The sequence below is a fragment of the Sipha flava genome, unplaced genomic scaffold, assembly GCF_003268045.1.
Source record: "Sipha flava isolate LNK unplaced genomic scaffold, YSA_version1 249_pilon_pilon, whole genome shotgun sequence".
Lineage (NCBI taxonomy): Eukaryota > Metazoa > Arthropoda > Insecta > Hemiptera > Aphididae > Sipha > Sipha flava.
The window spans coordinates 729,995-781,457 of NW_020272898.1; the positions used below are offsets into that span (position 1 = coordinate 729,995).

At 27.2% G+C, this 51,463-nt stretch overlaps 5 protein-coding genes and 1 pseudogene across 10 annotated transcripts; 2 read left to right on the forward strand and 4 right to left on the reverse strand.

The window, feature by feature from the left end:
• Positions 1 to 10,316: 10,316 nt before the first annotated feature.
• Positions 10,317 to 22,221, reverse strand: LOC112684360. 3 transcript variants are annotated; one of them, XM_025555847.1, is made up of 15 exons: positions 21,868 to 22,221; positions 20,555 to 20,710; positions 19,053 to 19,135; positions 18,732 to 18,863; positions 18,248 to 18,650; positions 17,536 to 17,687; positions 17,343 to 17,475; positions 16,996 to 17,081; positions 15,899 to 16,030; positions 15,406 to 15,808; positions 13,148 to 13,299; positions 12,815 to 12,989; positions 12,603 to 12,736; positions 10,439 to 10,545; positions 10,317 to 10,379 (listed from the first exon to the last, which is right to left on the reverse strand). In XM_025555847.1, the coding sequence occupies exons 1-14, from the start codon at positions 21,938 to 21,940 to the stop codon at positions 10,477 to 10,479; spliced, it is 2,283 nt and encodes a 760-aa protein (XP_025411632.1). In that variant the 5' UTR covers positions 21,941 to 22,221; the 3' UTR covers positions 10,317 to 10,379; positions 10,439 to 10,476. The 3 variants fall into 3 exon arrangements, with proteins under 3 accessions (XP_025411632.1, XP_025411630.1, XP_025411633.1); XM_025555845.1 differs by having other exon boundaries at positions 10,334 to 10,545; positions 21,868 to 21,964; positions 22,036 to 22,221; XM_025555848.1 differs by having other exon boundaries at positions 10,334 to 10,545; positions 21,868 to 21,985; positions 22,036 to 22,221.
• A 1,897-nt stretch (positions 22,222 to 24,118) lies between these two features.
• Positions 24,119 to 24,801, reverse strand: LOC112684438 (annotated as a pseudogene).
• A 5,336-nt stretch (positions 24,802 to 30,137) lies between these two features.
• On the reverse strand, positions 30,138 to 31,019 carry LOC112684439 (craniofacial development protein 2-like). The gene has a single exon (XM_025555976.1). The coding sequence runs from the start codon at positions 31,017 to 31,019 to the stop codon at positions 30,138 to 30,140; it is 882 nt and encodes a 293-aa protein (XP_025411761.1).
• Positions 31,020 to 34,702: 3,683 nt separating this feature from the next.
• On the forward strand, positions 34,703 to 37,353 carry LOC112684352 (39S ribosomal protein L47, mitochondrial). Of its 2 annotated transcripts, XM_025555831.1 has the most exons (7): positions 34,703 to 35,038; positions 35,201 to 35,371; positions 35,479 to 35,631; positions 36,090 to 36,186; positions 36,259 to 36,376; positions 36,723 to 36,882; positions 37,165 to 37,303. In XM_025555831.1, exons 2-7 carry the CDS (start codon positions 35,298 to 35,300, stop codon positions 37,301 to 37,303), a joined length of 741 nt encoding a protein of 246 aa, XP_025411616.1. In that variant the 5' UTR covers positions 34,703 to 35,038; positions 35,201 to 35,297. The 2 variants fall into 2 exon arrangements, with proteins under 2 accessions (XP_025411616.1, XP_025411617.1); XM_025555832.1 differs by lacking the exon at positions 34,703 to 35,038 and having other exon boundaries at positions 35,298 to 35,371; positions 37,165 to 37,353.
• A 1,308-nt stretch (positions 37,354 to 38,661) lies between these two features.
• On the reverse strand, positions 38,662 to 42,336 carry LOC112684354 (eukaryotic translation initiation factor 6). Of its 3 annotated transcripts, none has more exons than XM_025555836.1 (2): positions 42,079 to 42,336; positions 38,662 to 39,466 (listed from the first exon to the last, which is right to left on the reverse strand). In XM_025555836.1, exon 2 carries the CDS (start codon positions 39,457 to 39,459, stop codon positions 38,800 to 38,802), a length of 660 nt encoding a protein of 219 aa, XP_025411621.1. In that variant the 5' UTR covers positions 39,460 to 39,466; positions 42,079 to 42,336; the 3' UTR covers positions 38,662 to 38,799. The 3 variants fall into 3 exon arrangements, with proteins under 3 accessions (XP_025411621.1, XP_025411622.1, XP_025411620.1); XM_025555837.1 differs by lacking the exon at positions 42,079 to 42,336 and adding an exon at positions 40,223 to 40,392 and having other exon boundaries at positions 38,706 to 39,469; XM_025555835.1 differs by lacking the exon at positions 38,662 to 39,466 and adding an exon at positions 39,596 to 40,518 and having other exon boundaries at positions 42,079 to 42,267.
• A 100-nt stretch (positions 42,337 to 42,436) lies between these two features.
• On the forward strand, positions 42,437 to 45,535 carry LOC112684353 (solute carrier family 35 member E2). The gene is made up of 8 exons (XM_025555834.1): positions 42,437 to 42,823; positions 42,894 to 43,032; positions 43,110 to 43,225; positions 43,400 to 43,532; positions 43,602 to 43,655; positions 43,737 to 43,940; positions 44,004 to 44,166; positions 45,450 to 45,535. Exons 1-8 carry the CDS (start codon positions 42,655 to 42,657, stop codon positions 45,498 to 45,500), a joined length of 1,029 nt encoding a protein of 342 aa, XP_025411619.1. The 5' UTR covers positions 42,437 to 42,654; the 3' UTR covers positions 45,501 to 45,535.
• Positions 45,536 to 51,463: the final 5,928 nt, after the last annotated feature.

A 51,463-nucleotide genomic window follows, 5' to 3' on the forward strand; every position in this document is an offset into this window, starting at 1 on the left:
TTTTTTCCTTTTCCTGTGGAGATTTCGTGTCACCCCTACACTATGTCCATGTCACCCTTGGATGACATGTCACCCCGGTTGAGAACCACTGATTTATAATTAAATTAAATTTAATGAAATTAATAAAATTAGTTATCAATGAGTATTTTTTTTTTGTCTTGTCTTTCATGTTATTCACAACAGGGCACCGTGGCTAAATTGAGTCCAAAAAAAGGCGCCGCGAAAAAAAAATTTTGGGAACTGCTGATCTAATGAATGTGCTTAACACATAGGTTTTGCCCATTTTCCAATTAATACTGGCTTATTTTTTCCGTTAATCATATTTCAAACAAAAAAATATGGAGCCAAAAATGTATAACATTTCATCAATTGAGAACGACCGATTTGACTCAAATTTTTTTAATTGTTCATAATTGCCAGGAGAAAGTTTTTACGAAAAGAAATGTTGGAAAAGTGCTATTGTTTAATAAATTGTAGTTAATAATTTAATAATTTTTGATCCTGTCGATAATAGCGCAATTGAAAATGAATTATTAAATGAAACTATTCATTTTATTTTTGGTGTTAAGTGACGGGTATTGCATAAATATTAAATAACAAGATCCCGCGACAGGTGCCAAAACAAACAAGAATTTAGTTCGAAGGATTATTATGCATATCGGTTGATAATTAGACGCGAACAGGACAACGTTATTCTACGATGTCGTGAGCTTTGTCAACAATTCATGGTCGAAATGTAGGTAAAGATAGAGAGCGAATGATTTCGATACTTGCTATACAATCAAAAAAAGCTGCGTGCGAAAGATTTTCAAAACAATTGTTAGATATCGGACATACATCATGAGTGGCTGGCAGAAAGAGCAATTTTAGCAGCAAAAAATGTGGATGTCAACTAATTGAATCTCAATATACAACATTTGTTACCAGGAGACTTGGTGTCATACAAATCTATTGATAGAGTTTGCGATGCTACTGAAGCTGTAAATTATCCAACACAGTTTTTAAACTCATTGGATTTACCAGGCAAGCCACTGCATAATTTACAACTGAAGGTTGGATGGTTATTTTGTTTCGTAATATGAACCCATCACGGTTGTGCAACGGCATGCGATTAGTAATTAAAAATTAATCAAAATCGTATTTTTAAGTATTCAAGATTGGAAAGTTTTTTAAGTTCATGTTAAGATTTTTTAATCATTCTTAAATAATATTGAAGCTAAAAATATATGTAATATAGTTACGCAATCCAATTTAAAATTTTTAAAATTGTATAAGTTCTAAAATCCTTAGAAGTTAGTAGTACGGTTTTGCCTTCTTTTCTGTATATTGGTTGTTCAACTGAAGCGTTTTCAACAGATATTTTATGAAAAATTACGTTGTTCCTACTTTTTCAATTGCTTAATCAATCTTGACTAGCTTTAAACTATCTGTAGCCAAGTTGAGTAACAAAAAAATCAGCCTTCTTTAAAACTAGTCCATGTATTGAAATTTTTAAGTCTGTACATTGGATAAACCAACCCAATTGGTTATTTTAATAACATTTAAGACATATTTATCATAACTACCATAACTTTGAGTTATCTATGTTAAGTTATTTTTTACATTTGATTTATCATGAAAAATATTGTGTTAAGCGTATAGGAATTTCCTAGGGATAATAAAAAAAATCAACTTGTCGAAGTTTTCGAGCTTCAAGGTTTGAGTTATCAAGACTCGACTGTATAATACATCAATGGTCCAACGAATGATGTTGGTGATTGTGTTGTGCAATACATTACAGCTTTAGCGATTAAAGTCTTAGATGGAGTAATAATTATCATAATATTAAATAAGACATAACGAATAATAAATTGAATTTATATATATATGTAGCCTGTATAGATCATAAGAATAATCAATAAATAGTAAACATTGTAATGAAATAAAAAAAGAGATTATATTATATAAATATATCATTGCGAATTATGAATATTTATACATATATTATAAAAATAATAAATACTATATAATCTTAATCTACCGACAAATAATACTTTGATATAAGTGCAGTATATGTATCGGCTTCCTACACATAAATTATTCAGTACCTATTAGACTATAAATAGTTGTAGAAAATATTTTTAAAATAAGGTAATGTAAACCTAAACTCAATTTTGAAATTTGGGAAGTGTTTATTTAATAAAGGGCAAAATTTAGGCTATTTTTAATCACGTCGTCGACGACCGGTGTATTTGTGTTAGTCATAAATGATTATTAGTGTGAGTGCGATTCGTTATCTGTACCGCCACCTTCCCTACTGCCATAGACTAATTGTTAAATCATTATTGCAATGTTATTTATAGTTTTATTTTCATATAATAAACATGATAAAGTAAATTTTAAGTATTCTTACTACTTCAAAGTACAAGGTCAGTTGTTTATAACTAGGGCTGAGGACTTGTAGCTCTAAAAAAGCTCTAAATATGCAAGCACTAATGCACTTAAAATTTCTTTTAGCCTTTTTATTTAAAATTATTAATAAAATACATAGCATTTAAAACAAGGCAAAACAATTACATAATTTAAATATATTATATACCATAGCCAAATAAACAAAATACATTTTAATTAATTTTCTTAATTTTCTCTAAAGAAACGACGTTAGATCGTTATCACTTCTAGGAAAAATGTGTGCCCGAGGACAGTCAAAAACCATATTATACGACAAAAATTAAAAATAAATACATTTTTATCCAAACATTTTGACTGTATTGTTTGAAATAAAAATGTCACTTTGGAAAAAATTAATTTAAGTTAAATATGTCTTAAAAAGTGTAAAATAGCGTATAAAAATGTAAAATATATCCTAAACACAAAAAAGGACTCAAAATATGCATTTATATGCAAAATAAAATTTCAAAACTAGCTTTGTGAAAGCATGAAACGTATTTGTTACGTACTATGCTATTTTTGTGACTGTGTAAAACAAATATGCAAATGCTTCAAGTCCTCTGTCCTATTTATAACAAACAGAAAATATTGCTACTTTGTTATATAGACACCAAAAATGAATGTGATATACTACCAGACTTTTATAATAACTACTAAATATTACAAGAAAATAACAGTATAATTCATTTTTGGTGTCTATGTAACAAAGTAAAAATATTTTCTGTTTGTTATAAACAACTGACCTTGTACTTGGAAGTAGTAAAAATGATTTTTTTTCAAAAATAGTTTACCCGATTTCATATCCATAAACTCAGGGGCGTATTTAGACTTACTTCTAGGGAGGAGACTCAATTTTTTTCTTAAATTCAGATTTAAAATGTAAAAGTAAAATTTTTGGTTATTCTTAAATCAAATGAATCCTTAATATTTGTGGTTTTTTTTTTAATTTAATGCCGGATCCACTTAGAAACAATTTTGTGCAGTTCTTTTTTACCACCTGTCTGTGTTTTGAAAGTTACGCTTGTATTTTATTTGATTTAAATAATAAATAAACTTTTATCTGTTTTCGTTATATTTATCCTTGGGCGTTAAGTCTTTTATAGAAAACGGAATCATATAATAGAAAACAAATTCCGATGATATTAATCACAAAAAAATTTGTATAAACAGCTTAAAAGTAATTTCAAGAAATTCTCTCAAAATAACTCTCTTCCAATACTATCCATAAGAGCAACTAAAGGGGCAAAAAATGATCTTTAGCATCTCTGAGTTTAAATTTAACATTTTTAGTCCACGACCCACTTTTCTTACCAAACATTGTTCGCGACCCATGTAAACTTCGTAAGCCATGAAAAAAAGTTAAAATTGCCTAATGTATGCCATTGTAGAAGTGTTTTTATAACTGAATAAATTGATATATATATATATATATATATTTTTTTTTTTTTTCTAGGTATCTAGGTAATATTTAATTTTTATTTTAAGTGAAGATACAAAAAAAATGCATGTTATGACACCGAAAAAAGTATATGTAAAAATATATAAAAACAAATGAGTGTAATATTTGTCCCGGACTGTTTTCACACAAAATATCTCCACCTCCGCTCAATTTTACACAATGCATTTTATAGATATATAAAATGTAAATTAGTGTTATATAGTGCTGCAATTGCTGCGAGTGCAGGCGGTGCAAGACACGGCCAAATGGGCCTTAAAATATTTGTATTGGGGGGGCTCGGATTCCGCAAATTTCATATATATATGTTACGGGTAATGTTAACATTTGGATGCAGTCGACATTATCTATATGTTATGGCTAATGTGTAATTTTTCATTTATAAGCAGGAATTATCAACATTATCAGGATAATGTTAACTTTAACCAGTCAATATTGGATAATGTTAAAAGTTGTATATTAAATAGACTATAGTTTTTATAATTGGTGTAGTGGAGGGTACAGGGAGGTACACGACGTATACCCACTTCTATTTTTTCAGAATATGCGTGTACTCAATAAAAAAAAACCAAATCCATGAGTTCAGTCGTGTACATGCGTATAACCACTCTTTAGATTCTTTATTTATGTTAAAAATGTATTAACATTCGTCAGTTTACAATTTTACACTGGTGTTTCATGTAAAATGTAATTTATTATTTTCGTTAATCTTAATTCGTCATGTATTAAGTAGGTATTACTTGAAAATTATTTTGCAATAAGTGCAATTATTAAGAAATATTTTATAATTTATAATTGCTATAAATAAAAATGAAAATGTAAATTGTAATGTATGTAACATGGCTGTAACATTTTTTTCAAGCACAACATATAAACTATATCATAATAGAACATTGAGTTATATTACATTAAAAATAAATAATATTGTAAGTTAGTTCATAATTGATGATTAAGAAATTATATTTTTAAGAAATCTTAAGGGGGTGGGGGGACGAAGTGTGGAGATTTTATTTTTGACAGAATTTGGAATATACTCACTTGTATTTTTAGCACTACATCACTGGTTTTTATTAGCATTCTATACAATAATAAAGCATCGGACTTCTAGGGTATAATATCTTATTTTAACTTGTAACCGAGTTAGTTATTTAACCAATAAAAAGAACAATATATCGATATATGGCAAAGGTTCCCAACCGGGGTACCGCAAAAAATATTTGAAATATATGTTTATTTTTAAACGCCTTTAAGAAAAATATAGCACTGTGAGTAATAAAACCGACTATGTGTATAATTGTGTATTGTGTATAATTAATTAGGTATACACAATATAATTTAATGAATAAATTATAAACATATATAATTTTTACATAGTAATACTGAGATGTTCAATATATTTTAATTTTCATTATGGCTCGATTACTATCGATTTGATGTGAACTGTTTTAAAGTTATTTACGGTGAAATACTTGTGACTTTATCTTATCTTAATTGTTTATTAATGCTAAATAAAACCGAAGTTACAAAATATAAATTTAAAAAAACGATATATTAGTATTGCGCAGAGCCGTACCGAGCCATTTTTTATCCTGAGGCAGAACTGAAGCAATGCGCCCCCTCGGTTATAGGGTTATCACATTCACAGATTTTAATATGTATAATACGGATTCGGAAAAAATCTGATAAATTGTAATTAGGTTTCTAGCAAAACAAGTAATAAAATTTCTTAAAATAAATTAACTATTCTATATTTTTGTGCCCCCCAGCTTCAGGCACCCAAGGCAAGTGCCTCGCTCGCTTCACCCTAGTTACGGCTCTGGTATTGTGTATCCAGTATAAAATATAGAGTATAGGGCATAGGCTATAGCAGAGGTGCCCAACCCACGGCCCGTGGGTCACATGTGGCCCATTACGAATTTTTTTAAATGAAAAAAAATTTTAAAAATGTATGAAAACATTTTTAAATTACTTATTTTCATATATTATTTTTATTTAAATTATTCCAAAAATACAATTATGAATACCTAAATTCATAATCTTTTCAATATACAAAAAAGTTAGGAAAAAAAGTCCAATATATAAGATTATTTTTGTACTTTTAGACTTTGTGCCCCGCTTGAAGATAATTGTTTACCAAAGTGGCCCGTCAAAGGAAAAAGATTGGGAACCTCTGATATATGGGCTTAATATTTATCTTAATCGTAGGACATTTTTTGTTATAATTTTATATGCATTATACAAAATACAATGTCTCTTATTTATCTGTTGTTAGTCTGCTTTCAGTTTTCACACATGTTAATTGCAAGTACAGTGTTATTAGTGTTAAACTGTTAAATTTTTTAGATTGAATTTTAATAAAATGGAAACAAAACTGGAGTTTTATAATTTATTTGAGAAATTGTTGTCTGAAAAACGAGAAGATAATTCGTCTTATTTGTCAAATGAAAAATATTTGAATTTAATTAATGAATTGAAAGGCGGCAATAAATTTCGTGGTTTGAATAAATTTGAAATTATTAATATCGGAGGAGAAGAGACATTTATAGAACCTGTTGAAAAAAGTAGTACTAATTTACTATATTACGTAAAAAATGATGAATTATATGACATACTAAATGAGATACATACATCTTAATATTGGTAAACATTGAATGATGGCAGAAATGAAAAAAAAAAATACAAAAATTTGACTCAAGAAGTTGTACTTATATTCTTAAAATTTTGCGGACCTTGTCAAACTAAACTGAAAGGCCTTGTAGTTAAACCAATTATTCATTCAGAAATGAATAGTCGTTGTCAGTTTGATCTCAATTAAACAATTCAATTTTTATGGTTATTAAGACATTATCCAAAAGTTCTTGACTAATATCGTATCTTCCGGTTAATGTTAACATTAGCCAATATTTAATAATATTCATGGCGGGTAATGATAACAGTTGGCTGATGTCGACTTAGATGGATAATGTCGACATTATCCAAATGTTAACATTACCCGTAATATATATATACAATTTCATTGTACACATATATGCATATATATGTACACGATTCCGCACGATTTCAAATGCAGCGTTTTACGATCTTTAGAACCGGAACTGTGAGATAATTGAATTAATTTTTTATATAATTTTCTATATTCCTAAGGTGTATTTCAGATGATTAAGTGATGATGTTGGTTCCTAAAATATTTTTGCACCTGGGCCTCAAAATTGTAGTTATGGCACTGGTTATATACATGGGCGTCCCCAGGGGGGGGCAAGACGGGGCACTTGCCCCCCTGGAATGTTATTTCTACAGAAATATTTTTTATGTTTTAATTGTAATAATAATACCTACCTAATTGTAATGTTTTGATTCATAATTTTAATAATGACGAAATATAATAATTTACTATAAATAAAATGTATAAAAAAAATATTCATTTATTTTTTAAATTAATTTTGCCTCCCCCCCCCCTTGAAAAATGTCTGGGGACGCCCATGTTTATATAGATTAAGTCGGACTATCGCTATACGATTACTTCATTTGATTGTTCATTCTCTTTTTTTCTATTTAAAAATGAAGGCTTCAACAGCAAATGTTATTAGGTTAGCTACTAGATGTTACATATGTTACGTGTTGGATTTAAAATTACAATATTACATATGAAATATTATATAGATGAAGTTAGGTGTAAAATTAAGATTTACTAATAATATTTGTGATACAAATTCACCACGGGTTTTATTTAATGCAGTATTATTTTTAGTTAAGAATGAAGGTTAATGGAAGTATACAGTGATTTTTTAATACCTATATTTACATTTATATAATATTTAGAAATATCAACAAAGAATAAATTTAACAATTACTATTTTTTAAAAATGTAAATTAAACGATTCAATAGACATCATTTGAATATTTTTGAAGACGATTCATAGACAATTATTTCAGAATATTATAAGAAAAATTATAGTTTTTAACTTCATAAAATTAGGTTAAAAATATACAACTATACAAGTAAACATTTATTTATATAAGCTCTTAAAACCAATAAAAATAATGATAAACATGAAAAAATATTTATAATAAATTGAATATTTATTTAAGTAGGTATTATAGTAACTAAACTAATATTTAACAAGGTATAATCACATTAATTTTAACAAAAATCATTTAGTATAGGTTCCAAGAAGTTATATGAAATTTGGTACCCAATTAAATCTTGTACATAAATTCCTTTACTATTAAGTTCAAAAATAATACACAAAATATAAAAATAGAAGAAAAACATCACAAATTATGTAATTTTAAAAGATCAACAGTAAAAACAACAAACTTAGTTTAAAGACAAAAAGCAATGAATATAATAAAATACTATTTTAATTAAAACTTTAATATAAAAACTTTTTGGACCATTAAAGTAAAAATATAAAAACATGTGATCAGATTACTACTATAAATACTAAATTATAGACTATAATTTCAGGAACGAACGCAGGGGGGTTAACCTCCCAAATATCAGGAACAACAAATAAATTATCTGACCTACAAATGTATTACTAATAAATAAATTTAAAGAAATATTAGTTGTTTAAAAGTTTTCTGTGGTTTGTAAATTGATGTAGGTATACAATACAATTATATGATATTTATGAACATTATAAATTGTTTCAATTACATTTTAGTTACCCCCGGAAATTTTTTCCTGCGTTCGCCTCTTATGCCTTGTATACACGTGACGAGTACTCGGCCGTGTCACTCGTTATGTTGCTCGGTTTAATACCGAAATTGTCCGAGTCAGCATTTACACGTATTTTATTTACCTGGTCGAGTGACACATAAGTTCACTACACGATCTACACGGTTGGCGGCTTATACACGCCGAGTACAGTTAATTTTGGTAATGGCGGTAGTCGCTCGGCCGAGTGAATAAAAACGGTTTCTATTCACTCGCTCGATAATTTTACTAGGCCGAGTACTGGTTCCTTGAGTTCACAAGGGACAATGCTCGGTTGAGTTGACTCTCTCGGCCAAATACTCTTCACGTGTAAACAAGGCATTAGAGTAGTATTACTCTATGGTTCGTCGCTAATTATAGTGTATATTTGTAAAATTGTGAAATATTGGTTCAGTTGATCAACAGTGCATTTAGACCAGCAGTTCCAAAATTTTTAAACAGTGTATTTATATTTATTATTTTAAGTTATTGGACACATTGTAGATAACCATTGTCTATTTTTCAAAAATAAGAACTTTAGCACTTTTAAAATAAAAAAATTAATTTTTCGCAGTACACTATTTGGGAAACACTGGTCTAGACATTATTTGCAAATTTTTTTTATAATATTACATGTTCTTACTTAAGTGATATGGTATGTATATATTTGTATGCAACTATTATTATGGACATTTTAACATCCATATATATATATATAACATATTTATGTTATATATAACAAATTTGTGAACTTTTTGCTGATTTTAAGTGAATAATATAATAATAACTGTATTTAACTAACAATTATAATTTTTTAAGTCCATATAAGACTTGGTTTAATTTAATTAATATGATATAATCAATGATATAGAATTTAATATTTTGTGCAAGCTAACACAATTTAATTTAAATTTAATATTATTGAAAAATGTTTTTATTATAAATTTGTAAATATTATACAGAAAATTTTTAAATCATTTCTCATCAGTAAAATTGTTAGATTATTACATAGATTAAACATAAATTTGGTTTTTTTTTATTTATTAAAATTTAATTTGAATAATTTCGAATTGAAAAATTTAAAAGTAGATACTAACTAGATAATGAACTAGATAGCACAAAATTACCATATACTTATATAAGATATTAACCCTTTTATATGATTTTTAAATGTTATAATAGATTTAAGTGAAAACTTTATTTTAAAACTAATATAATAATTAATTATAAATAAGATTTTAGCTTAATAACCCAGTGCAATTAGTGATGAGTATGTAATGATGTGATGTATAACAACAATTTATAAACCATAATATTGGTTAATTCATTATTTAAAGACATACTAAATTTAAATCAACATTAATTATTTTACAAATCTAAACCAAACATGATTATTTATTTGGACCCAAAATAAATCATAATATTAAATATTTTATTAAATTTCAAGTTTCAACTTAATTTTTTTCTTTTACTACATTTTAAATGATACCCTTATAATAAATAATACAATAAAACACTAAATTTCTAAATCCACAATTAAAGAGTTAATATTTATTCAAAATATTATAAATATAAATTTATTGTTGATTTCTTTTGTAATTGGTTTTGATTCTTTTATTTTAAGTTCAAATATTAAACCTTTAATTTAATTTAAGTTGACACTCTATTGATAATTTATGAAGCAATTATAATATTATAGATATAAAAAAAAATTATTATTTTAAACAATATATTTAATTAATAAACTAAATGTAAATTTTTATTTCAAATCACTCCAACCAGAAAACTTAAGTGCTGCAAATATGTGATAAAAATATTTATTTTACTATCATTTTGTTCATTTATATACATACCATTAAATTGATTGTTTTATATTTTTTATTAATTTACTTTACATATGAATGGTAGCTGCTGTATAACGAGCTTCTCCTTTATTCCAACCCCATTGAGTTGGTCGATACTAAAAAAAATTTAACATTATTATTAGTATGTTAATATTCTATTGTTTAAATAGGAATTTAAGATATTCTCAAAAGAGAAATCAACAGCCATCAGGGCTGGAAAAATACCATAAACATTTTATAATAAAAATAATAAAAATAAAATATTAAGCATGATAATATAATGATGGTAATAATATTAATTAGGGTTCGGATTTTTATGCAAATGCTTATTCTTCTCCAATTCACCTAAAATAATTTTTATTATAAGTGTTTACATCTCACACTGAATAGAATCCTATGGATAATTTTTGTTTTTACATATTTTGCATACTTGAGTAAAAATTACAAAGATTTGTATACTTCTATATAATTACATAAAAAGTGCATTTTATATAAATAATAAAAAAAAAAATAAATATTTTAACTGTGTCTATTTAAAAAAAGGAGGAATAGACTGAGTTCACTAAGTTTAAACTGTTGTAAGTATTGTTCAAAAATCCAAGGTATTCTCGAATTAAAAAAAATTGTGGAATATAAAGCAGAGAAATAAGTGACAAAAATGAAGATATATTGTAGAGTTGTCATCTATCTGGTTATAAATATTCACTAATAGTGTCTTAAAACAAAGAAAGAAGTTTTTCGAAGTATAAATCTATGCTGCCTGATAACCATAAAAACTTATGGTAACATAACTAATCATATTATGTAATTTTGTGTTAATTATTGGTTCCAATATTAAATTTTTTTTTTAATTCTAAATTTATATAATTGGTTAATATTTACTTGTTCCATAATTTATAAATAATAGTTAATTTCAACAGTGGATATGATGTATTATATTTTTAATACATAAAAAAGAATTTTTTTTGCACATTTTTTGCATATTTTTGAATATTTTAATGAAATTGGATGGAACAGTTTATATTTTAAAAAATGGTTAATATAGTAGTAAAACCAAGTTTATATTAAAATAATTTGAATTTTTAATGTTCTAACTTTCGAAAAAAAAAAAGCATCTAGATAATTAAGTAAATTACATTAAATTGTGGTGCTTTTATAAAATCAAACTTCAACCAAATGAATTTTGAGAAAAATGAAAAATGTTACGAACCTATAAACAACATAGATTTTATTAAAATATTTTGAAACTATAAAATGTCTTTAAAATGCCAATATGAGTACTCAGTAAATTTTTAGAGTCACTGCGATTAATAATTATAGAACAACAACAAAAAAATCTAATATCATTAAATGGAAATTTGTTGAAATATATGACTTGGTGGTCAATATTTCATTTTGTAACACTCATAACACTTACATTTATCTAATATTTTTTTTTCTTTTTATTATAAATAAAAATCTTATAAAAAATATTGAATCCAATTTCAAATATAAATCATAAAAGTTAGGAAGTTTATACATTTTTGATTGTTAGAGTTTTGTCATAATTTAATATTCAAATGCAAGTAAGATTAATTTGGAAACAGCTAAATTTCTCTTTAAAATATTTTCTTTCTTTTTTTCAATTATTAAAGCTCAAGAATTAAAAAAATTACTCCCCTCCCTCCAAAATACCATCTGAAACTTAATTCTTAACTTTTATTTTTTATTTGGGATGATTGGAGCAATCCTACCCAGTTGAAATTGTATATTACACAAACATGAAAAAAAAACATCACACACATCATGGTAAAACCAAAACAATCCTCACTTCACTTAGAATCTAAAAGTACTCATGACTGACAATACATTTAATACTAAAATAACGTTCCAGAAGAAATCAAAAATTCTAAAAGGGACTAGTTTATCTATTGATTTTAAAGAGATTAACTTTAGAATCTAAATATCACACAGGTTTAGTTAACATAAAGTGTCTACTAGACTCTGGCTATATATATATTAGTAAGAAAAACAAGAATGACCCATGCCATTCTACAGTAACTTAAAACAAAAAGCCAAGAATGAATACTGTATGATTTGTCACAAAATAAATTATAAACAAGTACATACTCATATATAAATATATAACAAGTACCTATAGGATTATTATATATTTTCAATATAAAATACATACTCTTATTAAAATTTGTCCAGATTGTGTATGTGGATTCAAATACGCATATAATACCCAAACTGTTGACATAATAATTAATGAAAAGCATAATGTGATGAAAAATAGACTTGTATTTGAGTGTGAAGAATCAGTGTCTAAAATATAAAAAATAAATGGTGATGATTATTCAGTATTAATAATGAAATGTATGAAATGTAATGTAAATATATTACGTGATTCAGATTTAACAGATTCTGTTCCACTAGAATTATTAAAAGTAGGTATTGGTTTATCTGCTATACATATATCTTTATTATTATAAAGCTTCAATTTCTCACAGTCTTTCTTGAGCCATTCCTGACGATTTCGATCCACTCCTGAAGAACATCTATTATCACACCAGTAACACTATAACACAAACAAATATTTATTATTATTATTTAATTAAATTCGAACTATTTAAATCTAAAATATACATATAATCTTATACAATTTAAGTAAAAACGTTAAATAAAAAAAATTATTATGTATTAGTTTATGATAGACTAAATATTTTTATATATTACATCATAATTAATATCCTTTTTCATACAGCTAGTACAATTTTTTCTCTCCATACATGTTGGCAACGCAATTAAGATAATAACAGTTCCATTTGTAACTTCATCCTCATGAAATGATATTCTATGATATTCATAAATGGTTTTTCGTCTCACAACTATAAATGAGAAACAAAGAATTAAACAAAAATATAAATTAGATGACAAGAAATTGTCTAACTACTTTCAATTAAAATCCAAATATGTCTAACTGGGGGTAATAAATTCATATGACAATGAAATAATAGAATTATTTTTTTTAAAAAGTGGTATGAACTGATTACCATAAGAGGCGTATGCAGGATATGTAGCTGCATACTCTTAACACAGAACCTTGTTTTAAAAATAACAAAAATAAATAAAATAATAAATTAATAATAAGGCTATAATTATATATTTTGTTCATAGTTTTGCAGTAAGTTACGTGTTACTACATACAATATTTTTAAATTTGTATGAACATTTTATTAAAGACCCGTTGATTGTTTTAGTGTAACTTAAATTTTATTTCTATTTGTATATGTCGTAGGCCATATGGAAAATTAGTTTTTTTGCAAAAAGACTAGGCTCTTTGCAATGGGGTAGCCCGTTTGCGAACTACTCATTATTTTTCCAAACAGCCTGTTGTTTTTCAGGCTCATTGCATACAGACTAACAGCTGTTAGGCCTTTTAAGAATTACTCACTATTTTTTCAAACAGCCTGCTATTTTTTAGGCTTATTGCATACATACTAATTTCAGTTAGGCCTTTTAAGAACTACAATCATTTTATGGTAAAAACCATTTTAATTATTTTATTTTAAGGGTTGTTGATAATAACACAGTACAAATATGTAACATAAATGTATAACATGTAACATTATTATTTATTAATAATATAAATGTATTTATTTATTGTTACATGTGGTTTTTTCATGGCATTTTGAGCTACACAGTACATTGTTTTTCCGACAAGCGCATCTATTTGTTTTGTACGATGTCTTGCAAAAACATTTTTGATTACCCTGCCCTTCAAATTGAAAATGTTTCTTCGCTATTTTTCTTAATGTCATCATTGTATTTGGTACTTCGTCAAGAAATTCTGCATCGGTTGTCTGTAATACATTTCGGCTTAGCCACGTATTTATAATTCCAAATCGTGTACCAATTTGATAAACGTTATTTTTTTTTGTCGACAACTTTGCCAATTATATTTTGTGTGTCTGGTCCATGATCTACCTTTGGAATATTAACTAAAACATTACTCCCAACTTTAATTATAACTAATTTCTTATCACTAAATTGTATCGTTTTTTCTGCAGCTTTTTTTTGTCCTTCAACAGCTTCTACTCTTTCTTTCTGAATTTGTTTTTTCTTTTACACATGAGTCGCACAAAGATTCTTTGTTTATGATAGACACTTTAGAAATGCACTTTTTACAGTCATATATATTATTATTCTTGTAACAAAACTTGAAGTCTTAATGCATTATTAATTTTGTTAACTTTATTTCCAAATATATTAATTATTTTACAATTATATAAAATATTCAAACTACAATACAATATGGATATAATAAATATTCCCTTCTCCTGAGGAGGTTATACAAAGATTATAAACGTAATACATAAACTGTATGATTCACAATACTGTGATATCAGTATACGTACGACGAGATTTACACTAATATATCAACGTACTACTTATAGTATGCTACGTGTAAACGCTAACGGGCAGGGTTATCAAAAACGTTTTTGCAAAACAAATAGATGCGCTTGTCGGAAAAACAATGTACTGTGTAGCTCAAAATGCCACGAAAAAAACCACATGTAACAATAAATAAATACATTTATATTATTAATAAATAATAATGTTACATGTTATACATTTATGTTACATATTTGTACTGTGTTATTATCAACAACCCTTAAAATAAAATAATTAAAATGGTTTTTACCATAAAATGATTGTAGTTCTTAAAAGGCCTAACTGAAATTAGTATGTATGCAATGACCCTAAAAAACAGCAGGCTGTTTGAAAAAATAGTAAGTAATTCTTAAAAGGCCTAACAACTGTTAGTCTGTATGCAATGAGCCTGAAAAACAGCAGGCTGTTTGGAAAAATAATAAGTAGTTCGCAAACGGGCTACCTCATTGCAAAGAGCCTAGTCTTTTTGCAAAAAAACTAATTTTCCATATGGCCTACGACATATACAAGTATTAAAAATGATTTAATACTATACTCACAAAATAATACTTTGTCTATAACATATGCATCAGATAATCCAATTTTCACAGGGTGATTAGTAGCATTTATTTCTTTGAGGTTTATTGGTAAATTTTTATAAGCAAATATAATATTTCCATTTGAATGTATAGTAGTTTGGAAAGTAAATTTTCCAACATCAGGTTTATCTTGTAGTATGACATCCTGCCAAGTGACTGTTAAGGCTGTATCATTCTCCATATAATAAATATTTGAAACATTAGATGTACTTAAATCAAAATTGGCCATTAATGGTGCGACATATTGAGTTGCTGCTAACCAAGAATGAATATAATCTCCTAAGTACAAAAAACCTCCAGTAGTAATAGTAGTCGAATTTATTAGAAGACCATAGAATGGAAATTGAAACTTTAAGCTGATAGTCTGAAAACATTCGTTACATATTATTTAATTATATACAAAAAAATAAAAATAAATTATATGAAATTTTTTTTTTTTTTTGTAGTAACTTACTGCAGCTCTGCGATGAGAATCTGATAACATTTCATGTATATTAGCTTTAGGATGGTTTATCAAATCCACCCAATATTTATCAAATATACTTTTATTATTTATTATTGTACTGTTGTAATATATATGAGAATCCTAGAAATCATTAATATTAGTATTTATATATCTATATAAATAATAGAATATCTAAGGGATAGGCAATATTCATTAATTTCATTGAATTATTGAAAAGAATGTCTTTACTTAAATTTCTAAGCAATGTAGTTGACATTTTTATCTCTAATTATGCATAAAAACATAATTAGTTTATAGAAAGGTTAACCTTTGGATGGTAATGTAATCTTGCCTTTATAAATCGTTGATAAAAATATGGTAGAACTAGCTAAATTACCCAGTCTCTCTGAGATATTTTATTTTAGATTAGAAAACTGACAAAAATCCATAATTTAAAAATTTTAGGTTGAAAAAATTATAGAATATTTGTATATTTTAATGTTATAAAAGTTTATTGATTCATATTGTTAAATAATTTACATAAATTTTAATCAGTGATTATTAAAATAAACATATTGAACAGATTAAATATTTCTTAGGTAACCAAAAAATTAAAAAGTCTATACGTATAAACGTACATCCAGTTCGAAACTGTTTTGACTCTTAAAAATGTGATTTTCAAAAAATCCTTTCTATTGCACGATGAAAGTATTAAAGGAATCACCACTCCAAATTTCTAGTGTGTACGTTGAGTATTTTTTTATATACAGTGATCAGTGAGTCAGTGGTATTTGGATTTTAAATATTTAAATTATAAGAATATTTATAATTTTTAATTGATATTTTTTAAACTAAAATGTACTATATTACTATTGTTATTCAATGCATAGCTGAATGTATTTTAAAGCAACAATACAGTGAAGTAAGTCGATAAGCCTCAAAAATATTATTTCTAGATCAATGGGAAAACACTTAACTTAGTTTTAAGTATTTAAAATTCTTATTAATATTTTAATACATTATTAAATCAGAATCTTACTAGGATTTAAATCAATAAATGTATTTTAAAAATAATTATAATAATATATGTGCATAATATAACTCACATTTTTTGAATTTGTTATATTATGGTCTAAAAGTGTTTGATTAGTAATTGTTGAAGGAAAATCTAAATCCAGTGGTTCAGGTGTTCCTAAAACAAATTATAAATATGTATAAGTTTTAATAGAAAATTAACCTATTTATTTTTATTAATATTAAGATAGAAAATGGTAAGAATAGTAATAGCAAAGAAAAAATCTATAAAATTAAACAATAAAACACAAAATCAACACAATGTGTAAAATGTGGTTTAAATAATATAAATAATTATATATAAAAATAGATGGATAATAATACAACAATTGTAGCATATTACAGATCTTGGACCTTAAAAATATTTCATAAGTGTTACCAATAGTATAAGGTGTAACTTCAGTAGAACATATATCTTTATCATTAAGTTTCAATTTTCTACAACCTTTCTTGTGCCATTCTTGATAATGTCGATCAACTCCTGAAGAACATCGATTATCACACCAATAACACTATAATATACAAAAATAATTTAATTTAATTTTCAAATTTTCAAATTATATTATATATACTTCAAAATCAATATCCTTTTTCATACAACTGGTACAATTTTTTTTCTCCAAGCATGTTGGTAATGGAGTCAAAAGAATAACAGTTCCATTTGTTATTTCATTCATGGGAAAAGCTATTCTATGATATTCATAAATGGTTTTTCTTCTCATAACTACAACATAAAAAATAGAAGTGAACAATTGTAAACAAATATTATAAGTAAAATGATAAATAATTGTTTAATTCTTAAATTAAATATAAATGATAAAACCGGTTTGTATTAAAGCAATTTGAACATAAGCATCCTAAAACTGTTCAAGTTCAATTTGAAATAATTTTTGAATAAACATTTTAAGTCTCAGTAGGATAAATTGCACAAATTTTTATTTTTTCAAATATTGATAGAATTGCTATTGGATTTATATTTAAAATTTAGATAAGCAAATTAAACCAATTAAAATCAATTTTTTAAGAAAAAACTTATTTAAAGTTTTGTAAAGAAGATTAAAAATTAATATTTTTAAAAAAAATATTTAAATAATATAAATGTGTAGAAAAATAATTTGATTTTAAGTATTTTCCTATTATTATCATAAATATATTAAATATGGCCACCAGAATTTCATATGATAACAATAACAAACAATTTTACAATTCTATAATAATTAATGATAAATGATTAAAATTCTCTAGTTAAAAACAAATTTTACTTTTATAAATGATAATACTAACAATATTCTGTATTTTCTATTGTATAAGCATCAGATAATCCTATTTTCACAGGATGATTAAAAGGAATAATGTCTTGAATTTTGATTGGTAAATGTTTATAAACAAATACAATATTTCCATTTGAATATAAGGTTGTTTGAAAAGTAAATCCTCCAACATCAGGTTTATCTTGTAATACCACATTATGCCAAGTAACTGTGAAGGCAGTTCCATTATCCATGTAATAAATATTTGTTTCATTTGTTGTACTTAAATCAAAATTGGCCATCAATGGTGCTACATATTGAGAGGTTGCTAACCAAGAATAAATGTAATCTCCTAAATATAAAAAACCTCCAGTTGCAATGGTTGTTGAATTCAATATGTGACCATAGAATGGAAATTGAAACTTCAAACTCAGAGTCTGAAAATATTTTAAATTTGTTTAACTTATAATAATTATATAATATATATAATAAAATTCAAATAGATATGAAAAACTTACTGCAGCTGCACGATGAGAATCTGATAATGATTTATGTATATTAGCATTGGGATGGTTTGTCAATTCTACCCAATATTTATCAAATACACTTTTATTATTTATTGTAGTGCTGTTGTAGTAGACATGAGAATCCTAAAAAATATTACTATTATAAGCATTTATTTCATAAAAAGGATATCATAAACATAAGTATTTTTTTTGATTGAATCTCTGAAATCTTAAAATGTTATTAACTATAATATTGACTTAATAATTAATAAATAAATTAAAAAACATCAAGAATTATTTTGAAAACTATTATAGCACTAAAATAAAACTTACATTTTTTGAAATTGTTATATTGTGTTCTAAAAGTGTTTTATTAGTAATTGAAGGAAAATCTAAATCCATTGGTTCAGGTGTACCTAAAACAAATTATAAATATACATTTAAATCATCTATCGTTGGTGATTTTAATAAAAATAAAAATAAATACATATAAAATATTTGAACAGGCAATTTAAATAAATAATTATTTTTTAACAAATTTTTCAATCATTGACAGTATCTACATGTTTTCTTAATATAAAAACAATTGAAGAGTTTATAAGGAAGTTTTTTAATGGTTAATATAAGGATGTTTTTGTAGTAGATTTATATTTTCATATTATTTGACACCAATCAATATGACATTTTTGCATTAAATGTACCTACACATAAAATTAACTCATCTTTGCAGTATAAATAAAATCTAATTTTATATTTTTTACATTAACTATAATTTGTAAAACAAATGCTTAATGTTTAGTATAAACATATTTATCTGTTGATATTAGGTATTTTATTTAGTATTCTTTAACTAGTTTTAGTTTAATCTAAAATTTCCTTTAAATTAACATTAAAGCTAAAAAAAGCTGAATTTCAACTTGGATTTCATAAATATTCATGATATATTTTTAGCATTTTAGTTTTGAATAATATGATACGACAAGAGAAGATAGAATAAGGAACATATATTAGTGTATCATTGATAGTGGACCAGATGAGAGAAAATAAACCGAAATGATTTGGGCATGTGATGAGGCAAGAGGAAACAAAAGCAATAAGAGTGGTTATAATAATAAACATTGAAGAGAAAAATGGAAGAAGATCAAAAATGAGATTGTTGGATACAATTGAGAATGATATGAGAGCTGTTGGTGTCTGCATAGGGTATGTAGAAAATCGAAATGAGTGGAGGTTTAGACCGACCCCAAATAGTTGTTTTCCCTTTCTCCAGGTAAGGGAAATGAAGAAGTTTTGAAAAATATGATATTAAATGATAAATTAATATAGTATGCCTCTAAAATTAATGTCTTACTATTTTCAGTTTCACAAACATATTAAATCTTGGAATATACTTCATTATAATAAATCTATAATCCGTATCAACTATAAATGTTTTATTTTATAAATCAATAAAAAATATTTAATGTATAAAAAAATAAATAAACAAATAGAAATAAATGAATGAATGCTTTTAATGGTTAGTCTAGAATATTATTAATTTTTATAGTACAACCGGTTTCAAATTAAAATGAATTTTCAAATGAATAAAATCGCAACTCAGTATTGATGTTTTTATACCTGTTAATGAATTTTTATTTTGAAACTTTAAGACTACTTTACAAACATAATAATATTCCAGACTAAGCATTTATTTATATCTATATATAAAATATTTGTTTATTTATATTAATTTACAAGTATTAACTATTTACTAATTTTTAAGTTTTTTTTTTATTATTTTGTTATTTAAAAAATATTTGTTTGAATTCTATGGATTGGGTATTTATAAAATTTACTTGGTTTTAATCCATTTACGTTGTCTGTAGGTGCTTGGATAGATGTATTTTTTTGCTGTAGTGGTTCCGCAAATCTTTTTGTACGCATATTTGGAAGTGTAATAATGTCAACATCTAAAACTCTGTTGCCAGGTGTAATGATTTTATAAAAATATTCTGAAATATAATAATGAAAAAAAATCATTAAAAATTATAATAACATTTAAGAAAAGTAATAATTTATTGTATAATGTATCTATTAAGAAAAACTATCAAATATCATTATTATAATTTAAAATTGAATTAAAAAATTATATTCTTGTAATATCTAACGATTTTTGGTCTTTCAGTAATCTTTTCCCTTCAATGTTTACTATCATACCCACTCTTGTTACTTTTGTTCCTCATGCCTCATCACATGTCCAAACCATCTCATTCAATTTGGTCTCATCTTGTCCACTATCGACGCTACCCCAATACTACCTCTCACATAATTGTTCTTTATTCTATCTTTTCTTTTGTCACTCTCCTCTTCCATCTAAACATTCTCATTTCTGCATCACTCGTACTCTGTTCTATTCTTTGCATCAAAATTAATACAAATTTAATTAAATAATAAGTTAGATTAGGTAAGGTATATAAACAAATATATGAAATGGAACAATGATACTTTAGCTTTAAAATATATATATATTCAAGACTATTTTCATTACATTGTACGTAAATCAAAGTGGTAAAATAGTATATACAGATACTTATACAATTATCTTCATAGTTAAATTCATTATAATAACTTCGATACAAGTATTTTTACTATAGGTACTAATTTTTTCATCAATAAAAAACAATTTCTACTAATATTTTCAATTTATAAAGAAAACACTAATGTTAATCAAAATATTTAAAAATATTACAAACATTATATTATTAAAAAAGGTTAGTGTCAATTATTAAATACAGAATCAAAATTATGAACTTTAAATACCTATAAAAATAAATCATTTTTTAAATATAATTTTAAAAATTAAAAATCTTCAAACTTTTACTTCATATTTGTAATAAATATAATTTAAAGAAATATTGCAATTTAAATATTTAACAATTATAATTAATATCCATTGAATATAAATTTTAGGTAGATCATATAACAAAAAAAATCAAAAAAAATAAATTGTTTTAATACTAATAAATCTCATATCAACTAAATATTGCACATCAAAAATTGTTAATCAACAAGTATGAATTATAGCTTTTGATTACCTAATCAAAGTGTACCTAGTGCATAAATAAAATAACAATTGTACATATTAATATGCAAAGTAAAAGATAATTACCTTCATGGGAAAACACAGAAGAAATGGTAACACAAACAAACAACAAACTCCAATGAATAGTTTTGTACAACATTGTTTTAAATGTTGTTGGACACTTCTTGAATGCAAAGGAATAAAACTATTTAAAAAATATAATACATAATTATGGCTAAATATCACAATTAGTACCTATGACTCCAACTTTTATTTTCATGTATTAGACGAACAGACGGCAAAAATTGATAGCCAAGGCCAACCGAATCGAGTTACAATAGCTGTAAAGATTGGAAACAATCAATCGTAGTAGGTAGCAGTTAAAGAAATAAAAATTATGATATGTATAATAATAAATATATAAATGTTTAGATCAATGTTTGATAACGAATGTAGATAAAAAAATATTGATTATAAGTCATAGATATGGTTGTAGATAGTAGATCAAAAAAATAATCAAAACAATAAAAAATATCGATATCCGTTCTTTTAAAAATCTCATCATAAGCGTGCGCACGGAGTAGTCAGGATAGGCACTTGACTACTCTGTGAACCTTCCCTCCCTCAACAAAATATTCAATATTATTACAATTATAAATAACCATATTATGTTTAACCATTTCGAAACATTCGTAAACGGTAAATACATGCATAAGAATATTGGAAAAATATAATTATTAAGTTCCCATCCAAATCTGTTGTTAATATTAAATATAAATGTGTAATGTATGACTACCTTGTCAGTACTTAATGTCTGCGCACGCTTATGGATCTCATACAATAGGTATCAGTGGCGTATTTAGACTTACTTCTAGGGGGGGGGGCTCAATTTTTTTCTTTAATTCAAGCTCAAAATTTACAAGTAAAATTGTTGGTAATATTTAAACCAGGTGAATCCTTAATATTTTTATTTATTTATTTTTTTTTAATCTAATGCAGAATCGACTTTTGTGTAGTTCTTTTTTAACACCTTTCTGTGTTTTGAAAGTTATGCTTGTATTTTATTTGATTTTTCACTAAGTATGAACCCGACAAAGAGCCCGATACAGTATTTACAGTCACGCATAATTTGATTTTGTTATGAAATGATCCATATTAAAAAAATTTGAAATATGTATCTCACATAAAATCAATTCCTTAAATACGGATTCAAGGCGACAAGACAAGTGAGTTTAGTTTTTATTCCATAAGATGATTAAAAATTGAATGAGAACTATTATGTAAGTTTTACTAACTTGAGTATAATTAACATTGAGGATGATCTTGCAAACAAAATTGTTGCGGAAGAAATACTAAAAACATTTTCTACTATCGATAAAATATTATGTTTAATACTTTAATAATTAAATATAATAAATAAAATAATTTAAAATAAAATATGTACATATCTTTTAATATTTTGAATATAATTATAGTATAAATAAAAAATTTTAAATGTGTAATGTCGGAAGGACTGGGGGTAGATCCCTCACTGCTCTTTTATGGTTTAACTCTTGTAGCACTCCTAAGATTTGAACTCTATTTGTGCCAGTGGCTATTGGTACCTATTTAAAATAAAATAATCCATTAATAACTTTTAAGATATAGGTTTGGCGATCGAATATAATGATTGAAATATACAACTGTAATACTTCATACTTAATTTTTACAACTATGACTGCAAAACGCTGGAAACGGTGAGGAAATTGCACTTAATTTTAATTTTGATAATAATTTAGTACGATTACAATTCATCTACGGTCAATAAGTGCTATACTGTATGTCCCATAAGTCCCGTATCACCCTTAATATCTCCACGGGAAATCAATATATTTAAACGCGGTTTTTTTTACAATACTTAGTATGGAAATTCTGATTGAATGACATAAAATTAAATCTGTAAATATCTTATTATTAGTGGAGCATTTAGGAAAGATTAAAATTAAAATTCATAAGATATTTTTAAACTTGATTATTAATAGAAAAAAAAAATTTAATACATAGAAACGAAAATAATGCATCACATTTTTTTTTATAAATGTTCGAAGTGACCTTCATTATTTGTAACACAGAGCTGAAGTTTTTGGACTCAAGCGTTTTTAACAATTTCTAATGTCTCAGGTAAAATATTTTGAATATTTTGTTCAATTTTGTCACGGAGATCAGGCAATGAACACGATGGATACACAAGATTTTTCAAATAACCCCATAAAAAAAATCCATTGCTGTTAAGTCGGGCGACCTAAGTGGCCAAAGCACTGGAGGGGTCCAACAAGGAGTAACAAAGGGTTGTTCCTATCTATTTTCCTGGGAAATGCTCGTCTCTTAGAGTATTTGAATTATGTGCTGGTGCACCTTCTTGGATAAAAATTGGCTCTATTATATTTGTATTAACTAATTGAGAAATTATTGACCACAAACGTTCTTCTAATGAATCTCTATAATTTTCTCCGTTTAAATTTCCTTCAATAAAAAAGGGCCCGATAATCTACCTATTCCAAATTCCACTCCAAACATTTCATTTTTCTACATTTTGGGCATGAAATTCTATGGGTTCATATGGGTTTTTGTCAAACCAGTGATACGTCCAGTGTCTACTTGTTTGTCCATGTCTGATAAAAGTAGATTCATCGGTAAAGATTAATTTATCTATTAATAGTGGGTCCTGACTAATTATCTATAACACCCATTCTCAAAATTATAAACGCCTTTCTTCATCACCCGCATGAATTTTTGAACAAATTTTATTTTATATGCCTATATTTTATTTTTTTTTGAGCATTCTATGAACGGATAATTTGCTTACTCCAGCCTCCCACATCTATGACGTACGGATAATTCTGGAGCTATTTCTACATTTCCAAGAATGTTGATGGTATTATCAACATTGTACAATGATTTTTTACGATCAGGATATTTAATTTCATAACTATAAGCAGTTTGTCTATGACTTTCGTTATTTCGGAAGTAACATTTGACCATGTCGATGTACTCATGTACTGAATCTGTGTGAGTCATTTTAAATATTGAACAAAATAAGTAAGAAATAAGAAATTATAGTTAAAGACACATAACCCACGCTAGATGAGGTAAAAAGTCAAATAAATAATTTGAAGAATCACAAGTCACCAGGGGAGAATGAGATCCAAGCAGAGCTCTTAAAAAAAGGAAGAGAAGAAGTCTCATTTAGAGTGTGGAAACTGATTTGCCGAATATGGTCAAATGAGGAATTACCAATAGAATGTAAGACATCAGTGCTATGTCCAATTCACAAGAAAGGGAATAAACAGGACTGCAATAATTGTAGGGAAATAGCTTTCCTTAATGTAACATACAAAGTCTTTTCGAACTGCATACTATCAAGGTTAAATAGTAAAGCAGAAGAATTTATAAGTGACTATAAGGGAGGATTCAGACCAGGAAGGTCGACAGTAGATCAGATACTTATCCTCAGACAACTGTTCCAAAAAACTTGGTAGTTTGACAAAGAGATAAATGTTCTTTTTATCGACTTCAAAAATAAATACGATAGCGTATATAGAACAAGCCTAATTAATTGCCTGAAAGAATTTAAGCTACCACAAAAATTAAAAAGACTTATTGGGGTAAGCATCACAGAAACATTTGTAAAAATTAAGGTAGGAAGTGCAGAAACGGAGCCAATACTAATAAAATCTGAGTTAGACAAGGAGATTCAATATCACCGATACTATCTAACTTAATTTTAGAAAATGTAGTAAGATAAATGTAAACTCAACCACAATAAGGTGTTAAGTTACGAGAATCGACTATAGCAATTTTGACATATGCAGATGATTTGGTACTAATGAGCAAATCACAAAATTATTTAAGATCTCTATTCATTCGTTTGGAGGAAATGGCAAAAAAAATAGGGGAAAACCCAAGAAGAAGAAAAAGAAGTGAAATACACAGTACGTACTGTACGTCTGTACGTATGACACTAATAATAGTGATAGCTATAAAAAAAAAACAAAAGATAATAATTTTAATAGGAAATTGCAATACGAAAAGGTATTATTATTATAAATTGCATTATTAATAACTGTAAGATTATGTCCAATTTTGTAACTTTAGGTTCACTTCATGATAATTAAAAAACTTAAAAACAGGTAACTAGTTTCGCTGTTCAGGAAATGATAAGACATGGCTATTTTTATTTCTATTGAAATCAAAACTTTAATTAGGTATGTAAAACTATTGTCATGCTGAACAGTGACGTTCTCAGGAATTTTCAATGGGGGGGGGGCTCTGAAAATTTACTAGAATACAAAAGTGGGGGGCTCTGCCCCCACATCCCCCATAGTCATAATTATTACAAATTTTATACTGTTTTAAAAAACCACGTTATCACATAATCAATAAAATCAATAATTAACTATTGGAATAATTGTAAACAAATACGGCCAATGGAGGGTGGGGGGTTCAAACCCCATAAACCTCTCCCGTGAGTACGCCACTGATCAGGCACGTAGCTAAAGGAGGGCCAGGGTGTGCCTGGCCCACCCTAATATGTGTCCGGCCTAAATAAAATAATAAAATAAATATGTGTTAGGCCGGCTCACCTAAAGTATTGAGAGGGACTCATTATTATATGATTGCTTTTAATTTTACCAAATTTTTATTATTGCCTAAATATGACGCAAATAAAACCAAATACATCGGGTTTTAATTATAATCTAATGTAACTTGTAACTAAATTTAAACGATCGATTAGGAAATAATTGCTATTTATAGCTAAATACCGGTACTATACTACAATGTCAAGTTGTTCTTATCATATCTAGACAGTGACTACTGTATACTTGTATGTTTATTTTTAAAATACTTTAAGCGAGGGTATTGTCATTATATTGATTCATATAGAAATATAGAATTATATTATGGTCTCCGATTGGGCACTTACATTCACATTCTGCGCACGCCGCACTTATGCTAACATTACCTGCGTTAATATCAGATGCGTGTCTAAGACCAAAATTCAAGACAGGCCTCGTTATAAAAAAATTTTGACGCTCAACACTACGGCGATGATCGCCGACCAAACGACGAGTCGTCGGGTCGTGTTATATCCATATAGAAATATGGGGTATTTCCAAGAAACGCTTGAGAATTGCTGATAAATTTTACGATTATTAATTTTATTTAAAGACAAATATTTATATTGTTTGCATCAAAAAATATGATCGATAAAAAATATGGTCACACAATTGCCTACGCAGTATGTTGAATAACTTTCATTTTACATTCAGTATTCAGTGTGCTTATATAAATATAATTTTAAAATGCATATTTTGGGTATAATTAAAGGTTAAAAATCAGGGTAGGCCCGGGCCTACCAAGCCTACCCACTGGACACGCCTCTGGTTAATATTTGTACAATTTATAGTATTTATACATTTTATCTTATATATTTAAATTAATTTTATAATGGCATCCCTCAGTCGATGTGCCAAAAGAAAACTAAAATTACAAAGAGAAGAGCAAAATGATAAAATATGTTATTATTAGGTTATATACATATATATTTGTAGTAATGATACACTGATAACTACCTTTTTATAATATAAAAAAGTCCTGGGAGGAGGGGGCCTACCTAGTGAATATTTTCTGACTACATGCCTGCCACTGATGCTGAAATAGATGTTTAATTATTGAAATGTGAAACAATTAATGTTTTTGTTATAATTATTCAAAAACAACTTGCTCTAACTTGGTCAATTTTTATTCAATTTTAATATTTTTTTTTTTTTTTGGACGGTTTTAAAAAATATGCTCAAGAAAATGACTATCTAAAAAATTGAAAATTCTTAAATGCATAAAAATATTTTTTTTGAATTTTTGAATTTTTTTAAGTAATCTGCAAATTACCTCTCATATCTGGTTATAATTTTTGTGTAAGTATAAATAATACTATAAACCTATATCGAACGTATAACCCGCTGGATATCGACCGAATGTCGATATAAAATAGTAGATTATTTATTTAGTTTCATTTATATATATATATATAATATAGGTATTTACTTGCTTAAATACTTGTGAATCATTTTCAGCATATTGTTTGATTTTTTCTTTTTATATATATAATTAGTTTTTTGTGTTTCAACCGTGGTTCATTTCTGTAAATTGTATGTACTTTACTAGATTAGAAATGAAATGTCCAGAAAAGAGAGGGAAAATACACCTACTCGTATAATGATTAGAGGATGTGTTTTTTTTTTTTTTTTCAACCCGAATGTTGGTTTACAACTCCAATTCTCCATTCTAACCGATTCCTCGCCTTTTCTTTGAGTTCCTTGAAGGTTTTGACTTTTGCATCGATTTTAATTTGTCCTATATACGAGTTCCGCGGGCGTCCTGCAGTTTTCTTTCCTTCTATCATACCCTCCAATATAATATTATGCAATTCTTCCTGGTGTCTCAGGGCATGTCCAACCATTTTCCAGCGTCTTCCTCTAATCGCATCTATGAGTGTACGTTTTTCTCCCACTGTTCTAAGTACTTCTTCATTCGTTTTCCACTCTATCCAACTTATCCTTTCCATACGCCTCCAGCACCACATTTCGAACGCTTCTAATTTTTTCTTTTCGGTATCATTTATTACCCAAGTTTCACATCCATATGTTGCATCACTCCATACATATGTTTTTATAAGGCTCTTCTTGATATTAAGATGTATCTTTTTTGAAGTGAGCAACTTATGTTTTTTACTAAAGGCAATTTTTGCTAATGCTATGCGTTGTTTAATCTCGTGGACACTCTTGCCATCAGATGTGATTTTACTCCCTAGGTATACCATTTCTTCTACCTGTTCCAGTTTTTGATTACCAATATATACATCAGCTTTTACTTTTGGGTCTCTGGCACAGACTAAGATCTTCGTTTTTGTACTATTTATTTTCATTTCTGATGTTCTGAGCATTTCATCCATTTCTTCAACTGCACGCTGTATGTCACCTTCACTCTCAGCAATTACCACAATGTCGTCAGCAAATCGTATCATTGAAACGATTTCTCCACCAATTTTGATCCCAATATTTAATCTTGTTAGCTTTGCTTTCACTATATTTATAGCTTTTTCGATGTAGCAGTTAAAGAGTGTTGGTGGTAGCGTACATCCTTGTCGGACTCCTTTTTTTATTTGAGCGTTAGTTATAATTTCTCCTTTTTTAATGCAGGCTGTCTGGTTCTTGTACAGACTGTGAATGATTCGTAGGTCTTGTTGTTCAATACCTATTTCTCGTAATATATGCAGCATCTTGTTCCAATTTACTTTATCGAAGGCCTTTTCCAGGTCTATGAAGGCCAGATATGTGATTTTATTTCTATCGATCTGTTTTTCAATTAGCACTCGCAATCCTAGAATTGCTTCTCGTGTACCTTTTTATCTACTGAATCCATATTGATCATTTTTTAAGTATTGTTCCACTTTTCCTTCTATTCTTCGATTTATTATTTTTGTTAGGATTTTTGAGACATGTGTCAGTAAGCTCAGTGTTCTAAACTGCTCACAGGAATTTGCTCCACTTTTCTTTGGTATAGTTATAATTATGCTTTTACAGTAATCGTCTGGCACATCTCCTTTCTCATATATATCCTGAGTTAGTTGGTATAAAGCATCCTTTATCTTCATACTAGCACATTGCAACAGTTCTGCTGTTATGTTATCAATCCCGGGAGCTTTATTTTGTTTCAAGTCATAGAGCGCTAGCTCAAATTCTGATCTTAAGATGGATAGTTTTGTTTTTTCCTCATTTATTGTAATTTCCTCCAATTTTTCTCCCTCATAAAGCTCCTCAATATACTCTTTCCGTCGTTTTATTATGTCCTCATTATCAACTAATAATTGGCCCATTTTGTCTCTTATATTAGTGACATTTCGTTTTCTCTCTCCTACAAATTGTTGGATCTTGTGATATGCATAATCTATTTTGTTAGCTCTGAACATTTCGTCAATTTCACTACACTGCTGTTCCAGCCATTCTTCTTTTGCTTTCCTGGCTTCTCGATTAACTTGGTTCCTTAGTTGACGATACTTCTGTTGTCCTTCTCTCGTGTTATTGTTTTTATATTTTCGTCTTTCATCTATAAGTTTTACTATTTCCTTGTCAATCCATACTCTTCTGGGTTCTTTATTTTCTTTTTTTGTTAGCACAGAGTTTGCTGCTTTTTTAATAGCTGATTTTATGTTCTCCCACATTTTATTCAGTGGATCATCTACATTTTGTTTTTGGTATTCGATATCCATATAGCGTCTATATTCTTCCACAATCTCCGCTCTCTTTAGTAATCTAACATTATAACTGTCTTGCTGTACTTTTGTTCTTTGCGTGTTTTTTATATCTGAGTTCATATTTCGCCATTACTATATTGTGATCAGTGTCACAATCAGCACTCGGATATGTTTTACAGAATTTAACTTGATTCTTAAATCGATTTTTTATCAGTATGTAATCTATTTGGTAGCGGGCAATATCACCTGGCATTTTCCATGTATATATTCTTCTCTTAGGGTTTTGAAATCTGGTGTTTGTTATAATCATCCCATTTTCTCTGCAAAACTCCACTACTCTTTCTCCTCTTGCATTTCTTTTACCTAAACCGAAGTCTCCGACTTCTCTACCTTCCCTGCCTTCTCCAACTATAGCATTAAAGTCTCCCATGATGATTACGTTATCGTGTGGTTTAGTATGTTTCATTAGCTCTTCAATGCCTGCATACACTTCTTCCACTTCTTTATCATTTGCTTTTGATGTTGGCATATAAACTTGTATAATTGCAAGGTTGTTTGGTGTTGACTCTACTTTGACCAAACATAGTTTGCTACTATAGGTCACAACGTTCGTAACTCTTTTACTCCACTTCTTATTGAGAGCAATTCCAACACCGGCTTGTCCTTTTGTACTATTTGTATGAATAACTCTGATGTTGTCAGACCAGAAGTCACCATTATCTGGCCAACGTATTTCGCATAATCCTAATATGTCTATATCTAGTCTTTTCATTTCTATTTTTATATTATCCAGCTTTCCTGTTTTCAACATTGTTCGTACATTCCACGTTCCTATTCTTTGCGTTTTGTTCTTCTCACATGCATCCTGCTGGGTAGCTCCCACCCGGACATCCGAATGGGGAGCTATTTTACGTCCGGACAAATTTTTTACACTGCGAAAATTCATTTTAGAAGACAAAATAGTAGTTGCCTAACTAGAGATGTTAATGTGGTAGTTTCCCCTTGCTTTCCACATCGCAGTAGCATCCATTATTACTAAAGGATGCTATTCAAGCATAAATTAATTTATTCTTGATACTAGAAGAGCTGCTGCCTTCTTCTAGGTCCATTTTGGTCGCCTCTTACGACGGGCATGGACTGCCGAGGGTGAATTATAATCCCCACCCCCAGGGCAAAGAGGATGTGTACAACAGCTGAATCAAGACGGTGACTTATTTTTGAGAACTGGTCACCGTAATGATGGTTATGGTCAGGGTTGCCAACCGTCCCGATTTTTGCGGGACATTCACGATTTTGAGATTTTTTTCCCGCGTCCCGATCAAAATTTATGCGGGACATATTTTTTCCGGGACATAAGGAAATTACTAAGAAACTAAACCATTTATAATCAACGATAAAATGTTTCATTCGTTATCGAGTAAAAAGCAATAATCTATTATTATATTTATAGATACTATGGCATTTGAACATTACAGTTATTACTTATTTATAAATAATATCTAACCAATTACCAAGATATACGTAGATATGTTTATTTTATCTGTATAGTAATCAGTAATAGCGTTTTATTATAATGTGCCAATGTTACTATTATGTTTGAAAAAGCAAGTAAATTACTTCAAAAGTCTGAGACGAGTTCCCCCGAGATATTTTATATTATGAATGAGTTAAAAACTAATATTTCAACTCGCATAAATGAAAAGTTTTATGGCTCAAATTTCATCACATGTAAGAATAAATTATCAGTATCTAACATAAATACTATAAAAAAAGACTTTGATATGTTCTACAACACTGCATTAACTTATTTATCTAATCATTTTGATTATGAATATTCGCCACTAAAATTTTTGGAACCACTTTGCTTAAAATCAAATTTGTTACTTTATCAAGATATTGCAAAAATAATTGAAGTATTTGGACTAGTTGATGTAATTTCTTTAGATGAAATATTTGAAGAATTTACAATTATCAAGCCTGCTATACCAACAGTTAGCTTCAAAAATAATTTAACTGTTTATGAAAAATGGTTAGAACTTTTATCAATTCAGAAATTAAAAAATTTTGAAATATTATTAATAACTTATGGTAAACGAAAAATCGGGCCATATCCTTATATATAATAATATACTACAACCTTATTGTTTTCATTTATTGTAAACTAATTTTATTATTGTTTTTTATACTTTGTAATATGTACAAATAGTTATTGTTAAATCAATTTGACTATTAAACACATGGTTTTTTTACTTTTAAGTTATATTTCTTTAGTATTTCATAAGTTGTTTAAGTAAGTATTACAAGGTAGGCCTAATTTAACTTAAATTTCTACTGCAATTCCTATATTAAATTTCATAATATTTACTAGTCCTTAAAATCTTAACGTCTTTCTTCAGCTAAAAATGTTTTTCTCGTTAATAGCATTACCGTATAAGTATTGTAAAATGAAACCTAACTTGCTTTACTGTGTGTGGTTAGTTTCTCTAGTCATTTAGTAAGTCATTAAATTTGAATAGATTTGGTTAATTTTAATTCAATGATACATAGTGTTGCGCAATGGCGCACACTGGAAGGTTCAAGGGTAGTAGCTGCTACCCCTGAAAAATTGGGTGGGTGGGTGGTCCTCCTGGCCCCAAAATATCTACATCTACATGACTACATCATAATAAATCTACTACGTACAGTGGCGTGTTGAAGAGGTTTTTGAGAGGCCATGGCCTCTGCATTTTTAGAGGTGGGTGGTTTGGGTAGCCGAAGTCTCATGACTTATATGAGGATATCAATTCAATTGTACCTATACTTACATAAACTATAATAATAATTATTCAGAGACATTAAAATAGGCAAGTTGAACAAGTTTAGAGAATTCTAGTTAGGGGGTGTGGGGGCGAAGCCCCCGCGGGTCTATTTTTGAAAGTGATTTAGTGGGTGGGTGTTATTTTTCCATTCAATATGCTACCTCTATTCATTTTTGAGTGTGCGCCACTGGTGTTGTGTGCAGTCAATTCAACAGTTCATAATAAAAATATTCAAACTAAGTTAAACTGTTTTTATTGAAATATTCTAATTATAATTTAATTTAATTTATTTTAATTTAATCAAATTGACAATTATACTAGCGTGAAGATGTTTGTTAAGATTGGACTAAAACACATCTGAATATTGGTCTGTACGGGACTACCTTTTATACCCTGTTCCTATGGAATAGTTGATCCGGACATAATTTCTAATGACATTAACATTTAAGATCCCCTTCGAAAGTATCTACATTTGCAGTGCCAAACCCATACTTTCATTGGTTGGCTTCGTGATGCGAGTGTCTTCTTAATATAATCTCTAAACCATATTTGACAATATTAATCTGTATGTTGATATTTGGCATGTGTCTAATGTAATTTCGGTTATTGCAAATGCAATAAGGTTTAAAGTAATCAATTCAGTGATGTTAATTAAATTTTCTTATGAACGGGGAATTTAAATGACATATTATTGTATATGTTTATCAAAAGATTTCACTTAAACAGTTATTTTTATCATAAATCATAATACTTTTTTTGTGTTCCTGAGGAAGATTTATCCCGAAACTCTTCCATATGTACGCCACTGTGCTTATAAACAAAAAGAAAAAACATCGTCATGTTTATGTGTTGAATACTGCAGTCCCCGAAGTTACATCAATAAAATGTATAAAAAATACCACAACAGATTTTAAAATAGGTAATGTTTATTTAATCGGTAAAAAGTACTGTTGAGTACCCATCAGTTAAAAACTCAAAATATTTCATACATCTTTTATTTCACTGGATATATAAGTAACGTGGATCTTTATAGAGTTAATATAATTTCACATTATAATTATAATATTAATATTATTATTATTCAAATAAATACGTTTATCAATGGAAATTTCTTTTTGGATCTGCTAATTTCAACATAAGTAAATTTAAGATATAAAGTCGAAATAACAATGAACCTTTGCCACTATCCCACACCTGGTAAGTCTTTATTTAAATATTTATTAGTCACATCAAATTTTTGTAATCAGCCCTGCAATAGCGGGGCCTAAAATCCCCGCTAAATCGTCCCAACTGATACTTTTGGTCATTCCACTAATCTTGAATACATTTTATACAATAATATTTGAATTGGAAAATAAATAAATATTTTAGGTTGGTGTCATTACGGCGGCAAGATTGGTGGGATTTTTACATTTTGATATTGGGTACTTATGATTTTTTGATTTTTTTGTTACCTCGTGTTATTATCACGAGTTGTTATCAAAGGGGAACACTGCCTGAGGCCCGCTCTCAACTTGTTATGTTCATGGTCAGATAATTTTTTTTAATCTTTTAACACGTTGAGCTCCACTAGTGTTTACGGCGCAGTGCCCTGGTCGCCGCGCCGAAACTACGTACGGTCGACTATGCGTCGACACCGGCGATACGCGACGGCGCGATGCTGAAATACGTACTTATCCTAGTGTGTAACTAATTGAAAATAATAATTTATTTCATATATTATTATTTAAATAATTATAGAGTAACGGTTAAAATAATGTTAAATATTTCATAATTAAAAATAATTTTCATTGCGTAATAAAAATAGTTTTATATTTTTCGAATCACTCTGTATTCTGAGGAACACGGTGTATACAGCATAAAATAATTTGTATGAATATTATGTTAGTGCAGGGAATGTTATATATACCATTTTCTTATGTCAAATTGCGACAGAGTTATAATAATACGATATACAATTATTATCAGCGATAAACGTTGTAATCACTTACCGAAATCACTTTCGGGAAAAAATAAATATCCAAACTAAAAATAAACAAAATTAAAAACCAATGGTATCGTTAGATTCGTAAGAAGGAACCTGATCGCCAACAATACATTTCAGACCGTTATCTCGTAGCCAGTAAAAATTATAAACCATCAAAGTGAACACTATATTTGTCGACAGGTAATCGACTAAGGCGACCCGGGCAATTTTACCGATGCCGACTACCCGTCGACAATGGCATTGAACGTGTTAAGACCGTGCTCGTGGTTATCATTCTTCCATGTTATCTTAATGGCTTTTTTTTTTTTTACATTTTTCTGGTATGTAATGAATCCTGAAAAGGATTGAAAGAATAGTGAAATTTACTGATTTTCATTGGCTGCGATCAATATTCAATAACCCAATTCTCACGTTGAAAATATTTGTCAATCGTTGAACAATGGCTTTTCGAATTTTATCAAAATGTCGGATGTTTCAAAATATAATTAATACCAAAATCCCTAAAAATTTAAGGTATTTTACTTGTTTTTTAGTAATAGTATTTGTATAATTCACTTTGACTACAAGTTGTATTATTATGATTGGATAAGAAATAGTTACTGCATTCATAAATGTTTTAGATCTGATGGAATTCATATTTCAACTGTTCATCGTGATCTAATGGAATTTTTCGACGATAAAAAAAATTGGGCTGCTGAATCAATAAAAGTAGGAAGATCATGGAATAAAGATGAATTACGCATAAAAAGCAATGAAGATTTACACAAACTTTGGTATTGAAACATTTTATTTTTTTAAATACATTTGAAGTAATAATTTTCTATAATAATGATAAATACTTTTACTTTTAGTTGTTATCATCTAAAACCTTTTTAATTTTATCATCATTTATTATTTTTATACTTTATACAAACTTAAAGCAAGCGCTAAGCCTGTATTCAGGGACGGTAAGAACTATTGAGGGCCTTGGGCTCATTAGTTCCTGACCCCCTAAACTTTTACTTGTTTGGCCAAGGTATACACACTTAAGTATAATAAAAATATTCAAACTCACGTCTAATACTATGTCGAATAAGAATATAGAAAAAATGTAAAAAAATCTATAAGACTATGGGCCTTTTCGAACGTATGCACTCTTGCTTTCCTTGTCCTACCCTCTCGCTGGTCCTGCCTATATTTTATACTTTTTGTCATATTAAATTGTTTAATGTATATTTTTGCTAAATTTCAGGTTTGTGTTACTAAAAGAACGCAATATGTTATTAACAATGGAACATGAATGCTTAGCTCAGTTTGAATTATTTCCAAATCCAGAACGTATTGATAAGGTTGTATAACTTTGATTTTATTGGTATAACTTGTATTATTGTTGTAATTTATTATATATTATTCATTTAAAGGTTGAGGAAAGTATGAACAATTTAGAAGCTGTTGTACGTGAACGCAATAAAGCTTATTATGACTTAGAAGTTGGGGAATCTGCAGAAAGACCAGGAGAATTAGTTACCAATATGTTGGGTATATTCCATTAATCTCTATATTATCTATATGGTATAATTTTTTTTTAATTTGTGGTTCATTTAATACAGTAATTTATGAACCATTAAAAATTAAATTAGTATAAAATAATTAAAAAGTGAATATATATAATACATTTACTAGAAATACTACAAAATACATATTATTAATTATTATATTATGATTACTAAATTGTATTTAGTATTTACAATTTATTTATTAACTTTCAAATTTACAAGGGCAAAAATTTAAGTAACTGTAGGCCATACTGCATTAAACCATAATAAGTATTATTAGTCATTTATTTTTATATTGAACATGAATAATTATTTTGTTATTATTTCAGGATTAAATTTTTTCTATCGTAAATTTGAACATTTAATACCAAAATTTTTGAACAAAAAATGGAGAAAGAAACATACATTTAATGTTGTTAATGGAAATATTGAAAAATTCCAAAAATATTACAGAGAAAAATTACATAATGCAAACAGAAAAAGTAAAAAGTATGTCTTTAATGAAACAAAATATTTATTAAAATTATTTAATTATTTGTTTAGTTACATTTTTATATTTATTAAAAAGTCCAATAATAATATATTTTCCTATGGAAAAATTAGATTAATTTGAATAAAAGAAAATTACTTAAAGAATGGAGAGACATTTATCAAATGTTTGTAGATTTGTTTGTCTTTTGTCATTAATTGAAAAAATAAACAATAGGACCATTAGTAAATCACTTTAAAGTAATTTTATATTTAACTTTAATAATTTTTTTTTTTTTTTAGTCGTGACACAAACCATGTGATGCATCTAATGAAACGTTTTCCAAATATGGACATAAGTGCTGTCCAGCAACAATATCCTTCTGTAAATATTGAAAAAATTAAAAACTATCATAAAACTCGTGGACATTATGTACCATAATAAATTAATTAATATATAATAAACAATTATTAATTACTGTAAGAAGTTAATAAAGTGTCATTTTTTTTGTGTCACTACTATAGTTATTTAGTTATTAGTTAATAACAAATTGTAATTTTTGAATAATTAACATTTTTAATTCCCAATTATTGATTATTGGTGATAGTTATATTTTAAATCCTAAATCATGCTAGTAATTATGTCGAAAATATAGACAGAATCAGTAATTGATATAAAGACACTGTTAATCACAATTATTTATGTGGTCAGTATTTTATTTTCATATAGATCATCTATCATTGAATTGGCTGATACTCTTGTTATATCACGAGGAAAATTATTCATAGTATATAATATTATATATTAAATGAACCTTTGTTAGATTGACCTCCAAAAATAAGATGGTGTTTAAAAGGCTGTCAAACCTTACATATAACATAGATTAGAATAGGCATATATTGCAAGGAATGGAATGACAAATGTTTTTCAATCATTACTTGAAAATCGTCAAAGAAAAAGTTTTACTGACTTAAAGTCATACAATAAAAAGTAATATTGTTAAAAAAATATAAAATTCTTGCTCAAGCAGTTGAGCGATTTGTGACTACAATATCGGCTAGTGGGTATCGAAATATTTTGATAGAGAAAATAAGCGCTTGTTAATCCATTTATATTTATTTATTATAACTTATATCAAGGATTTTTTGTGAAATTTCTTGTATTGAACAAAAGCAATGATAATATTAAACAGAAATACTTCCAGACAATTATCTTGGGAGGGGCAAAGTTCATGAAATATTGTGAAAAGAGAAGATAGAATAAGGAATGAATATGTGAGAGGTAGTATGATGTAGTGTCTATAGTGGAGAGACATAATGAGAGAAAATAGTTGAAGATGAATAGGGCATGTAATGAGACAAGAGGAAACAAATGCAGTAAGAGTTGTTATGAAAATGAACGTTGAAGGGAAATGAGGAAGACCAAAAAAGAAAAGGTTGGATATGATTGAAAATGATATGAAGGCTGTTGATGTGTGCTTAGGGGACATAGTAAATCGAGATGAGTGGTGGTTGAGAGTGACCCCAAATAGTTGGGAGAAAGCAAAGGAGAATAATTGTTCAGTTTGAATACTTTTGCAATATAATTTTTGAATCGTAGAGATTTATTCTTCTATATATTCTGTAGCAACCATTATTCTATTCTTGTCTAATTACTATTACTGTTTTAATCTCATTTGACTGAAAGTATCAAATTTTGAAACACATTAAAGTTATTCATAGAATAGATCAACATTTATATTTACTCTGTATTCATAGTACACAATTGTCAACATTAAATTGAATGACATAAAAACAGAGTTCAGTTCAAATTAATTAATTAATGTTTATTGTGTATTATAATACAATAAATTAGATAAATAATAGGTAAACAAGAACGTTGAATCCATAATTAATTTGACAAAATGAAAAATGTAAGTAATATTTTCACTATATTAATTAAATTAATTGAACAGCACCTTTTTTTACAAATTCTGCAATTGAGCTGTACGGCATTAAATGCTGTGATCCATCTTCTAATACAATTTCTTCTTCTTGGCCTTCTAACGTGTTTTTTATGATAACACTGTCTATATGTTTATTACATTTTAAAAAAACAAAACTATTTAAATTTGGCTCAATAATTTTTTTATTTTTTTCCAATTTGTTAAATAACTGTGGCATATGCCGGAGTATAGTGTCAAAATGATTGTCAGCATTCTGAGCGAATTGTTTTGCAAACCGCAACTCTGCAGGTGATAGATAGGCACCCCCTTCAGGTCGATTAGCTTCTTCTTCAAGCACACTAACACAAAAGCATTCAATCTTTTTCAGCCTAGTTCGCAAGTAGCTAGTTATTACAAATTTAATACGTTCTAGTTCAAGTTTGTGCAAGTCTACTTTTGGATCAGTTTTCGATAACTTAGCCAAGTTCCCTTCCATTCCTTTGATTTGTTCCAACAAGCAATCAATGTAATCTGTTTGATGGGGAAGAATTTCAGGACTAAATTTTTCATTTAACCATGCTTGTTCTACCGTTTGTAATACTTTTTGTGCAGTCATTTCTTCTTGATTGTCATCTTCCTCATCGTCTATCAAATCGAGGATATCAATGTCCATATTAATTCTAAAATAAAAATGCAATAAGATCACTGGATGAAAAATACATAAAATATAAAATAATACATGAATGAAAAAAATCAGTCATCAAGTATTCAATATTTAGTATATTTATTTATTGAAGTAAATTATATAAGTATATAAAATATGTTGTGTATAAACAATAAGAGTTACCAAATTGTTACATGAAGTGACAAACAATTTTAACCTTAAATAATATTTCATATCTAAATATAAATTACAACATATATCGTAACATAATGAATCATTAATATTTATAATTAGTGTTTAAGATGTTTTTATACTATCTATAAGTGGACCCTTGAGTTTTTTCATTTTGTGTACACCATCTGGATCTAACTTGAATATACTGTCAATGACAGAAATTTCTGTAGAAGTTGTATCTGTACCACAAACAGCACACCAATCATTAACAACCATTCCAGCACCAACAACATCTGAACCACGGTTCACAGTACCAGCAACGAGAGGAACTTGAATGAGACCAGAAAGTTCATCTAGATCTTCTACTGTAGTTTTAGGATGTACTAGTCCGCCTTGATTAGAGATAGCACAGTATGAACCTACAAGGCAGTTGGATGCGACAGTTTGTCTATAAACTTCAACATTTAGAGTGTCTGAGAGTATTTCTTCGGTATCCTTATCCAAATCAGGATGAACTAAAGCTACATAGTCATTACATACCATAACATTGCCAAGGGCTGATAAACGTTCTTCTACTCGCTGTACTTTAACATTATCAGGTAAAGAATTCCGTATATGTTGTAATTCAGTGTCTGTAGTAGAATTGGGTAACAATAATCCATTTTTGTTCCCAACGGTCATACGACCAACAATACGACATCCAGCTACAGAAGCATGGATAACAGGTATAATATCAGACAGTTCTGATTCAAATACACTATAAAATGTTTCTGAAGCACCAATTCCAACCAAACAATAAGAGTTTGTCAGCTTACTGAACACTCCAATTTCATTGTTGTTTTCAAACTGCGCTCGGACTGCCATTATTGTATTATAAAATATTCCCAACCAATCCTGCATACAAAAATTGGTATGTATCACAAACAAGAAAAATAATAAATATTATAAAATTTTAAAATATAAAATATTTAATCATGTACTTAAAGCTATGTTCAAACTGAAACTTAAATTATTAAATTATTTTAAAATTTATAAACATTGTTTTTTGACTACTGATAATAAAACAGTTACAATCAGTGCTCAAATTGGGGGGATGCAGATGAATGGAGTCAGCTTTCATTTTTCCATAGATTTCAGTGTCCCCCTTCATTTAATTAAGCGAGGAACGCTAAAAACAAGTCCCCTCTGGGGATGTTTACTTTTGAACAGTATATTTGGATTTTGTTTTCGTTTGTTTCTATTTTCTATAGCAAACTGCAAAGTAATGGTTATTTTTTCCCAGAAAACGATTATCTTTAATGAGAATCATGGGCTAAGATAATAATCATGGCTAAATAATTAAATAATTTTGAAGTGATTTTGGTTGTTTAGGTTGTATAATCGTATAGGTGTTTTTACGTTCTACTTTTGACAACCTTTTGAGAAATTGTTGTTTAATTTTCCAACAATTGATAAGATTAACATAACGAAATGGATTGAATTGTGGGTTAAAAAAGGCAAATGAATTGGAGAGGAAGAAAATTGTTCTAAAAGGATAAAAATTACTAAAGAAAATGCATACAAGTCATTGTGGAATTAAATTAAAGAAAAAATATTTATTTCTGTAATTAATATTATTGTTTCATTATAAAATAATGTTATAGTAATAAACAAATAAATATTATATAATAATACTACCTTTATAGTGCCATATTATATGTACAGGGGGCGCGGGGACGAAGTCCACAACGGGTTACTTAACAATTTATCAACTATGGAATGGTGTTTTTTTAACTAAAACCAGCATCCATCCTCAATTTTTTTTCAATTCAAGCATTGGTTACAATTAATACTTAAATAAAATAACTATTAGCCTCAAACAATTAATAACTTCATTCAATAATATAATACAACAACAGAGTATAGCTAATAATAATTACACTTCCATGTTTACATTATTTCAATCAACATAGAATACATACATATTATAAATAATTAACCAAATACCCTGTACCTATATTAAAAGCTTAATATATAAAATTAATATTTCTAATATAACTACTGTTTTGAAAAATACAAATTATAATCAATATGTTTTATATAGTACTCTATAAAATTGACCAATTTAATACATTTTAATAACAACTATTACATTATATCTAAGAATTAGGTATCTATGTTAAGTTAAATTGAATTAAAAATAAAAATATTATATAAATTATAGAATAACTAGAATATTCTACACATACTTATAAATACTTTAAATATACTTTTGCATATTTATAACAATGCAATTTACTTAAGACAAAATTAAATCAAACATTAAAGTAATCGCAGAAAGTCAATTCATTTTAACATAATTAATACTGGTCACACACATTGTTGTAAATTATTAATTAAATATTTCGACAATCTCACTACGTACGTAACATACGTAACTTTAACTAGTATAAAAAAAAACAATTGTATACTTACGTTTTAATACGATTTAATCCGACAAAGGAAAACTGAATGAAACGAAAATTTTGTATTGCAATTTATTACTAAAGGAATCACAATTGACTTTTTTCTATGAAGACTGGTATTGGTAATAATTACAGTTAACCAATACACTTCACCACTAGTAGAACGTAGGTTTACTTATTTCAAGTCCGTATTAACCTAAAAAACTTATTATTATTACATTTAAACGTTTTCGTATTTAACATCTGATTATTTGATTCGAATCACGCTTCAGTTTAGTTTTCACGTTTCTACATTCTAGTTTGTTTACAAATCACTTATCAGTTGGTTAGGTTAAATTGATAAAACTTAAAATGATAACGATAAGCAGAAAATATTATTTAAAATATCGTTTTTCTATTCGTGACGTGTCTACTATTTAACACACAATATAGCACCGATAATTGATTATTATTAATGATATTCTGTATTTTACTGGTTACTTACCATTTGAAAATTAATATTTTTATAACCAATCATGTAGGATTATTTCTTTCCTTTTATTAATTTGTTTTGTTTCACTATTAATGTAAAATAAATCTAGAATTTATGACTCAACTGCTTAATACTGTGACCATCGCTGAGAAACGGATGGAAGATGGTTTATATTCTTTCAGGGCTATTGCGTTTTTGGTCTTATGGTATTTTTTTAGCGGATGTACATTGTTTTTAAACAAATATATCCTGTCTTATCTGAAAGTAGATCCCACGGTGCTAGGTAATAAAATATTTTTGGTACTGCATGTAAAAATATAATATTATTCATTTGATTTTAAATGTATATTAAGGCACTTCTCAAATGATCATGACAACTATATGTGGTTTTATTCAATTGTATATACCATGTGGAATGTATCAACAACCTATACATCGATCTAAACGGCCACCAAACTTCTACATCCACATGAGTTTAGTGGGTTGTACTCGGTAAGTTCTTATCAATAATTCAAATTTCATATAAATTAAACAAAAAGAATAATATTTCTTTTTTTTTTTTTTTATAGGTTTATTACCGTACTTTTAGGACTTATATCGTTAAATTATGTAGCAGTTAGTTTTACTGAAACAATAAAAAGTTCAGCTCCTATATTCACAGTATTTATTTCAAAATTGTTGTTAGGTAAGGTTAGTTTTACTTTAAAAATAGTAATTAATATTAGACATATTATATATACTTTAATTAAATATATCGCGACCCCAATCAAAATTTATATATAGGCAATTTAATGAAATATTTTATAGTATGTTATTTTTTAATTTTTAAGACTTATATCTTAATTAATTAATTTTTTAGGAGAACAAACAGGTTTATTGGTAAGCTTATCTTTAGTTCCTATAATGGTTGGCCTAACATTATGTTCTTCAAATGAGATATCATTTAATATACTTGGATTTATAGCTGCTCTTGCAACCAATTTTACTGAATGGTAATAATATTTTGTTAATGTTAATGTTTTGTTTGAAGGTGATAATTTTTATTTGGTTAATTTTTTTAGTTTACAGAATGTCTATTCCAAAATGCTGATTAGTGGTGATAAATTCAAATATACGTTAGTATAACATAATTTACCATAAAAACTTATTGTTTAAATACTAAATATACATTTAATTAAAATATTATTTTTTTTAAGGCCTGCTGAACTTCAATATTATACTAGTTTAGCTTCAATTATTATTCAAATCCCTGCATCATTAGTATTAGTGGACATCAAATTTGCAATTAATAATACTAGTCTATACATTTTATTTTTATTTATTCTAAATGGAATATTTTTCCATTTTCAAAGTATAACGGCTTATGTTCTTATGGATTATATAAGTCCAGTTACTTATAGGTAATATTTTATTCAGATTTTATATTTATATGCTAGATTAAAATCATTTGTATTATAATTTAGTGTGGCCAATACTGTTAAACGTGCGTTCCTTATATGGATGTCAGTTATATTATTTGGAAACTCTATTACTCTCTTAAGTGGGCTTGGGACTATCATAGTTATTGCAGGAGTTGTAATATATAATAAAGTTAAACAATATGATATGAATCGTCAATTAACCATCGTAAGTATAATATACTTTACTTCTTAATTTATATAATTATAATTGTTATTTTAACAATATATTGCTTATATAAATTAATTTTTTTATTTTATGTTCAAGGATAATTTATGTTTAATTTGTATTTATTGTAATATTGTCATTACTAATGATTCATTAGTTATAGATATATAATAATTTAATTATTGTACAAATAAATATATACATATATAAGATGTTTTAAGATTTTAAAATACAAGTTTGTTTCATAACATTCCTCTCAAATGTCATTTAATTTCTTTTTTCAATTTTGATTAGCTCAACATATTTAAAACAACAATTTTAATTAATGGTTATGTTTAGGATGGATCGCTATAATTTATTATCATAGATTCTTAGGATTATATTTATATTTATTAATACATTTAAAAAATAATAAATATAGTTTAGGAAAGTTTTCATTTGATTTTTTCATATTTTTAAATTTTTAGTGCTTACCATATTCTAATGTTTTTATATAATATAAATCTGAAAGTGAAGTTTTTTAGTGTTATAACTTCCAAGGCTTGGTTATATTCTGTAGATAAAGCTTATAACTAGAGGTCGGATTTATATTCTCTTAAAATCTTTAAAATATGATGTTTTTATGTCTTTTGAAAAAGGCAATATATTCTCTAATTATTCTTTAAAAATACCAAATTTATGATGCCTTATGTCTTTAAAATGTCTGTAAAAAAAAATGTATAACTTAGTTTTAATTTATCAATTACTAAATGCAAATTTTAACCATAGTAGATTACCCCTATTATCTAGTGATTCATTTTTTATAACAACCTAGAAGGATATAAAAATAACTCATACTGTAAATATTGTATTTATGGATCAATATTATCAAAATGCCGATGTACATAATATATGCATGGATGTACAGATAAATAATAGTTAATATAAATGAGATATCTCACTCTCATTCAAATCTATAGATTAGAAACAAATATGTAAAATCATAAAAATCTGACCTCTACTTATAAAATTTAAATTGTTAAAAATTAAAAAGAAACATAGTAAAATAAATTTTTATCACATATAAATACTAATAGTTTATTAATACTTATACATTTTAAGCACTTAACTTGTAGGACTAAAAAAATAATTAATAGAAATCATGTTGAGCTATTATTGAAATTTATTATACCTAAATTGTATATTTTAAATATTAAGCTAATTCTTTCATACAAATTTTTCAACTTAGAAATAAATATGTGTAATTTTAATAATATTATTAATTGTCACATTTTTAATTACAGGAATTTGATAAGACTCGGTTAACCTCTCCTTTCAAAATACGGACAATTTAAAATATTTATAATTTATAAAACTATTATAAATTATAACATTTTAATTATTATGTATAAAAATAGTTTTTGTATTATATATTTTATATATAGAAATAATTATAAAAATTGTTTTATAATCATTAAATATATTTATCATTTATTAAGATTAAAGATAACATTGTTTATCTGAAAATGTATGTTTGTAATGAATAATTTTGATACTCCTACATATTATTATCAAAAGTAACATTATGCTTAATTTTGAATAATATAATGAAAATATGTTAGATTTTTAAAATGTTTATAAATTTTAAATTTACTAATTTAGGTCAAGTGATCGATACGAAAATAATTTAATATTGACTACTTAGTAAATTGAAATCTATAATATATAATTATAGCACCACAATCAATGAGGCAAAAACTGTGTAGGTCAAAAACTATCTTTCTTAAACTCATCTCATAGAGTAAAGAATGTATACATATAACCACAATAGAATAAAGATTCATCTAGATAAATTAAATAAATCACTTTCATGAATAAAGTTTAAAATTATTTTATTATTTATACACTTGAATATTCGAGTTATAATTTAGTAAAATTAGTAAATCATTATGTGAATTATTTAAGTGTAACATTGATCATCAATCAAAATACCTTTTCGTGAATATTATAATTTATTGTAGTTTCCTAAATAATAATACAATAACAATTTTCATTCAGAATTATTATCTTACTAGCTTTTTTTTAATTGGGATAGTAATAAAACCATTATTTTCAATAACCATTTCATCATGCATTCTAAAACAGAAATATTTCATATTTAAGTTGTTATTGTACATGTGATAAAGATAGAAAATTATGGTATGCAAAAATCGCGATTATCGCTATAATTGATTTTCATTTATTAGGGTCTGTTTCGTTCGCTTGTGAATTTATTAACATCTCGGTTAATTATTTAAAATAATTTCATTGTCTTCTGCCTCTGTTGGCAAAGGCCCCTAATACGAAAATGAAAGGTTCTACGGCAACAAGTACTTTAGATTGATTTCACTTTGGTTATCTAGAACAAAAAAATAATGCAAATACTAATAATACTGTTACCAGCTCGATGTCGCCGACTTTAAAAGCTATTTATGATAATCATGCTTCTCTTATCGTCAACAATTCTACGTCCTCGTTTCCGCCCGTCGACATATTTATGCCATCTATTTTTACCGAAACGTCATTAATGAAGTGTCACAGTCCACCAGCGTGTGCGTTGATAATATGGTAAATTCTAATATCAATAATCATGCTGTGTCGTATTTTATTATTATTACGATAAAAATCATAATAACCTATTCATTTGCATAATCCAAGTCGCTTAATATCGGCAATCTTCACCCCTTATAGCCCGGCAAATTAGTGTTCAAGCGTGTCGATAGTATCGTCTCTATCTAATCGGCTGGCTCTGTCCAGATTAAAATCGCATTTTCATTGGCTAACCTAACCACAGCAAACCACTTTCTTAAATCTTTAATTCTAATTTAATTTAATTTGCCTGCTTCTATTTCGTCTTCGTTGATGTATTCTTTCGGTGTGATACGGTTCGAGCCGTTATTCACGGAAGAGTATATTTGGGACGGTGTTAATCACCGATTTGTCTCATTGGTTTTAAAATAATTTTAACATCCAGAGACGGTTCACCAGTCTCTAAAATATTAAAATTTTCGTACTACACACAGTTTCAAATCAGTAAAATCTAAATTAAAAATGAATTCTCTATAAACTATTACCGGATACTTATGGTCTTCTTAAACCAATAACGCATAATACAAATTAAATAAAAGCATGTATAATTAATATATGAATTCATTACTGTAAACGAAATTGAATTATTATTAATTAATTTATACATAAATTTACTCTAATATACCATCAACATATTATTATACAATAAATTCTAACATTTTAGTTATAAAGCTATGGTTTTAAAATAGCTCTGTAATATTTTACCAATATAAAGGAATTTCAAAAACAAATTTTTTTAAATATTAACTCTATTAGAATATTATACGATTAACTTCTCATAAATTTTGGTTTCTTTGACGTTTAGCTTCGGGAAAAACACTTTCAAAGTATTCTTGTTGTGTATCCTTAGTGTGTTTTTTGCTGTCTATCATTTTATTCAACCATAATAATACAGCTGGTTCTGAATTGAAATTATTGACAGTTACCATATTAATTCGAATATAAAGAGAATCTTTAATGGTTTCTGATGTTAAAGAAATTCTTCTTGAGGTTCTCATAATGTTGTAACAGGAAATTAACCTTTCTCTACATAAACGAACTTATTTTATTTGCTAATTTTTGATTTTGTTGAACATGCATTTGTCTATTGGAACGATTTTTTAAATTTTATTTGTGGTTAATTTTGATTGTTGAAATACTTTAACACATTCGACATGCTCAACTAACTGGAGATGGTTTTTTAAAACCTCTTTACGTGGAGCAGTACCAGTTCACTACATATAGCTGGAATTTTATTCTTTTGCTTGATATGCATTAATAATGTCTGTTAATGGAGATAGCATATACTACATCTTACCATTTTTTCTACCTTTAACACATTCTAGTTTTTCAAAAACGTAATCAAGGATTAAACTTTATTTTCTTTTAATAGCTTCACTACTACAACTTGCAATATTAACATCAGAGTTACCAAATAAATCAGTTTTTTTTTTTTTTTTTTGAAGCATTAATATCTACATTTTCAGCAGAATTATTTGAAGTTAATAAAAAAAAAAAAAAATTGATTGACCTATAATGCTGATTGATAATTGTATACTACATATACAATATATGTTGCAGAAAAATAACTCAAAATTAATTCGTTAAATGGAAACGATTTTGAAAGATAAATGTATGATTCCATAAAACATTTTATTATATAGAGTTTCGTTAAATTTCAATTTATTTTGTTAAAAAGTGATACCACTATATTTGAGCTTACAATAAGGTAGTACTTACCATTTCCTTTTATTAAAAATGTATGTATTAGTGGAAATATGTAGAAATAAAACTATTACTAACAACTAAATGCTGTGAGGAAGAGTGTTAGAGACATGACATGACCATATAGACATAAAAAACTATGAAGAAGTATAAAAACCCTATTACTAAAACATGCCTACTGTAGACTGCAGTACTATCGATAGACGTTAGTCTGCAGTGTGTCTAGTTATTGGTTATATTGGTAAAATATTGAGTTTAAATAATAATACTATCAGCGACGGCAATAGCAGTGTTGCACGCGGATTATTTCTCGATAAACAATACTAAGCTGATAAAATTAAAAATAGCAACTCTCAATAACAATGAATAGTAACAACTATGAGTATGAGAAGTAACAACAAATATTGTTCACTGCGTGTCCGTGTAAAATGTAGATAATAATTAAAATATGGTTTGTCAAAAAACCATTTAGGTACAAAAAAAAAATTGGTGAAGCTATGTTGCTATAAAATTGTACATAATATTATCATAAAGGTTTGATTTGAATAACACACTGTTAAATTTCGTACTGCACACTGCACTTTTCGTACTACACAAAGTGTGTTGTACTGCACACAATTTTAGGGACTGCAATTCACAGTCACCGTCCGAATTAGTTGAATTTAAGTTAAAATCGACGTATTTTCCCGATTATATTTCTATTTTTAACGAAAAATTCAAAATTAAACCAGTGTACGCTCCCCCACTTTATGCAAGAAATGTAGGCGTTTTGATCATACTCAAATTTTTTGTCGTGGCAAACATCAATTTAATTGTTGCGCCTCTGTGAATCATTTATTGTCAAATTGTCACACCCGCTCATCACCCAATGCGATCGTCTCTAGCGTCAAATTCCAAGGTTTTCGTGTACCATCTGATCTGTCGTATCCTGAATGGATCTGTCCGAAGGACCTCAAGAAATTAATGGTTATTACAAATAATAAAATTACTTTTATGGAAGCTTTTAAAATTAAGGATAAGAACATTTGTAAGTCGGATTTCTTTTTTTCTGACATAACTTCTCGTCCTATTTTAAACACTCCTAAACATTCTATTAATACATCTAATTCCACACCAAGTTCCAAAGTCTTTTTCTATCCCAACATGAATATTGTGTTAATTATAATTCTTCTTTTCCTCGTTCAGCCCACTTAAATATTTCAAATTCTTATTCATCGCCTAACGGTTCCTTTTTAAATTATGCATTACAAATAAATGCTTCGCAACAGTTTTCTTCTATCAACTTAGAATGGGTAATTTCTGGATTTTCAATTATGCATCAAAGGCTTGGAATCGGAAATGGGTTAACCAACTCCAACATTTGCAGCTTATTTTTGTTTGATTTGGTCTTTCCCTGTATTCACTATATTCCTACTTCACGCAAAATCCTATTTTCTATTCTGGCCACAACGACCTCTCTGTTCACTCTTTTTATTTATCCCAGAATGATTCCCCTTATTGCACACATCATGAGGACCTTTTATATGTAACGTTTCTCATATTTTATTTAATTGTCCTGATCTTCTTCATAGTCGGCATCTTCATTCTACTATATGTCTTACCAACAACGTTCATTTTACTCTACCAAACGTCTTCCAATCTTCCAATCCATCCTTGATTAAAGCTATCATCAACTTTGTGCTCTCAGAGGGCTTTTATTATAATTAAATTTGTATCATATATATATGTGTACATATGTATACATATATGTTTATTTTTCTCTATCTTTATATTTTTAATTGTTGAAACAAAAGTATTTGTAATATAAGTTTAAAAAAATTTAATTATTTAAATTATTAAAAAAAATAAAAACTTATCATAATGGTTAATTTTTCGTTAATTATATTGTATGATTGTATACTCGATAGATTTTTGTAATGGATTATCTCCGAAAAAAACCTAACGGTGAAAAAAAGTCAAGTTCCAAACTCCCTCCCAAAAAAGTCGGCCTATCAAAGTAGTGAAATCTACATTGTGGCCAAGTCTGGTATTTTTCAATTTCGTGTATTTATCAATTCCTTTAAATTTATGATAATTGTATGTGAACGATTTTTATTTATATTATAAAACTCGCTATTTTCATTGTTTTAAAATTATTCGTCGGTAATTGCTTATTATTCTGTAACTTACTTTAAATACATTTTGATAAATATGGATCAATGGTTAAAAACTGATACAATAAAAAAACTAGACCAAGTTGTAAAAAATATTCATTTAACAAATACTTCTCAAGGTTCTGTTAAAGATTTGGCGTAAAATGCAGAAAATGTGCTGTCTTCAGTTTTTCAAAAAGTTAAAAAGACAAAATTCACTGATGAAATACCCAAATGCGACATTATCTTAAATGGACTTTAATTAAATACGGTTTGGAGTTAGAAAAAAATATAGATTTTACTGTGGCGTAAACAACAAAAAGTAGATAGTTTTGAAAAAAAAACGATTAAAACATTCAAACTAATGAAAGATTTATTATTACTTTAAAATATGTGAAAAGAAGTTATTTTTATATTAATATTATACATTAAAATTTATTGTTACTGAGTATTATTTATGTAATTTATCCTTGTTGATGATGTTAGAAACATTGGAAGCACACAAATGGTTTTGATGGGCAAATGCTACAAAATGTTGTCACTTTTTTTGCCTTGTTTACCGCTTCTCTAAAAAATAATAATATAATTTATACAGTATAGATTAAAACAAGTTAAGTTTTAAATAATTTTAGCTTACTTATAATCTAATTCAGCGGAATATTTCTTGTAGCATTTAGTGCATTTTCTTCTTATTTTTCTATTTTTCTAGCATTTGTCTTCAGTCTCTTCCAGTTGATGTTTTGTCGCTAGTCTTCTAAGGAATCTATTTTCAACTAATTTTGGTGTGGCAGATATAAGTGAAACACCAGTTCTATATGAAGGTTCTAATGTAAGAAGTTTATCGACTATAACTT

Coding starts and splice junctions, on each gene's coding strand:
- LOC112684360 (XM_025555847.1), bottom strand. CDS start 21,940: ATGTTGTACAAAACTATTCATTGGAGTTTGTTGTTTGTTTGTGTTACC. Junction 18,651..18,731: donor ATTCTCATCGTGCAGCTGCA/GTAAGTTTTTCA, acceptor AAATATTTTCAG/ACTCTGAGTTTGAAGTTTCA. Junction 15,809..15,898: donor ATTCTCATCGCAGAGCTGCA/GTAAGTTACTAC, acceptor GAATGTTTTCAG/ACTATCAGCTTAAAGTTTCA.
- LOC112684439 (XM_025555976.1), bottom strand. CDS start 31,019: ATGAATTTTCGCAGTGTAAAAAATTTGTCCGGACGTAAAATAGCTCCC.
- LOC112684352 (XM_025555831.1), top strand. CDS start 35,298: ATGGCTTTTCGAATTTTATCAAAATGTCGGATGTTTCAAAATATAATT. Junction 35,372..35,478: donor AAAATCCCTAAAAATTTAAG/GTATTTTACTTG, acceptor TAAATGTTTTAG/ATCTGATGGAATTCATATTT. Junction 36,883..37,164: donor GCAAACAGAAAAAGTAAAAA/GTATGTCTTTAA, acceptor TTTTTTTTTTAG/TCGTGACACAAACCATGTGA.
- LOC112684354 (XM_025555837.1), bottom strand. CDS start 40,305: ATGACCGTTGGGAACAAAAATGGATTATTGTTACCCAATTCTACTACA. Junction 39,470..40,222: donor CATATACGGAATTCTTTACC/TGATAATGTTAA, acceptor GCATTTTTATTT/TAGAATTAATATGGACATTG.
- LOC112684353 (XM_025555834.1), top strand. CDS start 42,655: ATGACTCAACTGCTTAATACTGTGACCATCGCTGAGAAACGGATGGAA. Junction 42,824..42,893: donor AGTAGATCCCACGGTGCTAG/GTAATAAAATAT, acceptor ATGTATATTAAG/GCACTTCTCAAATGATCATG. Junction 43,033..43,109: donor AGTTTAGTGGGTTGTACTCG/GTAAGTTCTTAT, acceptor TTTTTTTTATAG/GTTTATTACCGTACTTTTAG.